The sequence below is a fragment of the Lolium perenne genome, chromosome 4 (genome assembly GCF_019359855.2).
Source record: "Lolium perenne isolate Kyuss_39 chromosome 4, Kyuss_2.0, whole genome shotgun sequence".
In the NCBI taxonomy this organism is placed as follows: Eukaryota; Viridiplantae; Streptophyta; class Magnoliopsida; order Poales; family Poaceae; genus Lolium; species Lolium perenne.
Window position 1 is genome coordinate 146,372,183 of NC_067247.2, and position 72,089 is coordinate 146,444,271.

Below are 72,089 nucleotides of genomic sequence, written 5' to 3' on the forward strand. Positions count from 1 at the left end.
TGCTTAATTATGAGCAAATCGGTGCTTTGCTCAAAGTTCTTTTGTGTATACCTCACTCCGGCTCCTAGAACGATTCTTTGATGTAGAGGTTTTGCTTCACAGTTGATTTGTGAGACTGGCCCTGCTCCTCATGCTGGCTTGTGATGCAGCTCTGTAATCGACTCAATGACAAGTTCCCTTTTGGAAGCTACGGAGGATTTGGTGGTTTTTTGGTTGGATGAAAGAACCGTGGTGTTCTTCCAGTTCTTCTGTTCTAAAACTCGGCTGTGCTTACCCTATGAGCTTGTCGATGGAATGGTGAAGCTTTACTTGTGTGCAACTCTTATACTGGCCCCCTTTGTGCTTCTTTGGTCGACAGCAATGCAAAGCCTGGGTTCTTCTCCCCTGGCTTGATGTGCTGTGGTGCATGCAGCATAGCTTGTGAGCTGCCTGTGTGCTTCTTTGGTTGGGACTTGATCCCTGGCTTGCTCTCCCAAAGTTGTTGAGCTTATCAACCCATTTCTCACTTGTTTTGCTAACCTGCCAAGTGGTAATACCACTTGGCCTAACTTTTATTTCCTTTTTTTTTATTGACTTTGATTTCAGGGATTAAAGAAGATGTTGAAAGATGATCATGTTTGCATGAAGATACTAGTTTAGGGTTTAACCATGTGACCATCTTTGTATATTTTCATTTTCCTTTTTATTTCTCTTTTTCTTTAATTTCTGTAAAGTGTTGTAATGTTTATAATTCCATTTATGGATATTGTAATTGACAATGTATATTGTGTGAAAATCAATAAAGCTCAAAGTTTTCTCTAATGAGCTTTACTTTATTATAATTGTTCATATTGTTTAATTACTTAATGAATTTCCTCATAATTGAATTATTTAGAGTTATTATTTAATGTTTGAATTTGAAATTCAATTTTCAACATTGGTTTAAATTTAACCATGTCACTTATCAGAATTCACACATACACTCTCCCCTCTCTTCTTAAAACCTTAACTAATGAAGTGGGATACAAGTTTATCGCACTCTCGAAACCCTAACCCTGTAAGGTGTCGAGAGAGAAACTTGTCCCCCTTCGATGCTGTTTTTGTTTAAAAGCGCGAAATTTCCCCAGAATTTACCATGCAATGCACATCCCTTTCTAAAATCTACCCCTCGATCGTCTCTAAACCTGGGACATTACAGCCTTTCCCCCTTAAAGAAAACTTCGTCCCGAAGTTGTGGTTGTAATACCTGAACAGCTCGGGGTATGTTTTCCTCAGGTCTTCCTCTTTTTCCCAGGTGGCTTCCCTCTCGGGATGATGCTTCCATTGTATCTTGCAATACTTGATCGCCTTGTTTCTGAGTTGTTTCCAGCTCTCTTCGAGAATCTTGGCTGGCTTCTCGATATAAGTTAAGTCTGGTTGTAACTCGAGCTCGTCATGTGATATTGGTTCATCTGGGGTCTTCAAACATTTCCGAAGTTGTGACACATGGAATACATTGTGAACTTGATCTAGCCTTCCGGGTAAATCCAATTCAAAGGCTAAACCTCGATTCTGACTCAGTATCTTGAAAGGTCCTATATATCTAGGACTGAGTTTTCCTTTAACTCCAAATCTCTGGAGTCCTTTCATCGGGCTTACCCTAAGATAAACCATGTCTCCAACTCGTGGTTCCCATGTCCTCCTCTTCTGATCGGCATAACTCTTTTGCCGACTCTGGGCTATCTTGAGCCTATCTCTGATGATGTCAATGATTTGTTGTTTTTCCTTGACATAATCAGGGTTGAACTCCTTGCTTGCTCCGGCTTCATACCAACATATTGGTGATCTACACTTCCTCCCATACAGAGCTTCAAATGGTGCCATCTTGATGCTGCTTTGGTAACTATTGTTGTAAGAAAACTCTGCTAAAGGTAAGTGTTCTTCCCATGATCCTCCGAAGTCCAGGGCACAAGCCCTAAGCATATCTTCTAAGATCTGGTTGGTTCTCTCGGTTTGTCCACCTGTCTGGGGATGATAAGCAGTACTATAGTCCAACTTGGATCCTAAAGCTTCATGTAGTTGCTTCCAGAATGCTGATGTGAACACGGATCCTCGATCCGACACGATCTTCTTAGGCACTCCATGCTTACTCACGATCTCTTTGATGTAAAGATCGATAAGTTTCTCTCCTTTATCCTGTTGGTTTACCGCTAAGAAGTGTGCACTTTTCGTCAACCGGTCCACGATTACCCATATCATGTCCTTCTTTTTATTGGTCATGGGTAGTCCGGTGATGAAATCCATCCCTATCTCCTCCCATTTCCACTCTGGAATAGGTAGAGGTTGTAACTTCCCTGCCGGACTCTGATGTTCAGCCTTTACTCGCTGGCAGGTATGGCATTCTGCAACATATTGTGCTATCTCCCTCTTCATGTTATTCCACCAGAATAGTTCCTTTAGATCCATGTACATCTTTGTACTTCCCGGATGTATGGAATATGGTGTTTGATGAGCTTCCCGGAGTATTACTTCCTTGATTTCAGCAATATCCGGAACGCAGATCCTCTTCTGGAACCACAAAGATCCAGATTCACCTCGGTGAAATTCTGATGGTCTTCCCTCATCTATCCTTCTCATCTCCTCCACGATGAATGGATCATCCATCTGACCCATCATTATCTCATTCTTCAAGTTGACATTCAGCTCATCGGCTACTTGCAACGCCGATATTCCTTCATGGGCTTCCTTCTCCCAAAGTTGTATTTGGGCTTGGCTTATTTCCTTCCTCAATTCCGGTGATATTTCTTGTTCCACTCCTCCGGTACTCTTCCTACTCAGGGCATCTGCTACAACATTAGCCTTCCCTGGTGTGTAATTGATTGTCAGATCATAATCCTTGATCAATTCTAGCCATCTTTTCTGCCTCATGTTGAGTTCCTTCTGAGTGAAGAAATATTTGAGGCTTTTATGGTCTGTATAAAGCTCACACTTAGCTCCATAGAGAAAATGTCTCCATGTTTTAAGTGCAAATACGACCGCTGCTAATTCCAAGTCATGCGTTGGATAGTTCACTTCATGAGGTCTGAGTTGCCTCGATCCATAGGATATCACTTTCCGATCTTGCATGAGTACGCAACCCAATCCATGTTTGGATGCGTCACAGTACACGGTGTAGTCCTTGCCGACTTCAGGAACTGCTAACACCGGTGCCGTGGTGAGTTTCTCCTTCAGAGTTTGAAAACTCTTCTCACACTCCTCTGACCACACGAATGGGGTATTCTTCCTTAGCAATTTTGTCATAGGTCCTGCTATCTTAGAGAATCCTTCAATGAATCTCCGATAGTATCCTGCCATTCCAAGGAATCCTCGGATTTCCTTGACAGTCTTGGGTGCTTCCCATTCTAACACTGCTGCTACCTTGCTCGGGTTGACAGCGATTCCATCTTTACTAATGACATGACCAAGAAATTCCACTTGGTCTAGCCAAAATTCACACTTACTGAGTTTTGCATAAAGTTGGTGTTCCCTTAGTGTTTGCAACACTAATCTCAAATGATGGGCATGTTCTGCCTTGTTCTTGGAATATATCAAGATATCATCGATGAATACGATGACAAACTTGTCTAGATATGGCATGAAAATCTTATTCATGAGATTCATGAATATTGCTGGGGCATTGGTCAATCCAAAAGGTACTACAAGGTATTCATGGTGTCCATACCTTGAGACAAAGGCAGTTTTCGGAACGTCCTCCTTCTTGATCTTTATCTGGTGATAACCCGATCTTAGATCAATCTTGGAAAAGACTCCCGCTCCTCTAACCTGATCAAATAGATCTTGTATCCTTGGAAGTGGATACTTGTTCTTGATTGTGACGTTGTTTAGATTCCTGTAGTCTCCGCACATCCTTCTTCCTCCATCCCTTTTATCTACGAAGATCACAGGTGATCCCCATGGTGAAACACTCTCCTGAATGAATCCCTTTTGTTCTAAGTCATCCAATTGCTCCTTAAGTTCCTTCAGTTCCTTAGGCCCCATTTTATATGGTGCTTTAGCAATCGGAGCTGTTCCTGGAATTAGGTCGATAGTGAATTCTATCTCCCTATCTGGTGGCATACCAGGTAATTCCGCAGGAAACACATCCTGGAATTCGTTTACTACAGGTATATCTTCTAACTTCACCTCCTTCATGCTATTCAGCTGTAGCTCCACTTCAATCTGTGTATGTTTGTCGCCTTGGTAGATCATTCTACTTCCATCGGGACTTTTCAATGACACCGTCTTGTTTACACAGTCGATCAACGCTCCATTAACTTCTAACCAGTTCATACCAAGAATGACATCAATGTCCTTCATCGGTAAAATGAACAGGTCCGCGTCAAACGCGCACTTATTGATCATAATGACTTGTTTCTGTTTGGCATGGGTTACTAATATCGTTCCCCCCGCAGAAAGTATGGTTATGGGTGTATCTAACTTAGTGCAACTAATCCCATGTTTGATGATAAATTGTTGAGAAATGAATGATGTAGTTGCACCAGTATCAAAAAGTACTTTGCCAGGATGAGTGAGTATCTGGAGCGTACCTATCACCGCCTGGTCAGAATTGACCACCTCCTCCAGACTGGTACAATTCAGCTTGCCGAAGGGCTTCTTATTCTTCCAATTCCCTCCGGTGTTTCCTCGATTTCCTCCTCCTCCACTATTCTTCTTGGGGCAGTCCTTCAGCATGTGCCCCTCCTGACGACACCCAAAGCATATGATCTTGGGTTTCTTACAATCCTTCGCGACATGTCCTTTGAATCCACAGGAATGGCATATAATCTGATTTGCAGACTGATATCCTTGGTTCCTCCTCTGGTTGCTGTTGTTGTTGTTGTTGTTGTTGTTGTTGTTATACCGTGGCTTGAAACTCAAGCTGGTATTGGGCTTGTTACTAACAAACCTCTTAGGCTCATACTTGGCCTTCTTCCTCTTCTCTTCTTGCAGTTGTTTAAAGTCATCTTCAAGAGTGATGGCTGCATCCACCAACTCTTGGAATTCCGTTGCTCTCATCATCCGTAGCTGCACCTTAAACTGGGGACTTAACCCCCTCAGAAATCTCTTTTTCTTCTTGTCCTCGGTATTGACTTCCTCAACCGCATATCGGGACAGCTTGGAAAACTCCCTGACATAGGTCAGGATTGCCTTATCCTTCTGCTCGAGACTCTCGAACTCTCGACGCTTCAGTTCCACAATACTTTCAGGGACATTGGATTCCCTGAACTTCCTTGCAAACTCCTCCCAGGTAAATACCTTTCCTGCCGGATACACGGCTACAATGTTGTCCCACCATGATGCGGCAGGTCCACATAGCAGATGGGTAGCATATCGGACCTTCTCTTGGTCATTGCATCCAACAGTGTTGAGCTTGCGCTCAGTATCCATCAACCAATCTTCCGCGTCCATCGGCTCGGGCGCGTATGCGAAAGATATAGGCTTGGTGTTTTGGAAGTCGGCTAATGTGACTCCCTGATTCTCAGGTCTCTCCACCCGATTCTGCTGCATCAGATCCTGAAAGAATTTGTTCTGCAGCTCCAGTGTTACACGCTGCCTCTCCTCCGCCAGTTGCATGTACTGGATGAAGTTTTGCTGCGTCATGGGTGGTGGTGGTGGTGGAAACTGATCTCTGGCTGCACCCTCAGCCTCTTCCTTTTCTTTTGCTTCGCGCTCCATGCGCTGTGCTTCGGTCTCGTTTCCTAACGTTCCCGACATAATCCCCCTAGTTCTGCAACACAAGATGATACTCATAATTACTCCATGCGCAAGTTTTCTGAGCTCAACTTTGTGCACAGAACTAGTCACGCAATGGAAATCAAGAAGGAAATCCAAATCATACAAAACATATACCCTGTATATACATACATAGGTGGTCTTATTACAATACTCAAGTCGATGTGAGTATGCTAACTCACTTATTAAAGTATATGTACAAATTTATACAGATATTACAAAGTATAATACACGTGGTACTTGTGTATTATAGCCACGCCTCCCTTGGTGGACTTCTAATCGGTCTTCACTCCCGATACATTCCAGGCTTCCATCCGGTCGAACGTGTCGTTCTCCTGATAGACCCTGGAACATAAGGTCTCCCCGTTGGCTTGTAGTCCGAATCCGATGATGACCCTAATGAGAAATCAGTGTTCACAAACTGATCGTTGAGTGCATCATAATCCACCCATCGGGTGTACTCTCCTGTAGGCCCACCATAAGGGTTACCAAAACCCATACCCGACTCAACCTGTGTCGGATATCCTCCATCCACTCCTTCATTACTAGGATAGCTCTGGTTCTGGGTTGTTGCATCATCGTTCATCTCTCCATCATAATACTCAGTAGTACTATGGGTTCCAGTATCACTACCCCAACGCCAACCCCTAGAATTCTCGATCGGAGTCTCGGAACGCTGGTTGTTTCCGGATTCCGCTCCGCCTTCGTATCCCCCATAGGAACTATTCAGGTAGTTCCCAGGTGTAGCAGGTGTAGGTTCACGTGCAAGTGGATCAAAGCTGATGTAGTCACCAGCAGAATAAACTGGTGTGTGCACTACATTCTCCATAGGTTCTTTCCCCCTACTCTCCTCCTTGGGTTCGGTAAATTCCTCTAACATCGTATCAATAGCTCCTATCAGATGATGGTTCAGCTGAAAGAGTAATGATATGAAGTTTCGGCTGTTATCCATATATTTTGCCGCAGCTATGGGTTTGCGTTTGGCGTATTTGTAGTGGTTGAGCATGGGATCTTCTTCCTCCTGATTATGAGGAATATGGGAGAACTCGGAGTCCATAAGCTCTTTTGTCTTATGTTCCCGTATGTCGGTTATGGCTCTCATAACAGCTATATGATAGGCTGTGTTGGTTGTCCTAGCTTCTCCAGCTGGCATGACTACGCTCATTCCCAAAGATTCGGGAAGTCGCAGTCCTACTCTGCACTTGGCCAACACCGGTCCATCATAAAACATGTACTTCTTTACTGGAATCTGGGGATCACACCCAAATTCCAGCAACATGGCTCGTAGGATATCAGCAAGTCCTCCTTGGTATTCGTTCAGTGTGGAATCCATAACTTTCACGTTTCTTCCCGGTCGTGCACTTGCCATGTTGGCTGTAGGAATAGAAAGATTATAAGATTAGTAATAATGCATCATAATAGAGATAATAAAGAATTATCGCACTAAAAAATATGATTGTTGTATTCTCAATTGAATATACACCATATTTTTAGAGAATTCTTTACTAATCCTATTTGACTCCTAACGTTTAGTCCCATTTACTAGGTTCCAACCTAAGGTCAAAGCTTTTGCTCTAATACCAACTGTGGTGACCCTGCATACCACTGCATGTTGTAGTATGCCAGTCGTTGATATAACATTCGCGAAGTACCATTCCGCAAATATTACATCCCTCAGAGTAGTACAACAGAACATAGCAGGGTCCATAACTCATTCACATATTTTTACAATCATCATACACAAGTCGTCTCGGAGCTCCTCTTGGGTTCTGAGAGGATAACTCCTGGGTTCGAGGCGAACCCAACTTAACTTACAATACCATTGTCTCATTAAACTAAACATTTATTTAAACGAGCAGCTAAATAGTAAGAGTTCGCGCTGCTCAGCTACTACTACTCCTCCTGATATCCTTAGGCCTGTTCTCCTCCGGAAGCCTCCCCGGATCCGTAGACAATGAGGTAGTCTACGCCTTCAACACCTCCTGAGAGGTCTGGTTCCTCGTAGCCGATGATCTCGGCTCCATCATTGCTGTCGTAGTCCTCCTCCTCCAGATGGTTCAGACAATCTAAGCATGGGGTTTAAGAGTGGTATGAGTACGAGCGTACTCAACAAGTTCATTTTAGATAAGAGGTGTTTTATGCACTAGCTACGATATTAGACCAGAAAGTCTAATACCAATGCAAGTTTTGATAAACATTTCTTCAAGGGATTGCTTTTATTTCAAAGAGCTATGTCCGTCAGCCTTCACCGGTTTACTAGAACTTCATGGAGCTCCTTTCCGGCCGTGTTCGCAGTTCCTCAATCCCGGAACAGGGAGTGACAGGTCACAGTTTTTTACGCTCTGCAGAGGTGTGTTGCTTTACCCATAAGAGATCTTAACCTTGGTACCAACCGGGCAGCTTACCCGTCCACACTTCCTTTGGTGTGAGGCCCGGTATAAGGTCTAGCCAATCATGTTCCTCCGCTACCTCGCACACCCACCCTTTGTTGCATACCCCGACCCTGGGTCCTCGTCGGTCCTCTTATACCACTTAAGGATGGACCCCGACCACGACAACAGTTTGGGACTCGTTAACCAAACTCCTTCGCCGGTAGCTGCAACCCATCATAGACCACTTACCGTGGGGAATTAGAATGGGATCCCCACCCCACCGCTTGCCCAACCTGGGTCAAGTGTCTACGGTAAGCGCATCCGTTGATGTACGAGAGGTGGAAACACTTTTGACTACTCCGTCCCACTCCAGATCTTATGGTTAACACGGGTATTACGGCACAAGAATCACTGGCGACATTTGTTGTTTAATCCTAGATGGATATAAACCCTTGCAATGGAACCTCCACCATATCAACACAATCCATGGTTCCATTGCCCACCACATAGTCATATTCATAGTTATGAAAGTAGTGGTTTTGATTTTTGTGCAATAGTGATAACCATAATACTTTGCAAGTAATTTGATAGAAATACTCAAATGACATGAGCAAGTAATGAACTTGCCTGAACACTGCAAAGTTCTGCAGTTGGTAGGTATGGACTGACCCTTGTCCTCTTGTTCTGAAAAATAGCATCATTGTCCGATAAGGGCAATGGTTAAAGAAGCAATTATGCATGATTCCATTTTTAGGGTTTGTTTCCCCCTTCCGATGTCGCTATTATTTTATGTAAGAGGTTAATACTAAGAATAATTTGGGGATACATGATTTAAAGTAAAATACAACCTTGAAATGTTGTCAAGGTGTTTTTAAAGTCCAAATACATTAGTGGACTTATTTTCATTATAGAAAATTAGGTGTGTGATTTAAATGATTATTTAAATCATCAAAATATGACTTATTCTTCATTGTCCTCCAAAATTCTCTTTGATATTTTATTTAAATAGAGAATTTTATGCTGATCATTTTTCATATTTTTAAGTTATTTTTAAGAGCTTTTGATAATTTTCTATTGAATTTCAAAGTTTCATATTTTTGTTAAATTGTAAAAGGTCCTTTTTGACCCTGGGCCCACCTGTCAGGGTGGCCCAGTGGGTTAACCCTAACCCGAGCCGCTCGTCCAGCTCGGTCGGACGCACCCGTCCCCTTCCTCTCGCGCACGCGCTAACCCTAATCCTCTGAGCTCTGGCGACTCCCGTGTCGCCGCCGCCTTCGCCGATTTTCTCCGGCCGATTCCGGCCATCGCCGCCGGCGAGATGTGGCGCATCTGAACCGCCACTCGACGGCGATTCAGATCCACCGCGTCGATCTGTGCTTCGCCGCTTCCTCGACGCGCCCCCCTTCGCCTCTGCTCGTCTACCGTAGAGTTCCGCGGCGATTCGTCGCCGCCGACGTCCCTGGCGTCACGGTGCCGCCGTGGCTTCGCCTCCGTGTGCGCGAACTGCCGTGGCACCGCCATGGCCCGGCTTGGCCTGGCGCCGCCGTGCTCCGGCGCGTGCCGCCGTAGCCGCCATGGCCGAGCTTCTCTCCGCTCACCAGTAAGTGCTCATCTCCTCCGCCCTTCTCTGCTACTTGTTCCACTGCTTCTCTTTCCCTTCGTCTAGCTTGGCCACTGGCCTCATCCTCCATGTGGAGATGTTGGCCGTGCCGATGCGCTGCTGCGGCTTGCTAGCTTGTGCGTATGCTGCTATGCTGTGTGACTGTGCTGCTGCTGTGCATTGGCCATGGTTCTAGCTTGCTGTGCTGTGCTGTTCTTGCTCAATTGCTTACTGTTGCGATTCATGAATTATTGCTCATGAGCATGCTGTGGTGCTCTGTGTAATTTAGTAGCGCCTGCTGATTCTCTGTATACTATTTCTCTCCTGTATATGCCATTGCTTGCCCCTGGCTTGATCATTCTGTGATGATCCTTGCCTTTGGCAAGTGCCAGTACTCCAGATGTGCTATTCTCTGTGCTCTAATTCCTGGACATGCTCAGTTGAGCCTAACTGTTGCATTAGCAACTCCATCCCTTGATGGAGTGCTTCTGGATACAATTATAATGCTCTATTCACTTATCTGTGTTGCAATTGTTCAAGTATATGGTTAATTTAATTATCTGGGCCTGGTGGTGATACTATGCTTGGGGCTATAGTGATCTGTAGCAAAAGTAAGTGATGCTTTGATGATTAATGGATCAATACTTGCTTGTGAGCAAGTGTGTGCTTTTCTCTGTGACTCACTGGTGTTCACCAGTGCTGCTTGTGCTTCATACAGGCTTAACATGGTGTGTATTGTTGTTGGCTTAAGCAACTGCTGTTGCTTGCAGTGATCCATTGGATCACTGCAAAGCCTTGGTGCTTTGATTTATTTATTTAGTTCTCTTATCTATATTTGCCTGAATTATAATGAAGTGGATAAGTGATGTGAGCTGCTTTGCAGTTGTGATCATCCAATTAATTGTGACAGAGCTAGATGGATGCCCACAGTGGTTGGGAACCCTAGCCCCTCTTTGAACCCAATCAGGGTGATGATATTATCTGTATTTGGCTTTTTGGTGTGGTTGATCTAGGGTTTGAGGTGACCCTGGCAGTAGTCATGTGCTGCCCTAGGGTAGCTCCCCTATCTGTTGGCTTGTAGTTGCTTACCAAATGTTGTCTGGTGATCCATTTATTGGATTGCCAGTAGCTCTTTGCTGTTGACAAACTAAAATAGGCACAGATGCCTATCTGTCTGATGGTTTTAGCTAGGTCAATAGGTGCTTTGTGATCCTGATTGGCTGCAAGGAATAAATCCATGCTGGATTTCTCTGGTTTTGACACTGTGTTGTCATAACCAGTGTTCCCTGGTTTATTTTCCTGTTAGCCTTAGTTGTACTTGCTGGCACCAATTGGTTTAGTAACCAAATGATGATACACCTAGGGTTTACTACCCTTCTGTGCTCCTGTGATGCAGGCATGCTTAATTATGAGCAAATCAGTGCTTTGCTCAGGTTCTTTTGTGTATACCTCACTCCAGCTCCTAGAACGATTCTTGATGTAGAGGTTTTGCTTCTGGTTGATTTGTGAGACTGGCCCTGCTCCTCCTGCTGGCTTGTGATGCAGCTCCTGGTAACTGACTCAACAGCACAGTTCCCTTTTGGAACTGTTCTGGAGGATTTGGTGGTTTTTTGGTTGGATGAAAGAACTGTGGTGTTCTTCCAGTTCTTCCTGTTCTAAAACTCTGGCTGTGCTTACCCTATGAGCTTGTCGATGGAATGGTGAAGCTTTACTTGTGTGCAACTCTTATACTGGCCCCCTTTGTGCTTCTTTGGTCGACAGCAATGCAAAGCCTGGGTTCTTCTCCCCTGGCTTGATGTGCTGTGGTGCATGCAGCATAGCTTGTGAGCTGCCTGTGTGCTTCTTTGGTTGGGACTTGATCCCTGGCTTGGCTCTCCGGCAGTGTTGAGCTTATCAACCCATTTCTCACTTGTTTTGCTAACCTGCCAAGTGGTAATACCACTTGGCCTAACTTTTATTTCCTTTTTTTTTATTGACTTTGATTTCAGGGATTAAAGAAGATGTTGAAAGATGATCATGTTTGCATGAAGATACTAGTTTAGGGTTTAACCATGTGACCATCTTTGTATATTTTCATTTTCCTTTTTATTTCTCTTTTTCTTTAATTTCTGTAAAGTGTTGTAATGTTTATAATTCCATTTATGGATATTGTAATTGACAATGTATATTGTGTGAAAATCAATAAAGCTCAAAGTTTTCTCTAATGAGCTTTACTTTATTATAATTGTTCATATTGTTTAATTACTTAATGAATTTCCTCATAATTGAATTATTTAGAGTTATTATTTAATGTTTGAATTTGAAATTCAATTTTCAACATTGGTTTAAATTTAACCATGTCACTTATCAGAATTCACACATACACTCTCCCCTCTCTTCTTAAAACCTTAACTAATGAAGTGGGATACAAGTTTATCGCACTCTCGAAACCCTAACCCTGTAAGGTGTCGAGAGAGAAACTTGTCCCCCTTCGATGCTGTTTTTGTTTAAAAGCGCGAAATTTCCCCAGAATTTACCATGCAATGCACATCCCTTTCTAAAATCTACCCCTCGATCGTCTCTAAACCTGGGACATTACATAGCTCATGCATATTCATTATAAACACTCAATATGATGGTCCTCTCATAAAAAAAAACAAAACTAGAAGCAAATATAACAAGGACGCTTCAAGTTTTTGCGAAAATTCTATGTTGCTCAAAAACATAGTTTAGAGGTGTTCAAACTACGAGTTTTTGAATGAGTTCAGTGGGGTGTCATGGGAATCCCAAAGCTTATGATATTCATCATACTTGAATCATATTAGTGTGATATTCCTCCATTCCCTATGAAAAAATTTCAACACAAACTTTTCTGGCCATTCTTTTTTATGGGGTGATGTTAGAGGTACAAAGAAATCATGCTTGCTGCTATTTTACTCAAGAATAAAATTATATCTTCATGAACCAGAGATAACATAATGTTCTAATCATTCTAATATATCAAAAGTTCCAAGAAAAAATCACTTTGATACTCAAAAGAATGAATCTAACAAAGTAAGGTAGAATCTATCCAGAATTTTTACTGTAGAAAAACTGAATTTTTGGCATGACTTAGACACCTCAGAAAATTAATACAATTTACATGAATATAGAGGATGAAATTTACAGCTACTGTGATTTTATAAAGATTTTAGTAGTTACCAAAAAATAAAAATATCGTGCACTAAAAAGTGCAGCGCAGAAATCAACAAAACTCCATATCATGTTTGCAACTTTAAACATCCAAATAGGTAAAAACTTGATACTTTATTTAAAAATCATAGAGTAAACTAAAAGAAAACTAAAATGCTATAGCAAGCATGCAAAAATAAAACCAAATATAAAAACATCTCGGGTTGCCTCCCGTAAAGCGCTTTCTTGATAGCCATATAACTAGGCTTGCTTACTTGATTCAAGTGTCATGGAAATTATGTGGTAGCATAAATGCTACCTCCTTTTTCCTTGGAAAGTTCTCCATACAATTCTTGTGAGGGAATTGAAACTGGGCATTCACTTCTTTAGAGTCAATGATAGCTCTTGTTGTTCTCAGAGAAGGTCTTCTAAGGATTATAAGACTAGAGATATTTCTCCCTATGTCCATAACAATGAAATCAACATGTACATATGTCATATGCAATTCAACCATTACATCATTTATTTTTCATAAAGCCTTTTTGATTGAATCATCAGCAAGTAATAAATCAATAAAGCATTTTCCATATTTTTTAGATTAAGTAATTCATGTAGCTCTTTTGATATGACGGAAACACTAGATCCTAAATCTAGAATGGCATGATATGTTTCTTTGTCAATAGGTATTAAAATCTTGGGGATCCACGCATCCCCAAGCTTATGTGGTATCATGGCCTCATTATTGTACCTCTTAATCTTTTCTTTAATGACATAGTTAGCAATATAGGAACCAAAACCAGCTTTCTTAACATTAATAGTGAGATCTGTAGCAAATTTCTCAAGTATAGTAATCAATTCATTCAAGCTACAATTATCAAGATCCAAGAGTGGTTCCCTAGCTTCACTAAGAATTTTAACTTCTTCAATATATTTATCATTAGCAAGCATATATAAGAGTTTCTTTTTCATCCATGGCATTCAAAGTTTCCCAAGATTTATCTATAACTTCCTGCACATATTTAATTGTTTCTTCATGGCTCTTTTGTTGTAAGATATTTTTGAAAGACATAACTTCTTGTGTTAAGAGCTCAACTTTATCAATCAAATCATCTTTCCTTTCAAATTTTTCTATGAATTCCTTATTCAACTCTTTTTGTTTGGCGATAAAAGATCTAATGGTGTTTTCTAATTCATTAGAGTCACTACCACTAGCATATTTGTTTGGCACATAAGGGGGGTGTCCATAATTATTATTATTCCCATACCCATTGTTACCAAAGTCTCTTATAAAATTAACATCCACATTTTCATTGTTTTTGCCAACTAAATTTTGTAAAGGGACATTGTCATTATTTTTCTTAGCTATGTAGGCAATTATGGCATCAATTTTACTAGATAAAGGATTTTCTTCTTAAATTGAATGCACTTTCTTTGTGGGATTAGGTGCTCTTTCAGTATGCCATTGACTATGATTATGTAACATGCTTTATAATATGGCTTTTGATTTAGGCACAGTTTTACACATAGAAGCACCTCCCGCAGCAGAATCTATCATGCTTCTAGACATTATGTTCAACCCATTATAGAAAGAGTGTAAGATAGTCCATTCATTAAGTCCATGTGATGGGAAAGTTCTAAGCATGTTTTTAATTCTTTCCCACGTTGTTGCTACATGTTCATTATCATTTTGTCTAAATGACAAGATGCTATTTCAATTTTGTAGAATCTTAACAGGTGGGTAGTACTTTTTAATGAAAACCTCTTTAAGATCATCCCAAGAATTAATACTAGGAGTAGGTAATGACAATAACCATTCTTTAGTTTTTCCTCTAAGATAAAATTAGAATAATTTTAGCTTGACAATATTGTTTTCCGCATTTTTAAACCTTTTCATATCACAAATTTCGCAGAAATCATGTAAATGCATAGATGCATCTTCACTAGCACTACCACCAAATTGTTCCCTAGTTATAAGATTTAATAACCCATGACTTACTTCAAAACTTTCAGCAGTTATCTCGGGTGTAGTGATAGGCTTAGCATTAAAATGATCATTAGGAGTGTTTGTGTAATCACACAGTTTAGTATTTCTTTCCCCATGATTCCAGAAGATAATTACTACTAATGTTTATGTGTTTTTTGAATTTTTAAGAAAAATATGTAACAAGCAAAAACTAAAAACAAGCAAACAAAGACTAAAAACAAGACAAATAAAATACGATGCAAAATCTAAAAGAGATAAGAGAGATCACAACGGTGTTACCTCCCAAAGCTTTGGTGAGACGTAGTTGTAAGAAGATTCTTACGGCGCTAGAAAATATCTTGCACTTGGTGTAGAAGTTGACAATCACTGTAATGCACTCTTTTTAGTTCCCTGGCAACGACGCTAGAAAATGTCTTGATGACGTTGGGATTCCAAGTGCAGAGTGTTGTGTCCGCTGAGTATTTGTCCCACAATGGCGAGTCGACGGTTTATATCGAACTCTCGGGCAACTGGACAAAGAGTATTCTCTTCTCCCCTTCTTCTAGCAATCCTGCAAGTAAAATAAATGCCTTGTGTCCCCAAATCGATCGTGTGGTTCTCAAGCACAAGGTTTCGTGTAAATAAATAAACACACGTAAAAATAAATCAAATAAAACTAGACTAGATAAAATAACTAAGTAAAACTGTAAAGGGGTTGATTGTTTTTGGTGTTTTGGATTAAAATAACAAAATTAAATATTAAGCAATAGAAACAATATTTCTTATGATAAAAAGTGAACCGGGATTCAAGGGTTCACTTGACTATTCTCTCTTTAAGTTGTAGTGGACAAATAGTAATTCATCAATGAGATATGAAGGTGCAAATAATACTATGCATCAGATCAGAATTAATATAGGCATCACGTCCTAACGTAGAGATGATGCAACACATCTCTCTTATACTCCACAAGAAAAAACTCCATGCAATCTCGTATTAAGAATTAACAGATCATAGTCATAATTAAGTAATTTGACATGAAGTTTGAATATCAAATATGCTGCCTTGAACAAACAAGATCATCACTAATGTCACATGACGAACATAGCACATGCATTCACTTTATCCCTAGTGAGGTAGCAAAAGAAAAGGCCAAGGCCATATTAGATCTTGAAAATAGTCCCTATCCAATCACTAAAACCATGATACTCCATCTAATACACACATCACCCCACACATGTTCTTGCATAGATTTTGGATCAGAACAAATAGATTTTGGACCACACGTGTACTATGTATCCTCTTAATACAGTTACATCACGGCATAAAACTTATTATGAACAACATAGATATGGCAATAAAATATCTTATTATTTTCCTCTATGGCACATCTCCAACAATTATGACATCTACTGAGAGCCATACCTTGAATTCTTCTCTTCAAATCAAACTCTGAATATCTTGATCGTACATGCATGGCTTAACACATTAGCTAGTGACATAGGCATACCCAATGGGAATGCCGAATAAGGTACCCGATGATATTTGGAGGCCTACGACCCGAAGCTTTCAAGGCCTGGAAGCCCAGTAAACATTGATATAGAAGATAGAGCTAGATTAGGAATAAAAAGTCATGTAATTATACGGAAAGGACTCAAATAGTCTCCCGGAGTTTGTAACTTGTACGATACGAAAGCCTCGGCTCCACCTCTTATATAAAGGGGAGCGGAGGGAGAAAGAGAGGATCGAATCCATTGTCAGCATACACCCTAGTTTTCATAGTCAAGCACCTTTTCGGCTGAACCTTCGAGATCTACTTGACCTCTACTTTCTACGAAACCCTAAGTCTACAATCCTTAGACATTGACAAGTTAATCCCTTGTCAATTGGCGCCGTCTGTGGGAATTAGAGACGACAAGGAGGTGATCTCGATGGCATCGTCTACATCGTCAACATCATCGACAACAAGCAACGTGATGAACGGAGGTAAACATGCCAAACATGATCTCGTCGATTTTGTTCCTCACCCTCCTGCCCGTTTGCATGCATATGCCGATCTGGAGGAGTTGATGGAGATGACGTTCGGGAGTTTCCACTTCCGCGTCGGGAAAAAAGGATCACATCGTCTCGCAGCAACGATTTTTTTGGGACTGTTAGCGGACGATTCTGATTTCTCGGGATCCTCATCATCATCAATCGAGTCAGGCGATGAAGAGGTTTCGCCGCCAAGCTTCATCAAGCCTGCCATCGGTGGAGAACTCGCCGATCTGCTCGGCGGCATGTCTTTCGAGTCGTTCACGGGCTCCGATCTGAGCAGCGACTCGGAAAGCATTGACAACTTTGACTTCATCGACAGATCTACTTCTATTCAGGAGGTCTTCATTGATCGATACGACGGTGTCACCGACCCTGAAGATGATGAAAACATAACTGCAATATATCATCAAGTCTGTGTAATCGGGGAATCGAGCCAACAAGAGGACGAACCGTTGGAAGCTTTCGATGACTTGGGCAATCCATACATCGATCCCATAGATCTTACGCGCGGAACAAGGAACAAATACATCGGTCCCACGCCGCGAGAGAAGGTACTGTTGTCGTAAGCAGCTTGGGATAGAGCTCAGAGGGCTATGGATGGAACAGAGCCGATGACTACCACGGCCACACCGGAAGAGTTGCAAGCATACCAATATAAACTCGCTCGCGTCAGACGAAGGTTAGAGAAACAGAGAAGAGTACTCGAAGCAAGGAAAGCCGCAACTTCTGCGTCAAGTGCGTGCAGGGCCGAACTAAGTCGACAATCAGGAACGTCGGGAGACAATCACAGAGACGCCCGTATAAGAGGAATATCTCGACTGGCAAACGTGCATGAGCATGAAAGAGAGAACCTGATCCAAAACCTCGACATGTCCTTTATATCAATAGACATGAGAGGGTACATCATCCCAAAAACGCCGGAAGCAGGATATCTGGCGACACATGCTTTCATGTTAGCATCCAAACCACTAGCAGGAGATCCCAGAGAAGCATTGTATAATATGGCCATGGCAGTAGTTGGAATCATGGGGACAACAATACAAGGATCAAGTACACCACAACCCGAGAGTGCTCCAAGACAAAATAGTCCTCGACCCACTACGGTGGCGCGAGATCCTCCACGAGAAGGTGACGCAAGAAATAGAGTGACGCCATCACGAGTCGATAGAGCACGACATGAGAGGGACCGTGAAAATAGAAGAGAGCGTCGGTACTCACCGGAAGTTAGAGAAGAAGACATGTGTGGACTCCCTTGCTTTACCCGACGGGTTCGCAAAACTCGGGTTCCCTCTGGCTTTAAGCTACCTGATAATTATAAAAAGTTCGATGGACTGCAAGATCCAGAGGACTGGTTGGGACCTGGAAACAGTGAAGCTGATGGGCGGAACTAGAGCAACAGCCATGCAAAGCATCCAAGTTTACCTCAGTGGAGCCGAAAGATCTTGGATGAAGAAGTTAATTACCAGGAGGATCCATCGACAGCCGGGAGACTTTTGATGACTTGTTCGTGAAAAAATTCCATTCCACGTGCAAGAAGCCTGTATCAATAGAGCAGCCGAGAGCCTGCAAGCAGAACTAGAGCATGGCTTATATGAGTTCCACATAAGAACTCCATCTCCATTTCTTGTTCTTGATCATTCATATTATTATCTTTAAATTGATGATCTTGACGCTAATACTCAAGTTATATATATTTATCTTCATGACATACATCCTTTCAAATAACACATGGATTACAAGCATTACCTATGGAATATTCTGTCATATGAAACTTAATGAAAACATTAGTCCATAGGAATTGTTATTAGTTACCAAAACCTCATGTAGGGGCACTGCACCCTTATATATGTCCATGATGGGGGAGATCAAGTTCTTCCTCGGATTTGAGATCAAGAAACTCTGACAAGGAACCTTCATCAACAAAGCCAATTACATTCAAGATATGCTCAAGCGCTTCAAGTTGAATGATGCAAATGGTACAAGAATTCCTATGGACAAGAATTTCCATCTTGATCCTGACCAGAGTGGAAAGCCGGTGGACCAAAAGCTATATTGCTCCATTATAGGTTCATTGCTCTACCTTTGCTCATCTTATCCAGACATAATGTTAAGTGTTTTTTTTGTGCACGATACCAAGCCAAACCGAAGGAGAGCCACCTTGTGGCAGTCAAGAGATTCTTCCGATATTTGATTGATACCAAATTTTGAGCTTTGGTACCCTAAAGGATTGGATTTCACAATTTGTGGATACACGGATTCCTGGGCAGGAGACAAAATGGGCTGGAAATCAACATCTGGAGCGTGCCACTTTTTTCCTAGGTCATTGGTATGTTGGTCATCTAAGAAACAAAACCGCGTCTCTCTTTCTACAGCCGATGCCGAATATGTAGACGTGACGAGTTTTTACGCTCAAGTATTGTGGATGAGACAAACCTTGAGGGATTATGGACCTGAGTGTGACAAGGTGCCTCTTTTGTGTGACAATGAGAGCGCCATCAAAATTTCCTACAACCCGGTGCTACATGCAAAGACGAAGAACATTGAGATCCTTAACCATTTCATTCGAGGGCACATTTCCCATGGAGATATTGAGCTATCTTTTTTTGGGACTGAGGATCAACTTGGTGACGTTTTCCCAAAGCCTCTTGATGAAACAATATTGTGGGAGTTAAGGAATGAATTGAATACCATATATTACAGGCACTTGGTTTGAGCATCATGCACCTACAACTTTGCTTTAGTGTTATCCATTTGGGATGTACGCATGAACATAGGGGGAGTGTGGTCCTAATTATTGTGCTAAACTTCCCACCATAATGCATAAATCAAATAAATCATACTCTATATATCATTTGGTGACAAAATGAGATTCAATGATGAGTATTGGTCGTGGACCCAAGATATCTATCTTAGCGGGACCTGAAGTCTCGTGTCGCGAGTTCTAGTGCCAAGTTGCATCTGCGCACTAGTGTCATGGTACATACCTTTGTTAGGTTCGTTGGCTTGAGTGACCCGAGTCCCCTGAAACATGCCAAGAATTCCCTGCTCACCAGATCTTTGCAGCGGAGCACGATCCCACTACCCTGGTGTCGGCGGAATTCTCGCCGAATGATGGGCGTTCTCAAAGGAACCTCCAATCTGAATTGCCTCCCCATCCACAGAAATCTCGTCTCCACTACCACGATAACCTTCCTCAAATCATGCCTCGTAATCAAAGAAGTGAGTCAAGCTCACTTGGTTAAGGGAGTGGATGTACAACCCAGCTAACCAGGTTCAAGTTCCCAGGGACGCGAATTTGGGTTCTTATTATTTAAAAACAAAATCATTGTAGGGGCTTCCCCTACCGTATTATTTTCAAAAAAAATTCCATCGATAAATCTTTGATGGTAGTTTATGCGCATCACCGTACTACCGAATGTGACTCACCATCTCGTGATTCATGAAGAGGATGCCACACTCATGGCCTGGAAGGATTTTCCTCCTATCTAGAGTTTCCCTGGTCACCTCCGTGCGCCATCCCCATGGCTTCGACATGGTCTCTAGTTCCTCTGGAGATGCCAGCCTTGCCAGTAGGATGATGATCTTGTGTTGTAGATTTTGATGTTGCCATAAACCCTTCACCCTCTCCTTCTTGATGTGTCTCTGCGCCATCTCCTCCTCGACATGTCTCTGCACCTCCCCCCCCCCCCCCCCCCCCCGCCCACAGTCTCCGCACTAAGAACCCCAAATCTTAGTCCTCCATCGGGGGCGTTAGGTGAGAGGAAGATATCAATGGCGCGGAAGGGATATGGTGCGGTGGAAGTGGCAATCGCTGTCGGCATTCAGTGGCGCAGGAGCATGTTTAGAGCAGGAGCGTGTTTTTCCAAAATAATACCAACCTGTTGGCCGGTGTTTGTTGGCTTGTCGTCAGTCATTAGTTCATTACCTGCCATTACTTCACCAGGTCGAGGTGGCTGAAGCACTTGCCCTTCATGTGCGATAGCCTTGGCTCAAGAGGAGGGATACGAGAAAAAGGTCGTGCGGCATGATTGCCTGACACTTGTTCTGAAGGTGAATCCTCCTACTAGACATCTATCTAGAACAGGCTCCTTTGCAGATGACATCAAATGCATGACTAGAGATTTAGTCTTCGTTTCTCCTATTCATGCATGTCGTAGTGTGCTAAGGAGGTGGTGGGTGTACCCAGTCTTGCTGAATGAGTGAGTAGCCAATCCATCCATTTCAAAATGTAAGATGTTTTAGCTTTGTCATGAGTCAGTTCGACCAAGTTTGTAGAAAAAAATGGCCAACATCTATAGACCAAACTTGCTTCACTAGATGCACCATAGTTCCATCCCATAGTTATTGATGTGGTAGACCGTAGACGTTAAACAATTTTTTCTATAAACATGGAACATAGTACATTATTATTATTATTAACCAAGGGAGTACACACATACAACCAATATCAACGATATTCAATTCTTTCATGCCACATAATGACATAATAACAAATTGTTAAACAATAACTGCATTATTAGAAACAAATCCCTCCCATAAGCAAAGGTTTTTATTTTACAGGATTATCGTAGGCATCTGCATTGTTGAAGTACAGTAATCACGCGTAATGCTACGCACCCATCAACTTCTATATGCATTCATTCGGCGACGTAACTCTCCAAGAGCCAAAACAGGGAACAAGTTGCGATAGTTGGCATAGTTAAAAACGTGATCGGTGCTGGCACTTCCGATATGTTCCTATCATCAAAAGGAAAACATAAGCATGGGTGATTAATTTGTTAAAATATCAGAGCCTTTTCAATTTAGACGACAACATAGGGCCATTGCTCCAAAAGCGCAGTGATATTACAAGTTTGGATCCTTTGAGAAATTAATCCTTTGGTGGTAGAAAATAGATATTACACATTGCATTGGTTCGTGAAGCATCTAAATATCGTCTTCAACATGCTCTCAAGAACTGTATAGACTTGGTACTATTTTTGTGGAACAAAAATAGCAATGTATCTACCACCTATATAATCTGTTCATAAAAAAATGGACGGATCTTATAAAAAATTCCTCTACAAACAAATGACCTACTTCATATTGCTGTTAAAAAACTGTTCAGACTGAATTCATTCAAAATGAATAGGACTTATTGTTTCATTTTAGGGAAAACTTGAATAGAGCACGTTTTGTGCTCTGCGCACATTCACCTTTTCTGATTTGTATTTTTCATATCTCTCAAATTATATAATATTTTGATTTGATTTTTTGCAAGTCACTAAAAATAACAAGTATAATGGGGGAAAATAGTTTGGATTTTTTTGCAATTTCAATTTTCTTTTTTTTAAAAAAAATTCAAAATAAATGCTTGAAAAAAATATATAGATAATGACATAAACAATCCGAAATATTTTTCCCACATTCTAATTATTATGTTTAAGTTATTTGCAAATTTTAGAGTTCAAAAAATGTGTAGATACAAAAAAGAGAAGTTGTTTGAGTGTGGAACAAAAAGAACTAGCACGGATCTTGATGCAGTATAGACAGCCTGGATACGGGTGCACACCAAGCACCTGCTCTGAAAGTCCTCTCTCTTCATTTTAGATTTGCATATAGGCTGTGTGAATTTGTGTATTTTATTGATTTATTAACAACTAAATCTAAAATAAAAAATTAATAATATGAAATTTGTTTGTGCATGCCACAATCCATTTCTAAACGTATACTGTATTGTCTATATCAACAAAACAAATACATAGAGAAACAAAAAAAATAGAGTATGTATACCAAAAAATACTTTTGTACTTGTATGCATGCATGAAAATGAGAGAAACGAGGAGGCACATGAGGCATGTATGTTGCGCGGAAGAAAAGAGAGGGCATGGAAGAAAAACACTCAGTAGCATGCATCATGTTTTTTAATTAGACTTTCCATGCAACGAGTTCGGTGTCTAGGGTTGATCTAATTTTGGTGTCTCTTGGCTCAGACGCTCAGTTCTTTGATAAATACAAATGTAATTTGGTCCCACCAAGATGAGCGGCCACCAGATTACCCTCCGACACTATCTTTTCACCATTATAGTCCATTTTTAGTATATAGCTCAACTTTAGATAGATGCTTTTGCAATCTCGTAACAGATCTCAACTAGAATGAGAACATGCCTTCAGTAAACAAGATTGTTTTTTTTTAACAAGAGTAAACAAGATTCTCAATGTACCTGTTGGGGAAACTCGCCGGTGTCTAGCTGCATGTTGATCAGTAGCTTTGCGGCACGATCTAGTGGTACTGGGTCCATTTCAAACTGGCGAGCATGTCCATTTAAATGAACTCCTCAATCAGATAGTGTAATTGGTAAAAAAAAAATAACATGCTGTATGGAAGTATTTCGTAAAAGCAGCACCTTAATAATGCATTTCAAAGGAAAAATAAACAAACCTGTCCAGCATGCATTAAAGCTAACATCGCCCAAGAAGTGTTGACTGCATGAGCAGTGCCGCTGTCAATATAACCCTGTCAAAGTTTTGAGTACAAAATATAATAAATTTAGATTCCCGTACAAACCCAAGGTGTCAACTTAAACTTACATCAGTTGCTACAACACTTCCTTCCTAGTTGTATGAGGTATCAGCATTGTGAGTGTCAATATACATTATATTTCAATTCCTTTTCGAGGCTACGCCAAAATAGCATACCAGATCTTTATAGAAGAAGAGAAACAGATTTACAAGGTACCGAACATTGCTGCGAACAACAAGCCAGTAAACTCCCAAAACACTCCCACTACGCCTACTATTGCGACATTATATTTCAATTTTGTAGATTGGAATCAAACAAAGGGAATAGAAACAGCTATCCTTGATTTGAAGCCCTAAAAATGAAGTTTGATATTTCCACTTAAAGTTATCCTATAATTGGTTGTTTTTCATTCATCTTATTTTGGTACTACTACTTTTAAGTAGAACTAGGAAGGAATAGTGCTCTGTATACATCTTGACGGGGATTGTAAAATGGTCCAGCTGGCCAATTATTCATCTCAGCTCTTGTGCTTTTGCTCCCCAAGGCCCATTCTTCCAAATCGGGAAGTTGCCCTTTCGCAGCTCAACACAGCTTCCTTTGATTCCAGTTTCGCACAAGGCACACTGTCCGTGTGGCATTGAAGACATGCATTCACCGTAAGAGTGGTTACTACTTGCAGAACATCAACGGAGGTGTGGTGGCGCAACATAAGTCACCTCAATACAGCGCCAGATGGCACCTCGGGTCGTCGCTGGACACCGCCACACAAACTTGAGGGCTTGGGAATGCTGACTCGAACTGACTCAATGCATAATTTTTTTATGAAATGAAATTGGGAATCCTACATTCCAAAAAACTGAATTGATGTACTTATTCAGCTCTATATGCTTTTGGAACGTGATGTAATTTCTTAAAAAATAATTCTTGCATCCTTCCGTAGTAAGACTATTCATTCAACTTTTAGGATGGTACTAGTATGATCCTATACACAACTCCATACTAATAATTTTCCTGTAGCATATCAAATGATTAAAGTTGCTATTAATTGGCATTCATGTCTGACTAAGAGCATCTCCACTCGTTGGGCCTCCCCACGCCGAAATCCGGGGTTAATTTCGTCCGGATTGGACGAAAAAATGGCGTGGGGAGGGCCAGTTTCCCAGCCGCGATCCCAGTCGTAGCCGTTGATTTAATTTTAAAAATCGTAAACTTGATGAAATACGGCAAAAAACGATTGAATTTAAACTAACTTTAATGATATTTACTATATAGAGGGCGAAGTTCCGAATTCGACTATATTTCTAATTCGGCTAGGGAATACAACTCTAAATATTAAAACACGGCGCTCTACATGCCGAAATGGCGGTAGAACACCGTGTAGTCGCCGTCGCCGTCGCCGCCATCATCGTCGGAGCCGTCGTCCTCAAACTGCGGCGGCGCGGCCTAGCTGCTGCCTTGACCGGAGTCTTCCCACCAGCCACTGGTGCGAGGCGAGGATAGAGATGGCTTGTACCAGTCGTCGTTGGAGGCGTCGTCGGAGGCTTCGAGGTCAATGACGGGGACGGCGACGCCGGATGGAGGAGTCGCAGGCTGGCGATAGCGAGCGACGTCCTCGAGGAGCCTCGCCTGCCGCTCCGCCTCCTCCTTCTCCCACTGCTCCCTCGACCAGGCGCAGGCCTGGTCGAGTGGCATGGAGTTCTCGGCGGGGACGAGGTCCTGGAGGGACCTCGCCATGACGGCCTCGAGGATGGCGGCGTCCTCGGCGCTTTCGGCCTCCTCCACCTTCACCTTCGCTGGCTTGCGCTTCCGCTCGCCGGAGGTGTCGGGTTCGCGCTTGGGGCGGCGCCGTCCTTATGCCGTCGAGGGCTCACGGATGACGATCCCGCCGCCGCGCGCGCGGTTGCTCGGCGGGGAAGACGACTCCTTTTTCACCGGCGCCAAGGATGGGCCGACCTGGAGATCGACCTCGCCGCCGAACCGGACGACGAGGAACTGGCAGCCATGCGCCGTGGCTGCCAGCTTCCCCTGCGGCGACTGGCCGATGCCCTCGACAGTGGGGGCATCGTCAGAATGGGGAAGTTTCCGCCCTCGATGTGCTCGAGGACGGCCTCGAGCGTCCGGCCCAGCACGCTCCACCACCGCTTGCGTCCGGCGGCGTTGTTGCGCGGAGGCGGAGGCGGAGGCGGCAGGCCGTCGTAGGAGGCGAGCTCCTGCTCCCACCGGCGAAGGAAGAAGGAGTTCCACGCCGTCAGGTTGTCGGGGTGGTAGCGCGGCTCGGCGCGGTCCTGGTCCGACAACGTTAGTCGGACCTCCTCGATGGCGGCTTCGAGGAAGCGTCCCTCGGGCGCCGGGAGGCCTCGTGTCCGGCAGGCAGGGGTACCCCGCCTGGTGGAGGAGGTGCCCCTCCCACGCGTGGAGCGACCGACGGGGAAACCCGTTGTTGGCCGCGCCGTCTTCGTCGTTGTAGGCCATGGATCTCGTCGAGGGTCGAGGGAAGGAAGAGGAAGAGGAAGAGGAAGAGGAAGAGTGGTGCGACGCGTCGCGGCGAGCGGGGTATTTAGGCGAGCCAGAAGCCGGCGATTTATTGCCGCGTGGATGCTACGCGTTCGCGGCGAGCTGACCGGCGGCAGCCTTTACTCCGCGCGGAAGACGATCGTCTGTCGCTGACCGGCCAGGTCCATCTCTCGCGCGGAAGCCGAAGCGAAAGCGCGGGAGAGAAATCTCGGTGTTTCGCGCGCTTTCGCTTCGTCCGGAGTCCCCGAGCGCGCCTCGGGGGACCGGGGATGGCGTGGGCTCGCCGGATGTATTTAGGCCCAAATCCGGAGAAAAACGAGAAATAGGGGGCGCGACTGGGCCGAAATTCACCGTCCGGATGAGAAAAACGGTGCTCGGGGGCCAAGTCGGAGAGACGAGTGGGGATGCTCTAAGTGCCAACGTACAAACCGCGATTTGTCTTTTATTCTGCAACCGATGTAACATCCATTTCTTCATTATTGTTTTCATATTGCCATGCAGTAACGTGATACTTTTCATGTTCAAGCTCAACTATGTAATCTTCCTTTGGGGTAGGTGTTGCATGCTAGTAAGAATGGAAACGAGAATAGGCACTCATTGAGGATGAGTACAAGGGTCTCAAGGTTCAGTTGGTTAAAGACTTTCAGATCGGCCGGAGATTTCTTTGTGTAGCTTCATCGCTGGATCTCATTGCTGCCTTGATGATGTTTATTCCTGTTGTGGTCTGAGATTCCACTTCAGGGTTCTCGAAGATGCAAAATTCATTACAAGGATTCCCATGTATTGCAACTATGGCAAATATCATATTTGTGTTAATACTGTCTGTTTATTGGCACAAGTTTGCATCATCACAATAAATACCCGTTATATGCTTCAAAACTGTTAGTACTATAACCCCTTCTGAGCCAAACTGCTCATGTCTTTACAAAGATGGTTTAAATAGTACATTTCAACAAAGTAAACCCCTTGGCCGGTCAGTTAGTGGCCTTCCCATTTAGTTTGGTTAGGCTTTCATAGAGGGGCAGCTGATTACGTAATGTGCACATGGTACATGTTGTTTGATATTGGTTCAGATAGGAGAAGATTAAGAAGAAGGCTTTGAGGACAATCTGTTGACTCGCCTGGGGGCTAAGATGGGCTACTATGGCGATTTATCTTTCCGCTGCTGAATAAAAGGCTTTAGTGTATTAAATATGAGATAAAGTTCTCAACTGAAGCCATGTACTCAATAGAAGGCTTTGAGTAGCATTTTTTTTTTACAAGGATACATTCCATATCTGATAGCACTCCTCTGTGTTCATAAAAAACATCCTAACGTGATGAAGATAAACAAAGGGCCGTAATAGCATTATTCTGGCCGTACCATCCATATATTACCCCCCGTCTCGTTTACAGGTCCTACACGTACTTCTAAATCGTTAACTTAACCAACGTAACACAAGATATACTTTTAATTGATCGTTAACTTAATCAACGTGGCATTTTTAATTGAGCATTTATAACATCTGAACTTTCTATATATGTTTATAGGTACCATTAGATCCTTATTACGTTTTGATGGCACTCCTCCGTGTTTATAGGCCCTACATGCACTTTTAATTGAACAACCCAGCCTGGGCCTAGCAAAAAGCCTTTAGAGCATCTCCAGCCGTGTCCTCGGAAAGCCCCCAAGAACCCTTATTTTCATCCGGATGAACGAAAACGCCCAGCCGCGCCCCCGAATCCTCGTTTTCGTCCGAATTTGGGCTTTCATCCGTCCGACGAGCCCATGCCATCCCCGCCCCCCCGGGGAGCGATCGGGGACTCCGGACGAAACGAAAGCGCGGGAAACATCGAGAAAACATCCCGCGCGGATGGTGGCCCCTACTTGTCGGCGACAGAGGCCAATCGTCTTCCGCGTGCTTCAAAAGCCTGCCACCGGTCAGACTTCGCCGAACACGTAGCTTCCACGCGGCGTCGCCTCGGATTCACGCGCGGCTCCCTCTATTTAACCTACCGCGTCTCGCCGCATTCACCACCGCTGTCTTCCTCCTCTCCCCAGCCATGTCTTCTCTCCCTAATCCACCTCCACCAGCGAGCAATTGCGGGCCACGGCGCGGCGAACAACGGCTTCGGCTGTCGTTCCCTGCACCAGTGGGAGGTGGGACTCCTGCACGTGGCGAGCTACTCGGCGCCGCCGGACTTCCGCGTGCCCGGAGGATGGCGCTTGAGCGCGGGGGGAGTCCCGATCCCACCGCTTCCGGTGGGAGGCGACGAGCTCGACGCCGCTATCGACACTGTGCTGGTCACCCTCTCCGAGGAGCAGCGCGCGGAGGAGCGGTACCGCGCCGACAACTACGACGCCTGGAACGAGTTCTTCCGTTTCCGGCACGAACGGGAACTCGCAACGTACGACGGTCCTCCCCCTCCTCGAGCGCGTAACAATGCCGCCGGCCACCGCCGCTGGTGGGGTGCGCCGGGCTGCACGCTCGCCCGTGTGCTCGCGCACATTGAGGCCGACAACTTCCCCCCTGGGGATGCCGCCGGCAGCGCCGACCGCCGGGAACTCGAGTGACGAATTCAAATATATGTACGAATTCGGCCTATATATGTATGAACTCATCTACGTATGTTAAATATCTTTAAATTTCGCTTATTTTTAAACGAATTTCTCCTTGTTTTATCCAAATTCGCCGTTATTTATCAAAAAAATTCATCCATCCTGGGCGCGCCGCTGGAAAAATAGGCTCCCTAAGCCAAAAATTACATCCATTCGACCCTAAATAGCTCTGGATTTCGACCCGGGGAGCCCAACGGCTGGGATGTTCTTACAGTCTAACAAGACGTGCCATAGGGTCTGGGCCTCTGGAGTGGATATGTGCAGTGGCAACAGCGGCAGTTTAGGGCAGGGTTAGTCTCAAAAACAAAGTTTAGGGTAGGGTGGGGCCGCATGGATTATATGGTACGCATGACACCATTTCTTTGCGTTGGTATGTATATACTTCTCACTCTTCTCCTGATCCAAGACGCAAGGTGGAAACAAGAAGGCGAGAGAAAAGATGAACGCGACATAGACCTAAGCAAGCAGAACAAGATTGGCAATTATAAAAAAAGGAATACATTTTGTCACTAAAATTAAAATAACTAATGTTTTTTTATCACCTCATTTTCAACAGAAAGATGACTTTCCCCCCATCCACCGGTAGTTTGTTGGTGTGACAATAGAAACCTGCATGCTTTCCTGATGGACAAACAATTTTCAAAAGTTCTTCCAGCAGCAACTAATCCTTTTACCGCAAAAAAGGTTCCATAAGTAAAACAAATACCCCAAGTGCCATACCTGCAAGATAAATGATACATAATGGGAAATTTTAATTCTGAAGTCAGTAATTAGAAGTAATTTTCATACAGTAGATGACTTAATGTTGCTTACCACGAACCATCTTTCCGTTGTTTGTTCTCAATAAACATAGCAGCATTTCTTATACAATGTCCTATCTCTTGGCTGCGGTAATGTGGATAAAGCCCTTTAAACAATACTAGAGAATCAAGCACTGATGATGTGCATTCAACAGATCTACCAATTGGTTTTGTTCCATGAGTCAGTTCTCTTAAGTTAATAGGAAAATATAAGTAATTGTACTTTTCAAGTAAGATGGTATTTAGATTTCTTACGGATGATCGACGAAAACGTTGTGAAAAATCTCGCATGGATTGAGAATCTAGGATATAAAAAACTAAAGTTAGTCTCGATGCATATGTAGTGATAGTGTGTACGATGTATAGGGGATGGCAGAAAAATTTCCACACTATTAGGATATTGTTGGTAAAATGAAAAACACAGAAGGGTGTGCATGCATGTGGAGGAAAAATGTAAAAATCGATAACCATGAAAAAATTATGAGTGCATTCTGAAGATATTGTAAGAGGTAGTCAAGGAAAATGGTAAAAAAATAAAAATATCTCTTTTCTTTTCTTATTTCAAAAGTTAAAATTTCTTTTGCAGTAAATGGTGATATTTTGTTTGATAATATTATGATATGGGCCTTTGCGCCAGAATTAGTCAATGTGGCACTGTTCCTTATTTTATCCTCTAATATATGACGAAACATACAACCATCTATAATTAATCTTTATTCAGTTGATAAAAGTACAATATATAGTTGCTTACCTCTAACCAAGAGCTTGTTCTTTGGCATTCATATGCAGAAAAGGAACCATCTTTATTCTTCATCACCATAAAAACAAATGGAAAGAAAAAGCTGCAATCAATAAGATGACCTTTGCACCATAGTAAAGGAGTCAATAATGGTTTTTTCCTTCTTTTACCATGACGTTGGACAAAGATTTGAGGTATCAAACAACAATGGTTTTGGTAAAAATCAAATTTTCTTTTTATTGCAAGGTGCGAATTCAAATTTTTTAAGAAACTCAATTACAATTATAAGGAAAATTTAAAAGTTTTTGAATTCCTTGAAAAAATAGTTTGGTTAGTTCACTCCCTGAATGATTTGGAAGCAACACAAAAAGTGAGTATTCGTTGGCTCCCAGCCCTCCGTGGAAAACCTCATCACAAGAATTAAGGATGAAACAGTCTTATGGGCTAAAGCTGGCGCACGCGGCCTCATAGTAGCTCTACCTCAGGCATGGAAAGTCCACTGATAGATGGATGTGTGTTTTTTTTTCTGTTTTCCTCCTTGGAGGCTTGTAACACCAAACCTTCAACCTATTCAATGAAATGAAACACAAAAGCTCTTTTGCGTTTTCTCGAAAAAAACTTTGTTTGATATTTATTAATTGTTACATTTTATGTATTTGCTAAACATCTGTGAACTGAAGTTTCCATATTAATCCACTTTCTGACCCTCTGATCTGATTTTTCGTGCTTGTGCTACGGTTTGTCAACTTTACATGAAACTGTGGTTATGGTGAGTTCAATGAGGCTCAGTGTTTCATCCAACTTTGTCACTAGAGGGATTCTTGTGATCGATAGCTGTCTCGTGGGGAGGCAGGTTAGCCACCATGGGCCCTATGGCTGGTGGTGGGATGTGACGGTGCTTTAGTGTGTGGCGTCATAGACTCATGGGACTGGTGTTACGGTTGCAGAGGGGGGGCAGTACATGTTACCACCACTGCCGGAAGGCCGTATCAGCGGGCGAAGAGCTCACTGGTGCGCATGGGGAAGATAGAGTTGGCAGCTAGAGGCTTGGGTTAGGGTAGCTGGATTATGTTCTAAGTGAAGGGGAAGATGAGGACTATGTAACTACAAGACTAGAAGAAATTACTGTAGTAGTTTTCTGTACAAAATTATCGGTTAATAAACATACATTCATTATTATAGAACACGGTTGCAAAAAATTTAGGAAACTAAGCTAATGTTAATTTACTTAGTTCAAAGGATCATACCATGAAAGAAAGTAGGCAATCAATGCCATCATACAACCTTTCTTCTTCTATTGGGTGGCCAACAAGGTCAGGGGAAATCTTTGACAACAACAACAATGCCTAAAAGAAATAACATCATGTAATTTAGAGTTTAATAATCCAGAAAAATTATGGTTAGCTTCTGTTGCACTTTATGCAACATTACTGTATCAAAGGTCATAAATTAACCTTAAGAGCTTCTGCAGTACAATCAGACACGGACCAACCGGCATCTACGGTTGAAAGAGTCCACGAACCTTTTGATCTATGGCGATAAAAACTTTCATAATTTGGATGGTTTTCAAGGATCTTCAAAGTTAAATAAAAGAGCATGTTAGTTTTTCTAAAAATATATTATCATAATAAATACAGAGCACAACATACCTGTGATTTTTTCATAAACTTGTGAGCCTTTGCAATTGTTGGGCTGAACTCATCAATTAGATCAGTTGAAAGAAATGTTTGAATTATGAATGCTGTCTCCCAGCTTTGGGAGCCATCCATTAACTGTTTTCAGCAGAGTCGAACTAACTTTTACTCAATTTTGTCTCTGAATACATTGGTATTTTAGAAAAACACTACGTCCGCAATAAGACCTTCCAACTAATGATATTAAAGTATCGACATGGAACAGTGGTAAATATGTACTGTAGTTGAGACATCAGTGTTTCCTCCAAAAAAAAAAGGTAAACATAATTTTGCAAACCACTACAAAATAAATTGAACAAAACTTCAAATTTATCATTATTTTTGTTTTTTTGGATCTATTTTCAGGTACATATAACCTAATATGTATGTGGATGAGTGCTAACTGTGTTTGTGCGCCATCCCTCTCAATTAAGGGCTGTTCTTAAACTATTTCTGTCATTAGATACAGTTTATCATTTTCTAGAAGAACAAAATTGTATGTGTGGATTAATATAAACCTTATAAAACATTTGAATGTGACTGGAAACTTCAATATTTTGGGTACATACCCAATAATCAGATCCATTTATTTATCCTAAACAAAACGGTCAAGAAAATGTACCAATTTTTTATATAATTCAAATCATGTTGACCAGGCACCCTATTGATCATATGTTACCATTACCAGGAGTACATGCTAGCCAAACATTTGTCTGTCATGAGTTATGCACAAAGTGCGATCGAATTAAAATCATGAGTACACTGCATCATATGTGTACAACCAAGTGCAAGTGATCAAGAAACATTGTCGGTCATCTTAACACAAGCATGTGGCTCGAACGTGAGGGAACCAATGAGGACAGGGTTCGATGGAGGCAACATAAGTCGGACGGCACCAAACTTGCTATAGCATGGGGTTGCACACATGCTGGTAGATGGCACGGCGTTGCGAATGCTAGTCCCAGACAAAGGTTAAGGCCCTTCTACTGTGAGACGTAGGCGCTTGGACATATACTGCCCACAATATGTGTACTAGGTGCTTTTTCACTATTCCCTCCGGTTCATATTAATGGACTCAACTTTATTTAGATATACATGCATCTAGTCTAAAAACTTAGCTAGATACATACGAATCTAGATAAAGTGGAGTCCATTAATATATGGACTGGAGGGAGTAGATAATTTGTTCAGATTGTATGTACATTATCTGATTTTAGCAATGCCATCTAGCCCTATCTTTCAATGATTCCACTTATTCCAAGCGGTTATGTCTCACATGCCTCCTCTTGTAGACTATTGATGATGTGTTGATTAGAAGTAATCTTTTTTTGTGTGGGAGAATTAATTAGAAGTAATATTTTAATAGCATAAGTTGTGTTTTTATTTTTTTCTCACTCCTGAGAACACCTTACATGGCGAGATTTACCTAGTAGTTCATGTTGTCACATGGTTACCACACTAAGATACTAGACACTACAAGATCGTTATTCTTTGGGTGATTGTTGCCCTGGTTCTCTTGTCTAGGAGCATCTCCAGTCGCGTCCCCCAAAGCGTCCCCCAAAGGGATTTGGGGCGCGCCGGACAAGAAAACCGTTCCAGCCGCGTCCCCCAAAGCCCATTTTTGTCTGGCGCGCCCCCATACGGTGTCCGGCGTCCCGAGCCCGTCCCCGTCCCACAGGGGACGCACCGGGCACGCCGGACACAACGAAAAGCGAGGCGGGGAGTGGCGGGACCGACCCGTCAGCGGCACGGAAGGCTAAAACCCCGTCGCCTACCTTTGGTCAAGCGACGTTAATGGCGTCCCTGTTTTCCCAGGCGACGCAGGGACGCGTCTCGTCGTGCATGGCCGCGTGGCCGTCCGCGCCGGAGTTATTGCGTGCAACCACCCGCTGCCGCCGCTGTTTTAAGATGCCCTGCAGTTCTCGCCGCTCATCACAATCCTTATCGTCGCCGCCGCCACCCAGATCTTCTCCTCTCCGCTCCAAAAAATGTCGACCTCGTCCTCCCGCAAGATCGCCGCGGCGAACGGCTTCGGCCGCGGCAGCCTCACCGTGGCACAGGCGTGGGCGCTGTACCACGCCCGGTATCCAGTCCCGCCGGACATGCGGCTGCCAAGCAGCGGCGGCTGGAAGATGGCCGTGAACGGCATTGGCATCCCGCCGCCGCCGAAGCCGGACACGGATCAATGGAGGGACGCCATCAAGGCCCGGCGGGCTCAACTCACCCCCGCAGAGCGGTTGGATCCAACGTGGGTGGCCAAGGACAACGACGCCTGGTGGGCCACGTACTTCAAGGCGAAGTACGACGTCGAGATGCACAGCACCGAGAACCTCGTCGGCGGCCCCAACAGCTGGAACAAGGACGGTCGCGCCCTGTTCTGGGGCGTTTCGGGGCGCACCCTCGACAACGTCATCCGCGGCATCCGCAACGGCGCTCCAAGGCTGGAGATGCCGTCGTCGCCGCCGCCGTCTCCTCAATGGCAGCCGAGGAGGACGACGTACTCGTCCTCCTCACACTCTTTTTCCTCAGGACCGGCGCGATCGACGCCGTCCTCGTCTTACCGGTCGGCGCCGTACACCGTTCCCAAACGGGAGGTGAAGGAGGAGCCGGCAACGCCCGTCAACACGAGGCGTGGTTGCAGCGGCAGCGGCAGCCGGCGGCAGCAAGGGAGGCGCGGCGGCGCCCTCCTCATCCCGAAGCCGGAGGTGAAGGAGGAGCCGGAGGAAGCGTCGCAGGCGGCGCTGCTGGCGGAGTATGAGCGGCAGCAGCGGCTCATCGCCAGCAGCGACGACCCCGAGGACTGCCCAGGTCTGCGGGCGGCGTTCTTGGCGTCCATGAACGACAAGGACGCCTGGAGGGGCGACCTCGACGCGGCGATCGCCTTGTCCATCCGCGACTCCGGCAAGCCGCTGGTGGACCTCACCGACGACGGCGAGGCAGGACCAAGCGGCGCGGTGAAGGACGAGCCCGTCGACGAGCCTGTCGGCGAGCGCGTCAAGCAGGAGGTCGTCATCGACGACATGTACAACTTCCAGCAGTACTACGACGCCTCCGGCCGCCGCAAGTGGTTCTAGATTAGGTTTAGTTTAAATTTAGTCAAATTTCGTTCGAATCTATGTAAGTTTGGACGAATCTTAGTCGAATCTCGTTAAGTTTAAAATTTCCGAATTTTTGTTTGGGGGACGCGACTGGGGAGCGACGTCCCCCAAAGGCGGCACGAACGAAACACGTCCCCCAAACGCTCAATCCGGCGTGGTTTGGGGGAAGCTTTGGGGGACGCGGCTGGAGATGCTCTAGGTAGACAATCCTCAACTGTTATTTTCCAAGGATGGAAAACATACTTGCCCCTCTTTTTGGAAGGAGCATACTTCACTTTAACTTGTTTGATTTAGATGACGTATCTCATGTTTTTCACCTTCCCTTCTCTTCTGAGGACTTCCTACACTCCTAGAAATTGCATAGCGGATTGGTTTTGGCTTATAATCATGACCTTGGAACTCCTGGGTCGTGATCATATGGCATTCTCTGGTATATCTACCAGTGGGTCTTGTCCAACAAAATATGATGGTGCAAAAGATCTTTTTATGGATTCAATTGGATGGCCACATGAATACTAGAGGTCTAAGGGTCATGAGGACATGCTCGATCTATACATCCCTTGGAATACCTATATTTGGAGGCATTGGATCCATGCAAGAAGAAAAGCGATTTCTGAAGTCCTAAAGGAACATGTACATGATTTTTGTTCAAGTTACTCGAAGCAAACTTTGATGAAAAAGGATGAGCCCTTTCAAAATTAGAGGTCTGGAAAAAGATTTCATTCAAAACGTACGGGCCTTTGTGCCCCTCGATTAGTTTCTGGAAAGAGTCCAACTTGCATAGCTTATCTCTATCATATTTTTGTCCTTGTATTTAGTTGTTTTTACTACACACCTGTATTATGTTATCTCATCCATTATATGTATAATAGGAGTTCATTACTGTTCCCCTAAAAAAAGTATAATCCACATCAACGCCCAGCAATTCACATACACATGGTAATCAGTACCTTAGCCGTCATACCATCTTCTGCAATCCATAAATAATCATATACCCTTGGAAGATGTCGCTTCAATGCATCTGAATTTGGATTTTCTACCCAGCAGCAGATCATATTCAGTGCCTAGCAACCGAAAGTATGTCAAAAAAGTTTGAAACAATTTAGGTTGTTTCCTTGTTGGGAAAACATAAGTGTAACTTACACATTTACCTTGTCAACAGGACAGATGGCAATATATTCAGTTGTTTCATCATTATAGTGGATATGTTCCATAAGTTTAGTCAAAGATCTTTCTCTTAGTTTGTTTGCCGGCCAGCTATTCAGTATTGGCTCCACAAACTTGTTAAGGCAAAAAAACACACCATCTAGCAACCGCGAGCGAGGATAACGAAGGTCTTCCTGTAAAAAAAACAGAAGAAAAGTCGATGAACTTCAGAAATCTACCTATTTAATTTTTAGCAGCATATTAGGGAGAGGAAGTTACTGCAAAATGTTTCCCCCCTTTGTCAGGTAAGATATAATCTTTTCCTAATGCGGAAAGATCAATATATTTTGAAGTGCACTAGCAACATTATATCATCACTACTCCACGAATCCTCTAAACAATCATGTTTGTAGGACACTTGGCTTGTTCTCATGCAAAATTTGTAGCACAAAAACATAGTTAAATATGTTTCTGCCGGACTTGCTTAAAGAAGGGTCACTTTTACTTTTTCTTAGGATTCGCGCAATATCTCATGTTTCTCCTAAAGAATTGATATTTTTTATTCTCCTTATCCAGTTAGTCGTATAAAACATGAACCTTTTGGATACAGGCCAGATACCAATATACTGAATTAACAGAGATATTGAACGTAAGATAGTAAAATACCTTGGCACAAGAATCACGCGCCTTCTCCCAGTCAATATTCTCGTATGGCATGTTATAGAGCTCCTCTCGTAATGCCAATATAGTTGGAGTGATGGGCCCAACAAATTTCTTTCCATAGAGATATGCCATTGACATATATACACATCGGCCAAAGCACCAAAATCGTCCTATCGAGAACAAAGCTTATGTAATACGAAATTATATATAACAAAGATTAATTATCTAGGACAACTCCGTTGACTGATCTCACTGAAGGGTTTCATGAGTGGATTTCAACAAAGAAAAATTAGTTGGAACTATATGTAGCTCTTATCCTTCATTTTCCGCGTAGAATGTCGAGCATTGTAACTTTGATTTTTAATATCTGCGTTATTATTTTGATTCAGATACAAACAATCTCACTATAGTGTATTTTTTCTGAAGATGTAACTACACCTTGCCAATATCGAAAAATCATCTCTATTTTTTAAAGGAGGGAGTAATTTTTTAGGATGGTGACTTTTTTCTTCAAATCATTGAATTTAAGAGAGTGACCTAACTGTTGGTGTTTCACTTCTTCCACTATCCTTATTTTGTGGTTATTAATCGCATAGAATGCCAACTTTTTGTAATTCGGATTTTAATACTTCACTAATTATTTTTTACTAAGAAGAGATAAATAATCTCATTAATTGTAATGAATTTGGCTTTCATGGTATACTTTCCTAAAGATGTTCTTTTGGACCATGCCAATATCTAAAACAACACCTAGTATTGTGAAATAGAGGGAGTAGTTGTTTAAGGTAATGATTTTTTTCTCTAAATAATCGAGTGTAAGCACACAAGGCTGTTCCAATATCGCAACTATTAGATATTTTTATTTCCAATAAATTGCCAGTATTGTAATCAAAATACTTTTTGACCGAGTGACACAGTCTGGAACTAATAAAGAAATGTTATGCAAATAATGATTATACTGAATGCTAATAAAAATGCATACGTGATTGCACGTTCATTTTTATAGTTATTAAAAGAATCACCTACAAAATAAGAAGTTATAGACCTTGTGCGTCAATTTAAAAAACAAGTACCTGGATGAATTGGAAGAAAATGTGGAACCAACCACAATTCAGGATTAATTGGATTGTTCCCTGACCAATGGTAAGCACCAATTATCTGTGATTGCAGACAACAATAGGTTAGTTAGTTTAGTCAATATTCCACTTTGGAGTAACTAATGCATGCTAAATAATGTTGTTTTTTGGACATGTTCTCTGACCGAGAGAAATATCTTTCCCCACTGTGGTACTGCAGTTGCACTTCCATGAGATAAAATCCAAGCACGCCCTTTGTTCAACACATCATCATCACCGCCTAGCTTCTCTCCAAGAAGTCGTAAGGCTGTATAATTTAAGCATGTTACAAACATGGTGCTTTGACCCAAAACATGCAATCCCCAACCACCATCCACATTCTGCGTATATTGTTATGTTAGATGAAATGAAATCACGGGGTTAATTCACTTGAGAAAAACATAAGTTATATCTTGGAATCTCCTTGCCTGATGGTTGTAAATGTACCGGCATATCTCGCGTCGATGTTCAGATGATATGACATTGTCAAGTGATCCAGTAACATACAGCGAGAGTACCTACAAGATAAATTACAATAGAACAGAATTAGTACAGCCAAGTTCACTGTCAGCTAGTGTGGTTTTCCTTGATTCTACTGACGAAAGTATGCAAACGTCGAAGGACATTCTTTATGACTATGAAATTAGTTCTGGATAAAGGGTTAACTTATCAAAGTCTTCAAAAAAATTCGGCCCAGGCTGCCCGTCTGGGGTCAAAGAGGGCTTGAAGACTATTGTTAAAATTGCATCCGAGTCTCTCTCTGAAAAGTACCTGGGACTGCCCATGGTTGTTAATAAATCGAAGGAGGGATCTGTTAAGCACACTAGGGAGAGATAATGGGGAAAGGTACAAGGCTACAAAGGCCAGGGCTGCTGAAGGCTGGTAAAGGTGTGCTAATAAAATTTGTCTTGCAGGCTGTGCCAGCGTGCAACATGAGTTGTTTCAAATTTCCAAAAATGCTCTGTAAGAAGCTCAGGTCCATCAATTCTCAGTTTTTTTTTGACAAAGGTCAATTCTCAGTTTTCGTGGGGAGATGTGAATGGCCAGCCAAAAGTCCACTAGGTTAGCTGGGATCGGGTGTGTAGAAGAAAAGAAGAGGGCAACCTCGGCTTTAGAGATTTTGAGTCCTTTAATAAGGCTCTGTTGCTGATGATAAGTGGATCCTGAGAACAGGTGCACAATGACCACTGGGGCGTAGCAGGAGAAACGCCCGGAGAGAATCTCAGAATTTGTATACCCTAACGGAGGAGGTTGGGACAAAATATATCAGCCATGGCATCTGGCCAAGGGAACGACAGTCGATTATCTAGCTTGAAACTTTACAAAGAATGGTCTTTTCTCAGTAAAGTAAGCCTATCATCTTGCTATCCAGCGGAAAAGGATGGCTGCAGGTGTTGCTGAATCCTCGAGAAACTGTGATGATCATAAAAACTGGTTGGCTCTTTGAGATACCCAAGTACCAAATAAGGTGAAGGTGCACATGTGGAGACTGATCGAAAATGGCCTGACGGTTAGGAACGAGATCAAACATAGGAAGATAAAAGACAGCGTGGTCCCCTCAAAAAAAAAAAAAACAGCGTGGTCTGTCTGATGTACGACGGGGAGGAGAGCTTGGCTACACCGTTTTTTTGTCATGCCTTCATTCAGCCATAGCATGGAATGCCCTACATGATCTGACGGGTACCGAGTTTGCTGAATCACTAAAACAGCAAACGTCTCATGTGAAATTGATAGGTTGGATGCTTGACTGGCTTGGGAAAAGTGATGCAGATCAGCTTTCATGGTCTTCCATAATGATATATATATGTGGCAAGCTAGGGACGATGCAAGGGAGTCGAAGAACATAGAGAATCCAATGTCTCTGGCACGCAAGACTGGCAGGGATAGAGAAGTGGCTGAACCTGAAGAATGCAGTAGCGCGTGTACCTGCAAGACCGGTGGAGCGCTGGCATCCTGGGGTGGTGTAAGACAGGGGCGAAGCCAGCAGAAAATCCATTGGGGTCAGCCAGTGCATTGCTTGTGTTAATTAGGCTCTAGAACAATGTTTTAACACTGATTTTGTAGCAATCCATCGGGGTCAGCTGACCCCAAAAAAGGGCCTGGCTTCGCCCCTGGTGTAAGACAACCTCCTTAATTTTTGATTATTATTTTTAATTGGGCTAATCTGTGGTCCTGTCTACATCAGCAAGGTTAGCTCGGTTCGGCTACCATTTCGGTTCCCTATCTTCACGAAAACTCTCATTTACTTGCGTTTTTCTTTGTTTTAAGTCAGTTTTTGTGGTTTTCTACTTTACTTTCTCTTTCGGTTTTTTCTGTTTGGATTTTCAAAAATTTCAGTAAAATTTTAATTTTAAAAGTGTTCATATTCGAAAAAAATTCAGATTACAAAATATCTATTTTTCTTGAAAATGTTCACGTTGTAAAAAAAAGTACTAGTACAATTTTAAAAAACAAGGTTTGAAAAATATTCAATTTTGAAACTGTTCAAAATTTTAGAAAAGTTTAGATTTGTAAAAGTTGAGATTCTAAAAAAGCTTAAATTTTGAAATATGTTTAATTTTAAATATATTCATATTTTGAAAAAAAAAACGATAAAAAACAACGAAACAACATAGTAAACTCATAGAAGGTGTCATATATGGGTGCTATTTGCGGGAGCCGCTTGAAGCGGCGTGTAGGAGCTCCCCTGCCTCCATGAGCCACCACTCCTCCGTGTAGGACAGGCAATGGGCATCCTGACCCAATAATCCTGCCCCCGTCCTACTAGGCATTCCCAATGGTCTTGGCTTGGGCCTCATTGTATCTTACATGGCAGGTTAGGTTGGTTGGACTTTATATTTAGCCATGATATTTGGGAGGCTCTTTTCTTTCTTCTATTTGAGTTGGGCTTAGACCTTTTTCTAGCTCGCAGGTTGGGCCAGACTTGAACCTGCAATTTATCATCGGACATTCTTGGCTTAGGCGAAGCGGAGGTCATGAATGGCAACCTGGTTGGCAGTTACCACATGCCGAATACCCCTGGTGGGGGGTGTTATGCAGGCCCAACAACTTTTCTCTTATTTGGTTTTTTCTTCCTATTTTTTTGGACTCTAAACATTTCAAACAATTTCAAATTTCAGAAGTTTTACATCTTTTTTTTAATGAGGACCAACTTTTGAATCCGAGCGTTTTTCTATTTTCAACAAATTTTTGAATCTGAATATTTTGAACAACTTTCAAATTTCAAGAAATTTTGAAATTCCTCATTTCAAAGTCTGAACATTTTACGAGTTTCAGTAAAAATTTGGGTCTATATATGGCGGAGTGGTGATGAGACACAAGTTGGCATATGGGAAGAAGCGTGGATCCCCAGGATTCCTACACGCATGATGGCAACACCTCAGGGTAAAATTGTCCTGAGCAAAGTTCTAGAGCTCATTGACCTCGGACTGCAACTTGGAATGAAGAGAATTACTTCGATCACTCTTTTAAGATGTTGATATGAATAGAATAATAGAGATACCAATTTATCTTGAAGGTATGGAAGATTTTATTGCATGGCCTTTCGCAAATAATGAGTAAAATCAGCATATTTCAATAGATTTGCCCGAAGAGAGAGAAGAGCTATAGGGGTAGAAATATCCAGATCAGCCTTGTATGGAAAAAAGCTATAGAAATTGAATATACCTGCAAAAATCAAAATCTTTGGATGGAAAGATTTCCATGGTCTTATGCCATGTTTGGGTGTGTCATGTTTTCCGTATGGAATATCAAGATGATATGCATACTCTTTCCACCTGTCCAAGGGCCAATATGATTTGGAAAAGCTGGGAGTGCAATCAGTGATTTTTTAAGCCACTAGTTTGGACGGGGCAAGGATTATTTGCTCTAAGGGACATTGGGATCAACTTGGTGGAGTTGGATTGCCGGAGATAGTTCTGACAAGATCGTGGTTCATTTGGTGCGGACATCGCGGGCTGGTCCATGGCGAAGACATCCAAACACCGGAGGGAGCAACTTTGTCGATTGGAGCCTTGGCTACAAATTACTAGAGAGCTAGAAAAAGTCCCATTCAGGGAAGAGAAGAGAAGTGGACTTGGCCACCTGAGGGGAAGGTGAAAATCAATGTAGATGCCACATGTAGTGATGACGAGGGCCGGGGCAGTGTTGGTGCTATCACCAAAGACTGTCTAGGTAACTTTATTGATGCCCAAAACAAGGATCTGCCTTTTATTGTTGATGATGTGAGCATATGAGTGCTGAAGACTATACTCTTCGAGATAACTAAAGCTTATGCTTTTCGGGAGGGTCTTTGGTTGGCTCAACAGATGGGATCCAATAGTTTTATCGTTCAGCTGGATAACAAAACACTGGTGAAGACGATGAAAAATGGAGGGTTCTTAGCAAATGTTGCAGCTGCGATCTTCTTCCATTGCAATATTCTTGCATTGGTTTTTTCAAAAGTGTCGTATGAGTACTGTCCACGGGAGGAAAATTTGGTAGCGCAAGAACTAGCTAAAAAAATTCAGGCTTTAAGTTCAAGTACTTGGGACGATGATCCCCTAGCTTTATTTTAGCTTTTTTGATAAATGATATGTTAGTATGGACCTTGTAAAAAACATCGCCGTAGATTTTTTTGCTACTGTAACCAAACTGACTTCACTGGAGATGCTCATCGAAGATATCATGGAATTTTTTTTGCACCATTCTAGCAAAACCACAAAACAACTGAAGTAAAAAATATATGTTATTGTAGCAAAACAGTAGAATGATTAAAGCAAAAAAATTCCTATCATCCAAATTCAAGAACGGATGTAGCAAAAACTTGATTACTATGATACAAATTCACAAGCCGCGTGGTGCGAAAACATATAACGGTTGGAGGAAAAAAAAAACCACCAAATGTCCAGTGACGGGACCTTGTAGTAGTGCTTACTGCCCTTTGTAGCACCAGTGGCGAGGGTTGGTAGCAGACATAAAAAATGTTTGCAGCATCAGCGACAACAAAAAGCCTTGTAGCACTAGCTTGACAGCACATTTGCCCACCAATGACTGATGACAAGGTTGTGGACGACCATGAGCTTGACGCGCGGTGAAGGACGACTGTACTAGACCCAGAGAACACCGGCGACCTCCCCTGGGATCACCAAGAATGCGACAAGCGGAGCCCCATGCCTGTTCCATCTGGAGTGCTCTCCACGGGGCCGGCAGCGTCTCTCTCCACGGTGCGACGTCAGGATCCAGGGGCGTGTCGTGGTCCTACTGCGGCGCAACGGCAGAGGCTGCTAGGGCACGACGCGCAGTGGGGGCATCATGGTATAGCGCCGCAGCGAAATCATGGTGGAGTGTGGTGGATTCGCCAAGTTCTAGGGGATGCGATGGTGGCTTCCTAGAACGATGCGACGGTGGAAAACGTGGATGAGGAAGAGAGGAGGTGGAAGACGATCAAAGACGATAACATTCGGAGAGAATTCCTTATATGACACTACTTCTAAATATGATTCCTTATTTGACACTCAAATTTTTTCTCTTCCCTATATGACACCAAGTGTAAATGTTTTGCCTTATATGACACTCTAGTGCATTTTGAGTACTAACGGTGTCAGTTAGGGACCTGAAAAGACCCTTTTGCCCCTGGTGCATAACGTGACCAATCTTTTGGGCTTCTCATATTTTTGGGAAAAGGAGCAGCACGACCAAGGTAAAATCGTGATGAAAGTCCATAGAACGCTCAGTAATTATCTTCTTTCCACTTTCCTCAGGGCAATTAATTATGCCATGCCAATAGTCGGAGGAGGTCCAAGTAAAAAGCTCCTTTCTGTTTTGCATGCCCACGAGATACCCAATCCAGGCCTAGTAAATGGGGCATGCATTGATCGACATTAATCACCAGAATAATTTGTCGCCACGTTAATTTCTTTTCCGATTGCAGGTACACGTGCGGATAGATGAAGCAGACGAGAGCCAATGCTGCCTAATTAATCACAAGAATTGCGGTGAATGGGGAGATAATCATGGGCTTAACTGTGGAGCACGTATGGCTACCGCTCTAGACTAGGAAGGTTCGGTTACATGGTAAATAACGTTACAAGGCAATGCCATCGTGTCATCATATTCTGCATATTTAATTTAGTCTAGGGGTATTTTGGATAAGGCAAAAAAATTACACTTGGTGTCATGTTGGGAAGAGAAAAAATTGGAGTGTCAAATAAGGAATCATATTTAGAAGTAGTGTCATATAAGGAATTCTCTCTAACATTTGCATGGTGGGGAACACGGCGTGGCCTACGGGGCTAGTGGGCTCTTTTTTGTTTCCACGCAAGTAACGTGTGTCAGTGGCAAACAAGGTGGGAAATGGGAACGCCCGATCCCCTAGGTGATAGTAAACTTTTTCCTAATGAAAAGCAAATTGTTGTGTCGACTAATTTTTTCCTAATGAAAAGAAAAATTATAATATTATAATTGATAAAAGTACATTCCCACATCCATAAAATGTTCGAGGATACAAACAATGTTCATGCGAGTTGAAAAATGCTTCATCGGTTCCTTTTAATTTTAATTTCTAACTTTCTTATCTTATTATCGTTACATGAACAAATTTTCAAGAGGCGTGAACATTTAAAATACTCATTTATCTCAAAAAAATATGTTTGTATTTTAGAAGACTTCACGGGTTCGATAAAAAGCATGTTCACATATCAAAGAAATTTTCTATGGTACGACAAAGTATGTTCCTGGATTTAAAAAAACGTTCATGTTAAAAAATATTCATGGTTTCAAAAGGAAAGTATGATATATCTTGTTCAAAAAATATTCTTGGGTTCAAAAATAATATTCATGAGAGTTCTGAAAAATGTAATGGATGCTAGAATTTTATTGTAGACATTTTTTATATTATTAAGTTTACAAAGTAATTGTAAAACATTTAAAAATATACATGACTTGTTCATTTTGGCCATACACTCTGCGCAAGTGGACAATATTTTGTACGGATGAATCACTTAAAATATATGATAAGATCAATAAAACTTTCTTTATGGAAAAATTTCTAGTTCATATTATTTAAATGAAATACTTACCATAACAGGCATAATAAACATAATGCCAGTGTATTCGCCGGGCCAATGCCCATCATGCGCTTGTAGAGTAGACCACTGATTTAGAGCCCGCCGCAATGGAACAGATATAATCTCCTCCGTTAGTTCCGTACTGTTTTCAAGCTTCATGATTGGAACTTCCACCGAAGGATGGTTTAGTTTTGCATACTGACATAAAATGGTGAGTTGTCAGTATTTTATAGTGGGTGATGAACAATGTGAAAAAATTGACATAGAGGTATTATTGTATAATATTAATAACCAAAAATCATGTTTGGTGCGCTATGTGATCGGTATTGCTCATGCATAAAAAAAATACAAATTTGAGAGCAATGTAATAGTTACTCCCTCATTTCCATGATACAATGCATTATAATTTTTTGTTCTGACTTCAAACCAAAAAAATTAAAGTTGAGACATATAATATTAATTATTAAAAACATGTTTGGTGCGCTATGTGTTTGGTACAGCTCGTATGTAAAAAATATATGCAAACTTGAGAGCAATATAACCGTTACTCCCTCAATTTCATGTTACAAATGCATTCTAAATTTTTTGGTAACTTCAAAGCAATTTTTTAAAATATTATAGTTAATATAACATGTAAAAATATGGATAAATGAAACAGAATAAAAAATACATTTCCATGCATTTTTTGTCAACTTAAATCAAGTTAGTAGAATACTACATTACACAAGTACATAATACGACATAAATAATTTATTTTTTCTATCAAAAAGTTTAAATATCCAAAGATAAGTTTTAATTCTAAGCGGCATCTCTAGATTAAAGAATTCCTTACCTTTGGCTATACTTAGTGGAATACAGCCATCATAGAACTTTTTTTTGGAATTGGACTGAAAAAAATATCCATTATGTCGGATATATTCAAAGTAAGATATCGTTTAGTATCTAGATCCTCCAAAGCTCATATATTGTTTCTCCAAGTCAAAGGAGGCCTTAATTAACCTCAACTTAATTTTATATTTGTGTTGGTGTGCAAAACTTCATTATGATTTGCATACTTGATAGAAATACTGCCAAAGCTAAGCTCGGTACAGCTGTATTTACATATTAATCATATTATCATACCAAGGAATTTTTTTAGTTTATTTTATATATTTTGGAATGATTGGGTCCTTCGATGTACCAGTTGGGACGTGCTCGTCAGCGATCCAACGCAAGGTGACTTACGCTAGAGGAGCTGTGTCCATTCGGGAAATAGCCTGCCACGTGTAATCTTTGGTATTGGTGATCACTAATCTCTGGCACTCAAACTACCCATAGTGCAAAAATATGATGAGGCATGTAATTATAAAGAAGACAGACAAATGCTAACATAAAATGTTATCATCACACACTAGTAGAAAAAATGGGCTTTCGTCCATGCCTTTTGTCTTGGCCCAGTTTAGAACCGGAACAAATAGCCTAACCACGTCGTCCCGAAACCAGCTAGAGGACACAGGCTTTTATCCCGATCCATTAGGATCCTTTTGACTACATAAATAATATAAATAAAGATCTCTATGTTATCACACACATACAAGGGCGTACCCAGCTTAGGCCAGGACCCAGAAAGGGGTCACAGACTCACAGGACAAGCGTAAAAACTGCATTCTTTCATAGTCTGTTACACTCTAGTTCGAGGAGAGAATTATGCGTGGTTTTTTTATAGTGACAGCGGGTTACTTTAGCTCTACGTCCGCCACTGCATACATACATATTACCTTACCGGGTTTATATGTATTTTTAATTAGTAGTATAATTTAGGGGAGCGGTGTTTTGAACATGGGTGCATATGCTTCCTATATTTCGAAATGCATCTTACATATATTTTAAATTTTAAAAAAAATTGAAACTAAAAGTTTGCACGTACATCTTCACGTGCTACGTGCTCACAAAGTCGTTTCATAAAAAAACGACTTATCATGTAATGTGTGTAAAAAAGACAAAATTCAATGCTAAAAATAATGCTTTTCACAAGATAAACTTCCTCTTTTTTATATAGACCACACAAAATATTGGTTTTTCGTGAAATTTGACGAACGCACGTATATTATGGAGATGTACATGTAAAAGATTTTGTCCAAATTTTTTAAAATTTCAAAATATGATTTTTTGATAGAGGAAGCATACGCATCCGGGAGCCGAATTGAATTTCCGTATAATTTAGTCCCACTGAAACTAGCTTTTTGGCACTCGTTTCATGCATTCGAAAACAAGAATATACCTGCAAGCGTAGGAGGAGATCCTGAGACTCCTTCTTGGTGAACCGGTGCTTGGTAAAGTCCTCACGCAGCCTATCGACCTCTGCGCGCTCCTCCGGCGTGCCGGCGTCGGGGTTGAACTCCCACACCTGCCTGCCGAGGAAGCCCTTGGTCGACCGCAGCCACGGCCCAGCGCCCTCGCTAGTCTTCAGCCTCCACATTGTCAAATGCCGGCTGACGGTAGCAATGCAAAGCTCGAAGACAGCTGTTTCTTCAGTTTTCGGCAATGTTAGCAGCTATGCGGCAACATTTATAGGCTAGCACTATACTAATGGGGTAGTAGCACTACTGTACAATAAAATATGTCATAGGAGCAGTGATAATAAATGGATAAAGACTGAGGTGGTAACTATATTTCTAATATTACACTTCTAAGATAAGATGAGTCTACAACCTATATGACCGTGCATAATACCACATATATGTTATTACCCACTATAGTTAATAACATAGAAACTACTCTATGTTAATCCCCACTATAACTAGTTTAAGTTAATGTGTGCTATGAAGATGCTCTCCTAGCTGCACACAGCGGCTATCCCTATCCGGGTAGATGGCTCCATACAATAGGGTGCCGATCGGAAATACGCAGCAAATACGCAGCGAGGCTCCGCCCAACTACAACGGGTTGCCGCATTCGGACATTAGATCTTTGTTGTTGTCCACGAGATCCAAATGCGAGGCCCAACGGGCAATGACCAACCATATACGGACCTGGGTCGTTCGCGTCCGCGTGAGCCCTATTTCGAGTGGATAAATACGCTTGTTTGCGTGGCCGCAGACAGCGCACGCGTCCGCGCGTATCCTCCCGAGAAAATCGACAGGCTCATGCGTTGGCGGCCGAGGGAGGCAAGGAGGCGCAGGCCCACGAGCAAGCGCGCTGGTCTTCTTAAAGGAAGGCCGTCGGTCGTTCTCACTCCAACCACTACTCCCGTAGAAGGTTACCGAACCCCCCGAACTCCCAAACCCTAGACACCTCGAGGCCATGGCAAAGCAGGGAGGTGTCGGTGGGTTCTGCCCTAGCTGGAACCACCACGAGGCCCCCTAGGTTGCGTTCCAGTAGCCCGTGTGGCGCCAATGGCGGCCTCTAGAACTACCGCGGCAAGACCACCTTGTCCTCCCGCAGCTCCGGATCCAGCCACGTCCTCCTCGCTCCCTCCTCCCGCTCCACGCGCCTGCGTGAACGTCGACGACGTGCCTCTACACGAAAATCAGGGTGCCACTCCCCTGGTTAAACGCGCACCTCCCACATGGGTGGCAACTTGACCAGGCACGGGTGCCGGTTCCTGCGATGCCGAGGAGTGTAGCCCCGCGCATCGCCGTGAAATCCTTCGCCGCCACCCCACCTGCCACTGGATCTACGGCGGGATCTGACTTACATCATCGATTCCTCCCTGTGGGAGCGGTGGTTTGAGTCCGAGCATGACGCTCGACTACAAGGAGACCGAGGCGGCCTTCCAGCCTCTACCACATGTGCCCGTAAAGGAGGAAGAGGGGGAGGGGAAGGATGCTAGTGGGCTACCCGTTCCCGACACCGCGTGCATGCCACGAGGCTTGGTCCCAGTACCAAGGGGTCTACGCCCAGTACGTCGAGCCCCTCCCGTGAATGCCGGTGTTTTCGGGGGTCGTCTACCAGCATGCGGCGGCCGAGGACTCGCCGAAAGACGACTGCGACCTCGACTACCGGCCAATGGAGGAGGAGGACACGGATCTGACGGAGGAGGAGGCCATCTCCTTGGTGGAGGAGCGCGTCAAATGGACTCTCTCCTCGACGAGGTCATTCGGGCCTCCTAGGAGGATGCGGCAGCGCTGACGGCACCGCCAGGGCTGGAGTACCTGCCGCATCCTTCACCGTCGGCCAATGTACGGTCACCGCCGCAGGTCTTCATGGACCTTGGCGACGTGGACTAGGAGGCGGCCGACCAGCATCCCAAAGCGGGGTTATCTTTTCTTTTATTTTTTTATTTATTTTTATTTATTTTATTTTTTTGATGTGTAAATTAGGGGCTTTTAGGCCACATATGTATGTAAATTAAGTTAAATTTTATGTTTGCACCTTTTTTTTTGCAGTTTTGAACTCGTTAGGGCTACCTCCGGCCTCAATATAACCGAGTTTCATGTCCGCGGGTCGCTGCATCCGGACCCAACCGAATTGAAAAGCAATCCTTTACGTGGCAGCCTGTTGGAGTTGCTGCATGTATTCCCGAGTCCGTTTGCACTGTGTGGACCCCAAACGGGTATTTCTCTTGCTCCAAAAATTTGGATAAATTTTTATACTCCCTCCGTTCCTATCTATAGTGTCTATAGATTTTTGACATTTGTTTCAGAATATAAGGTTGTAGCTTAGCTTTTTTTTTGTTATCCCCTCCCCATTCAGCTCCCAAATCGTCCAGCTCCCAAATTTGTTATGATACGTTAGGAAGATATGGATATCCAAAATTTTACGTTGATCTCAAGTCGTTCAGCTAGGGATCTTGTGTAAAAAATACACTTGCGCTAATTTCCGTGTCAAAAAACTATGGACACTATAGAAATGAACAGAGAGAGTATGTAAAGGAGACACGTATCCATGTGATGTCAAATTACGAACTGAAAATCGAAAATATGTAGGCTAGAAAAAATGATAAGTTTAAGATAAATAGTACAATGGCATGAAATAACCTTCTTTTATTTTTTAAGAATCATCCTTTGGCTACTGAAAACTAGCTGACGCCATTGTAGTCATACTTTCTCTCCACTAACTAAGCAAAAGTCATACATGGCAACTTTTAAGAAAAAAGAAGCTGACGCCATTTCATTGTAGTACTCCCTGTGTACCAAGATATGATGCCTATAATATTTGGAAAAAGTTAAACTTCTCAAACTTTGACCAACTATATAGAAGAAAGTATCAACATTTATCATCTCAAATCAATATTTTTAGAACCACTACAAAATATATTTTCATATTATATGCATTTAAAATTTAGATTTTGATATTTTGTATATAGTTGCTTAAAATTTAAAAAGATTAACTTTAACTGAAAATTATAGGCATCCTAATTTAAAAAAGAGGGAGTACATGCCAAAGGGCCCAAGGATATACTAATTTCTAGCACCCTAATAAATGCATTTCGTAGTTTGTAGTCTCTGTGTCCCTCTTTACTCTCTCGACAATAAGAGCATGTCCAACGCGGCGACCCAAATAAACGCGTTGGGCCATCCGTTTTGGGTGGCCACGCGGACATGCGGATAGCGCCCCGCGTCAGCGTGTCTGTTTGGGTCGCACGCTACGTCCAACGCGGCGACCCATAAAGTCGCCACGTGATTCGTCTTCCCTGGGCGGTGTTGCGCCATGGCATGCCTCGACGGGACAGCAATGGCGGGTGGAAGAACGCGCGGGAAAGTTTCCGCGCGCACCGGGATTCCCGCGCGTGCGAAAAGGACTAGGGCGCGTGCTCGCGCCCAAGTTTCCCGCCAAGGCCGCCGGCTATAAAAGACGGCGCACGCGGCCTTGCAGACCTTCCCCACTCCGACGTCCTCTGCCCCTCTACCTTCTCCGGCGCCCACTCCTCCTCCATCGTCATGCCGCGCACGCTGGAGAGCACGTGGGACAAGCTCCCCCTCGCTGCCCGCGTTAGGTTCCCGCGGATGGAGGAAGAGGAGCGACATGACACGCGGTGGGTCGCCGATGACGAGGCGATCCGCGTCGCGGCCAAGGGGCGGCGCAGAAGGCAGAGGATGTGGAGCTGGTGGAGGGGGCCGCGGACGGCTGGTACGAGGCCTACGATGGCTGGTACGAGGCCGCAGAGGAGGGGCCCGACCCCGTCACCGAGGAGGAGGCGGATGCCGTCGCGGACGCCGACGGGGAGGGGGCCGTCCACGAGCGCGAGATGGCGAATCTCAACGTCGCCATCGAGGAGCGTCTTGTTGAGCTCACGCGCGAGATGAAGGAGCACGAGGCCTCCGTCCGGGCCGGTTGGCGCCGTTTAGGCGACCTCATCGGCTGGAAGAACGAGCTCATCGCTCAGGCAGCTGCCCACCGCCTCCTCCAGCTGCCCTCGCCCGACCAGCGCGCCCACCACTAGTAGGAAAAGCCTTATAGGTGAGATCTTATTTTTGTAGCGCAGTAGCCTAATATGCGCCACAGAAAGTTGTTTTGTGGCGCACCTGACACAGAGCGCCATAAAAATAGCTTATTTGTGTGGCGCACCAAGAATCCATGCGCCACAGAAACAAGGTGGGGCCACGCCCTGCCACCCCCAATCATAGGTTTCACTATTTCTGTGGCGCACAGTTTCTGTGGCGCACTTGTGCCGGTGCGCCACATAAATAATTGATTATGTGGCGCACTGGTTCTGGTGCGCCACAGAAATAGCGCCTCTTATATCATGCCGTACCCCCTCCCTCACACGTACACCTCTCCCTACCGCCCGTACGCCTCTCCCCTCTCCGATCCCTACTGCCGCGCGCCGCTGCCTTCCATGGTGAGCGCTGCCGTCACCGTCGCCATCGCCGTCACCGCCGCCTTCCTCCGCGAGGGCCGCATGCCGCTACGCTCCACCCATCCCCGTCACCAGCAGCACAAGCCGCTACGGCGAGGAGGGGCCGCCACATCAAGGAGGAGGGGCCGGCGTCGCGTCATGGTGGAGGAGCCGTAGCGTCCTCCACCCCTGCCGCCTTTGTCGGTGAGCTCCTCCACCCTTGCCGTCAGCGTCGTCGGTGAGCTTTCTCCCCTCCCCTCCCTCTTCCTCTCCCGCGCGAGCATAAAGTGCTCGATGAAATGCGCCACAAAAAGGTTGTACTGTTGTTGCTCGACGAAATTACTTTGTTGTGTTGTTGTTGCTCGACGAAATTACTTTGTTGTGCTGCTGTTGCTCGACGAAATTACTTTGTGCTACTGTTGTGCTGGTTGCCTCTATATTATTGGATTGAGTGATATGGCTACTGCTTGTTTGCTCTCCAAATGTGTTGGTAGCTAGTGTGGGTTTGGAAAGTGGCATGTTAATCATTAGGTGATTAATATATAATCCCTTGGTCTATACCAAGTGATGAATATGTAATCCCTTTGGAGCATCTGCCCCATGCTATATATGTGTGTTTGAGCATGCTTATGATGGATTGCTTGCTTGTTTGTGTTGCTGGTTGCATCTCAAAGTTGGACATTTGGTTGGTTTCGATGAAAATAGAGATATCCACAGTAGGGGATCATGTAAATGAATGCCACTGTGGTATCCTTTGAAGAAAATGGACGGTTTCTGATGGTTTTAAAAGGCTAGGTGGTGCTAGGTGATTCAGTTGGCTACCAAGGACTTGTCTCATCTGGTTAGCTGGGATATGCTATGTGTTCTTGCTTGTTTAGGCATATCTATCACTTACTGGATTTACTGGTTCTTGCTTGGCCTCTCTTTTGCTAGCAGCACTTGGTCTATACCAAGTGATGAATAATCCCTTTGGAGCATCTTCTCCATGCTATATATGTGTGTTTGAGCATGCTTATGATGGATTGCTTGCTTGTTTCTATTGCTGTTGCATCTCAAAGTTGGACATTTGGTTGGTTTTGTGAATTGCTTGCTTGTTTGTGTGTTTGAGCATGCTTATGATGGTTGCTGGTTTGGTGGTGTTTTTATACTTGCTGGTGATTAAAATGTTTGGTCGATCACTACTCTCTGGGGTGGCGTGAGTGAACCTAGTGTGATGGCACAAATATCAATTTGTTGTGCAACCTACTTGGCTTCGCTTACGCCATCCCTAAATGTTAATATTTGTTTCGACCAACAAAGTATGAGGCATATGATATCTTGTTGATACCACTTGGCTCTTTCTTCCATTTTAGTGCCGACGATTAAAATGTTGGTCACCTATACACTCTGGGGCGGCGCAAGCGAGCCTGGTGTGATGGCACAAATATCAATCTCTTGTGCATCTTACCGGCCTCGCTTACTCCATCCCGGAATGTGAATATTTGTTTCGACCAACAAAATATGAGGCATATGATATCTAGTTGAGATACCACTTGGCTCTTTTTTCCATTTTATATGCCGATGATTAGAATGTTTGATCACGCGTACACTCATGGGTGGCGCCAGCGAGCCTGGTGTGATGGCACAAATATCAATCTCTTGTGCATCCTACCTGACCTCGCTGACGCCATCTCTGAATGTTAATATTTTTTTCGACCAACAAACTATGAGAAATATGCTATCTAGTTGATACCACTTGGCTCTTTCTTCCATTTTAGTGCCGATGATTAGAATGTTCGGTCAACTGTACACTCTGGGGTGATGCCAGTGAGCCTGGTGTGATGGCACAAATATCAATCTCTTGTGCATCCTACCTGGCCTCGCTAACGCCATCCCGGAATGTTCATATTTGTTTCGACCAATAATGTCTGAGGCATTCCATTTAGTTCATACTAGCTACTTGTTGGCACAAATATTAATCTCTTGTGCATCCTACATGGCCTCGCTAACGCCATCCCGGAATGTTCATATTTATTTCGACCAACAACAGAATTATTTTTTGGTGCGCCACAGATGAGGCTTTTCCTACTAGTGCACGAGGAGGCTACGGATGCGGAGCTCGGCCGCCAAGAGCGGCGGCGTCACCAGCAGGCGAACCACGAGGCCCGGGCCGCCGTCCGCGTCTGCCTCGAGGCACGGGACATTGTGGAACGCACTGAGCGCGTCGTGTGGGAGCTCGGGTTGTGCGGGAAGCGGCTCGTGACGAAGCAGGAGGCGGAGCGCGAGCGGGTGCAAGTTGCCAGGACGACCAAGAGGAGGGTGGCCGCACAGGAACGCCGAAGGAAGGACGCTGCCGGGCCACCCTACTCGTAAAGCTGGAGTGGAATCCTTAGGCGTACAGGCCGCCCGCGTCGAGTGAAATCCATGGTTCCGGCGGCGAGGCCGTACGTAGCTAGGCTAGTAGTAGGTAGTATTAAGAAAAATGCAATATGTTTAACTTTAATGAAAAATAAAATTATCTCCCTATGACATGCGGGCCAGGGGAGGACGCGAGCGGCCAGTGCTCGACGTCCGCGGTCACGCAAACGAGGTCCAGATTTGGGTCAGTTTTGGATCGTCCCCAGATGCCACGCCCATCCGTTTTAGGGATGAGTTCGCATGCTGGGTTGCATTTTTGTCCAATTTAATCCATCAAGGGCGCGGGATGGGTACCCACGTGTTGGAGATGGCCTAATAACTGCATAACATTAGAAGAGTTTCCCATGACCTTTGGGAACAACAACGGTCAGGGCATGCACTACAAACAGGGAACTGATTGATTGGTCACTTCGTTTATTTAAAGATGCAGGGAAAAGGGAAAATGAGAGGCAATTTCGGAGGTGTTTAGTGAGGTCAGCTAAAACAATTCCGAGATTTTATTGGTCACATTAAAATAGTCCTTTAGCCTAAAGCTGGTCATAGTGAGAAATAATTTAGATTAATAATTTTGTGTCATAAATAATCCTATTTTTTCTATAAAATTGATTAAATTTTAATAAAGTTGACTTAGAAAAATTTAGAAGTACACTTATACATGGATGAAGGAAGCATGGAAAAAGTTTTAGCTACTTCTAAATCGTGCCGATCACGTTTGCGTGTTTGAACAATACATACACGCCATTCGTGTTGGCTATTTTCCAAAAACTTAGTTTTTATCTAGCGTGGTGTGCACTGGGCAAGGTTTATGACAAAACCTGCAAAGTCCTTAGAAAATAGTAGCAAATATGACTAGTGCATGTGTTGTCCAAATAGGCCAACACCATTTGGGGACTCCACGGGGAGAAAGTGTAAAAGTTTTCACATGGGCCAGGAGCGGTTGAAAGTCCTGCAACATATGGACTTGTATTCAAAAGTTTTCATAGGATTTTGATATCATCAACAAGTGGAAGTTTGGAGGGATTAAATATCCGGAAAATGCTTTAGGCTCCCGAGCTTCAGTGCTCTCATCCATTGAAAAAAAATAAAAGGCATTCTTACAAGTTATCAAAAAGTCAAATAATAATTCTGGATATTGTCAGTGATACCTCTCACAATCATGCAAAATCTTCATCCGAAATTCTTTTTATTTTATGCTAGATAGAAATGACAAAATCTGACATGTCTTGAAGATTTGAAAATGACTACTCAGATCTACACTTTTATCATTTTTGTGTAACTTAGAATATAAAGTATTTAAAAATGATATTTTTCACGTTTGTGAGATACATCATTCGCTATATGCAAGTTTTTTTAAAGATTTTTAAGAAATTAATTTTTTTATTTTTCTGAAAAGAAGATCATTGATATCAATGTGCACCAAATCTCTGTCCCTCAAATATCCAACTATGTAGCTTATTTATCATGGCATGCATCTCGGTAAGTACCATGAATAATACTCCATAGTGGCTTGCTTTTGCTTGTAACCATTTTCTTGGGCACCAACTGTCGGTAGCATCAAGTCGTGCATGCTTAGATTGAACAATGCATACCTGCCAATATCTTTGTTCTGATGCGATGAAATCTCTATACTGTTCAGGGGTCTAGTGATACATGGTAGTTTAATATCGCATCGTTCCCACGCTGCGATCCGGCATCGGCAGTGCCCGCTGCGCCGACGGGAAGACTCCCACGTGATTTTTCTTTCCACACATCCAATCTGCCGAGTTGGATTGGGGCCTTATTTCGGACGCATCCTGCAGCTGTCTCATCATGACGAGCCCCCGGAGATTCGATGTGCCTCTTTCGTTTAAAAATGTAAAATATTAAAGCACTTTGTTTGATTCATCCATTTTAATTTGTATCATAGGTTCACTCACTTCAGTTTGCTTCTAATCTATTTTAAAAGTACCTAAAACATCATTTATACATAGAGGAAGTAGACCTTAACGTTAAAGACGAACGCTGAATCCTCTGGTTCATGGAAGATGGCTACGAGCACTCTGCCACCCTGCTATGTAACTACCCCTTGGCCATTGACGAATCAGGACGTGAGGTGCAGAACCAAATCGGAAGTCAGAATTTGTTACAGGGAAAATAGAGAAACTCGAAGCAAAGAAACAACAGAGAAAAGGTAGGTTCAAGACAGAGCATTTCTGCTCCCGGGCACAGCTGCACACTGTATCCTTACCGCTCATGTGCGCATGGAGATATGTGTTAGGCATATTATCTACAGCGCTACAGTATGTCATATGTCGTGTACCCCGTAGCAGACACATGCATTAAATGGGAGTCGTTGCGTGCATCCTAGTGTGAGGGAACTCTCCCCGTCATGTACCGCCGACACATGATGTGCAGCCTCTTTACTGTACTTGTCCATGCTATGGTTATGTTGTTCTGCTTTACTGGCTAAACCTATTTGCCTTCACTTCCAGTTGCTGAATCCTAGCTAGGAACTAATACTGAATGGTGGAGCAGATTAGATGTGACTGAGTTTGTTACGGACTCACGGTACACAACGTTTCCCCCGTCTGGACAACAAAGACTATTAGCAGGGCAGCCATTATTACATGGGACCCACGTGTGGACCTCGCTCTCTGCCCACCCGAATAGAAAATGGCAAATACGAGCAGAGAATACAGGAGCAGCTGTGCTCGTGATCAGATGAACATTTTCGATTCACCAATTGATACTTTCAATTGTACACGACAAGGATGTATCTGTTGTTAAAGTTAAGGGCATCTCCAATGGGAGACCCAAACCTAAAAATGGACTCTGGATGGATTAAAACTGCACCAGCGGGGCAACCCATCTTAAAAGCGGATCCTCTCACCGTCCGGTTTGATCCAAAACTGACGAAATTTGGTAGCGATTTGGGGCGAGGCGGACACGAGCGCGTGTCCATCTATGGTCGTTCTGTCCGACCGGACACACGTTCTGGCCCATTTAACAGAGAGACAAAAGCAACCCAGTAGACCCCGCAACATTCTCTCTCCTATGTCTTCCTTTCCCCCATGAAAATCCTTGGTACAGCCACCGGAGTTTGGCTCGCCTCGTGGACTGCCGCCGTCGCCTACTCATGGAGGCACCCGTCGCCGCATCCTACCTTTTTTCACACCTGTCGGAAGTCGCCGGAGGCGAAACAAGCTCCGCGCCCGGTGCGAGCTTGGAGCCGCGCCGACGGCATCGAACGGGGCAACGCTGTGGTTGCCTGGGCGCCTCAAGTGCGCGTGTTGTCCAGCCGGCGGCGGCGAAGTGCGACGGACGGGGTCACGCGTGCACGGCGGCGGACGAGGCCGCGCGTCCATGGCGGCAAGGGGCACCGCACCCGCGGCGAGAACGGGTCGCCGCGCCCGCGTCGGCAAGGGGCGCGCCCGCGTCAGGGCGGCGGCGAATAGGGGCCGCGCCGGGCCACGCCCAAGGCGGCGGACGGGGCCACGCGCCCAGGGAGGCGGACGGGGCCGTGCACGCGGCGAGGAACGGGGCCTATGCCCGCTAGCAGCACGGCCAGGGCTAGGAGGAGGCCGGCGACGCGCGAGCTTGAGGTCGGCCACGGCCAGCGCCATTGCTCGCCTCCGTTGCCACGGCCGCCTGTCCTGGCCGTGCCCGGCGTCACCGTCGCTCGTTCCTGTTTCACGTTCATGTTTCTGAAGTAGTACTACTAGTAGGGAAGAAGGGGGAACAATTGTTTGGGTTTAGGAGCGTTGGGGACTAAATTGGGTCGCGGACGTCCCAGCCTATCCGCGCGTATGGAGACTGACCCAAACAACCAAAATCGGACAACCCAATACGTCTGTTTGGGTCGCAGCGTTGGAGATGCCCTAACGCGGCAACCCAAACGGACGCATTGGGCCGTCCGTTTTGGGGCAGTTTGGGTGGCCACGCGGACACCCGGACAGCGGCCCGCGTCCGCATGTCCGTTTGGGTCGCACGCTGCGCCCAACGCGGCGACCCAAAAAGACGCCACGTGGTTCGTCTTCCATGGGCGGCGCTGCGCCATAGCAGACCTCGACGGGACAGTAATGGCGAGCGGGAGAACGCGCGGTGTCGTTGTCTAATCGACGGTACCTCGGAGGAGGGATCCTCACGAGGGGGAGAAGAAGTAGGGGCCATAGGGCGGAGTGCACACGGGACGGTGGTACGCGAGTTACCCAGCTTCGGAACACCTGCACGATGACAGGGCCTACTGCTGCTTGTCTGGAATTATCTGGGCGCTTTCGCGTTGTTACAATGAGTTGTGGTTGTGCCTCTAGGGCTCCCGGGATCCGGCTTATAAAGGCGCACGGATCTAGGGTTTACATGGAGAGTCCTAGCCGGATTACAGATAGCCTAGCTACGGTACAATATCTTGCCGTGCACGTCACGGATCCGCCTTCCATATACGTCGTACTGGATCCGGGTTCCTCATGGGCCTCCATGGATCCGGGTTACTCCTAATATCGGTGCGGATCCGGCTTACTGATCCTGGGCCGGACTTCTTCCTTCATGATCAACAGCAACTGGGCCGCCCGATGGGCCACATGCCTCATCACCATCTGTGGGCCACCCGGGCTTGCCGGATCTAGGCACTGTCGATGGTACACCCATGAAGTATACCCACAACAGTAGCCCCCAGAGTTCTCCGAGTTTCACCTGCGGTTTCCGCCTTGCTGGTCCATCATGATCTCCGGCAAACGTTGGTAACGCGGAGAAACTTGAAGAGCTCCAACTTTGCATTTTCTTCTTTTTCCAACTTATAGCCGGAAAATGCTCCCCATCCTGCGGGACTTCATCCATCGACAGTTTCAAACATGTCTCCGGGTTACTCCCCTGCTTACGAATGAGAATCGCTTATCTTCACGTTTTTACCCGGAATCTTAACAGACTCAAACGGTTCCGCCAATTCTGGCGCCATTTTCGCGCGATTTGTGCGGTAACTTATCTCTAGCCATTTTTACCGTTAGGGTTTGGGACACGTGTCACGCATCCAACGGCGCGACGCTTGCGTTCCGACAACAGGATGCGGAGCACGAATCTTATCCCTTCAGCCTATAAATATCCGCCGTCGAGGCCCCTTACCCTCATTCACCCCCCTTCTCACCTCTCTGCCGAGCGCCGTCGCGAGCCTCCTCTCCGCCGTGCCGGAACCCGCCGGAACAGTCGCCGGAGCATCACCGGAGCGAGCCCACCACCGCAGTGTTCTTCGTGTTCTTAACTCCAGCGAGCCACCGCGCGGAAAACTCGTCGCCGGCAGCTCCGACCACCGCATACGCCATTACGGTAAGTCTTCGAGCTTCACTTTCGCGCCGTAGTTGGTAGGGGTGAACCTGGGGAAGATGATGTGGGATCCGACTAAAGAGCGCTTTCCGCCAAAACCTTTTCTTCAGATGTCTTCAACGACTCCGCCTCCGACCTCGGATCCAATTATGGCCACTCCGATCTCCTCCGCCCCTCCACCTTTTGCTCCAGTCAGGCTGGATCCTTCAAAGGATTCCGGCAAAGAAGCTGAGGGGACCTCTGCTCACCCGGAGAAAACCTCCGGGGCGGGTCAAACGGAGCACCAGGCGGAAGAGGCCGCCAAAAAGTCGAAAGCTCGCAAGCGAGACTCCGAAGCTAAGGGAAAATGGTGGCCCTGTACCACCACCGAGATGGAGCTGAAGAACCTCGAGGCGGAGGGCTTCCTGCAACCCGGAAGCTGGAGGTCAGTTCCAGATGAACTAGCTCCGGCTCCGAGGGACGACGAGATGGTGCTGACGAAGGCACTGGTGGAGCGCGGATTTTCATTTCCGCCTTCGGACTTCTTCCTGGAGATTCTGAAGACGTATGGACTCCAACCCCACAACATATCTCCAAACAGCGTGCTTGCCATCAGCAACCACGTCACCCTCTGCGAAGGCCATCTCCGGGTAACCCCCGAGCTCTCTCTGTTCCAATACTTCTTTACTGTCAAGAAGGAGAAGATCCGCCAGACCTCCGAGTTGGCAACTTGCGGATCCATCACCTTCATCCTCCGCCCGGGTCGCGTCTACCCCCCCCCCCCCCCCACCGACCGCCACGAATCTGCGAGGTACTGGTCCAGGGGTTTCTTCTACTTGAAGGACGTCTCCGACCCCGCGAGCGAAAAGAAACTGCCGCCTTTCAAGAACTGCCCCGCCACCGAGCTTCCGTCATGGACACAGTGCCCCCACTTCTCCGACTCGCCTCAGCTGACCCGCGCGGTTAGGCGGATCTGCAAGCTCACGGAGGAGGGGCTGACGGGGAAGGACTTAACCCTTTCCTGGTTCACCAAGCGGATCCAGCCGCTCCAACAGAGGGACCGCCTGATGTTCCAATACACAGGGCGCGACGACGAAATGCGCGCTACAAAAGATAATCTTTCCGCCGACGCCATCGACAAGAGGATCCGGCTCCTCATCAAAATCCCACGTGAACTACACGTTCACGTGTGCAACAAAGACATTCATACGAATGGTTCCGGAACCGCGGTACGTCGTCTCGACTTTAATCTTTTGTTTCGCTTCACATCTAAACTTTTTTGTCTAAGTGTTTAACTTTGCATTAGCTCGAGGCGCTTGAAGAAAGCGAACTCGGAATTCTCCTCCGGGTTCCTTCCACCGGTAAGATGGATCCGGATGTCGCATCGGAGGCGGAAGCTCCTGAAGCCCCACGCCCTGCTAAGAGGAAGAAGCCGGCTCCTTCCAGCCCCCATGCGAAACGCCCCCGCGAAGTGCTTAGCACTGCGGCTACCCGGAAAGCGGAGGCGGAAAAGAAAACGCCTCTCGCTGATTAACACCAGCAACAAGGGGCAGCCTGCCATCCAGCATTTCTTCAAGCCTTCCTGGTAAGCTCCTATTTCCGAGATCCAAGTTCTGGTTTCACGCTCGAACTTACTTTTATGTTTTTTCTGAAGCTCCGGAAGCCAGCCCCCCAAGGCCCCAAGGGTCCCAAAGAAGAGAGCCAAGCCATCTCCGGCTTCCTTTCCAATTACTCCTGAGGTTGAAGTTCCGCCTAAGGCTTCATTTGCCAGCAAGCCGGATCCGAAAGACGTCATCGACCTTGATGACCTTCCTGAGGATCCCGCCCACCATGGCGACTCCGCCAAGGGGACCTCCTCACCCGTTCCTCCGCCAGATCAGCCAAGCTCCGCTTTCGCGGGGCCCACTGGGGAAGAACAAGAGCAAAAAGCTAAGCTCCTCCAAGTTACCAATGCGACTCGAGTCAACCTCCAACCAACTCCGTCCCTCCAAAAGCTTACCCTTGCGCAACGTCACGCGGAAGTTTCCGCCATGCTGAACAAGGTGTGGGGAAAGCCGGACGAGGAGGTGCGAGAGCTCGCGGACCTGGAGGACAGCCTGAAGGATTTTTTCGCCAAGCACAAGGAAGTGCGGCAGGTAATACTAGCCCCCAAGCATTGGGTGATATATTTCCGTGTAACATGTATTAGCCGATGCTTTTCCCAGAATGTACTTTTAGGCGGAAATTTGAAATTTTTATCCCAAGACTTTGAATTCTTCGCCAGCCCCCCAGATTTTAATATCCGACTAACTTTCTGCTGCTTCGCAGACCACGCGGAAACTGCACGAAGATCTGCGCGTGCACGTGCTGGAGCAGATCGCGGAAATCGAGGGGCTGCGCCAGCATGCGGAAAATAACAAGAGAGATATCCAGCTGCTTGAGACCCGCCTTCAAGGTACGAGATCCGGGTCTTCTACTGTTTGTGCTGACATAGTTGTTCAAGATGCATAATATGTGTAACTTTCTGCCTTCAGAAGAAACTGCCAAGCACTCCTCGTTCGATGAGCTTTCCGCCAAGGTCAAGGTGCTTGAGGCGGAGAACGAGTCCCTCAAAACCTTCATCCAAGAATCCTCAAGTAAGGAGACTGAGGCGAGGAAAGAGCTCTCCGAGAAGCATGCCCGCGACCTGGCGGAGCTGAATGAAAAACTGGAGAGAAGCCAGGGCCGTGTGATTTCCACAGTTGCCAAGAACAAAGTTCTGGAAGCGGAGGCGGAAGCCATCGACAAACTTATCTTCCGTAAGCGTTTTTTCCGCGCCGTTGCTCCGAGTATCTTGTATGCTTTCTCTCTAACGGAACTGAACCTCCTTCTTTCACAGCAAGCCTTGGCTTTGAGTGGTCAAAAGAGTCAAACCTGAAGAGGACGGAGGCATACGATGAAGCGCGGATCTCAATTGACGCGTTGTTTGAAGCCTGTCGCGGAATCGCCGGGGCTTTGTCTCTGAAGAAGGCCAAAACCACAGTCATCGATACGATGACCAAACTTATGCGACAGGTGCCAGATTTCATCAAAGACTGGCAAAAATCTTCAGCACGCGGAGCCGCCTCCTTAGTCCTGGCCACCTGCAAGGCTCACTTCCCCTCGCTCAACCTGGCGGATGTTGCACGCGGAGCCCCCGAGAGTTCCGACATGGGTGCCCTCCTCGCGAAAACCGAAGGCTATGAGCAGTTGTTTGTCAGGCGAGTGGATCACTCGTTCTGGTATAACAAGCACGATCTGCCCGAAGGATTTTCCGATGCAGAGGAGGAGGCAGGTGAGCCGGAGTATTATGGGGAAGGATCCGAGTCAAGCGCGAGCATTCCGGAGGAAACTCTGGTGACGACTCTGAAGCCGGATCTGGTGACAGCGACGACGGCTCCACCTACCAGCAATCTGAAGAAGAGGACTCCGAGTAGAGTTCCTGTTTAAACAATGAGAAGTTGCATCATTTTGGCCCCAGAGTGGGTTTGTAATAAGACTTAAATTCTTAAGTAGCTAGGGACGAAACAATTATGCATGGGGCGGAAATACTTATCCTGCTATCCGCTAATGTTATGTGCATGTTTCGTTTTATGTCGGAAAGCAAGTGCTGATTTCGTTGTTTTCCGGCTTGCCCGCTTGACCTTCCGCGAGCCGGAAGACCTTAGTCGGAAACACTCGCCAGCGGCGACGAAGCCCAATGGCAATCCGTCAATAACCGCGGAAACAAGCCCCCAAGCATAGGTGCCGGAAATCGCTACTAGGAATCCACGAGTTCGCAACAGATAACAACTTAATCAGAAAACTTAAGCTCACGTCCTAAAGGACGATTTTTGAAAATCACAACTTTTATACACGCCTAGGCGGAAAAATCCAGCTCTGCGGTTTTAGTCGGAAAACATACACGATCTAAAAATGAACAATTAAAGGAGGTAAAAGACTCAGAGAGTGAACCATAAGCTTTATTTCATTGATCATGTATAACTATTACAGAGTTTGTAACTCGGAAAAAATATATGCTAAGTGTAGAAAGGACGTAGCTGTGCGATATTCCAAGGGCGATCTGTTTCATCGTAGATGTCATCCGGATCCTCACGCTTGCGTTTCCGGTGCCAGTTAGCAGGTCTATCCCTCAGCTCGCGGAAATCAACAAGGTAGTACGACCCGTTATGAAGCACTTTGCTAACGACGAAGGGTCCTTCCCATGGAGATTGCAGCTTATGGTCTTTCACCTGTCGAAGGCGGAGGACCAGGTCTCCTGCCATGAAGGAGCGTTTCCGAACTCGACGACTGTGATAACGTCGGAGCTTCTGCTGGTAGATGACGGAGCGCTGATCAGCTAAGTTCCGAGCTTCCTCGATCAGGTCCACAGATAGCTGTCTGGCCTCGTCAGCTGTTTCTTCATTGTAGGCGGAAACTCGCGGTGAGTCGTGGATGATGTCGGAGGGAAGCACGGCTTCGGATCCGTATACCAGGAAAAAAGGGGTAAACCCTGTTGATCTGTTAGGGGTAGTTCGTAAACTCCACAGGACAGCTTCCAACTCATCAGCCCAAGCTCCTGCTGCTCGTCGCAGCGGTTCTTCAAGGCGCGGTTTAATTCCTGATAATATTAGGCCGTTAGCCCTTTCAACCTGACCATTGGATTGTGGGTGAGCCACAGATGCAAGGTCCAGCCGTATCCCCATTGTTTCACAATAATCCCTCAACTCTCCTTGAGTGAAGTTTGTGCCATTATCTGTGATTATGCTGTGTGGGATGTCGAATCTCATCACGAGGCTGCAGACGAATTTTAGTGCCGTAGCACCATCGGCTTTTCTCACTGGCTTAGCCTCGATCCATTTGCTGAACTTGTCAACAGCGACCAGGAGGTATTCAAAACAGCCAGGAGATGATCTTTTTAACTTACCAACCATATCGAGCCCCCAGACCGCAAATGGCCAGGTGATAGGTATGGTCTTCAGCTCTTGGGCTGGAGCGTTTGGTTGAGTAGCGTAGTACTGACAACCTCGGCAAGTCTTGACTATTTTGTCAGCATCTTCTTTAGCTGTGAGCCAGTAGAATCCTAGCCGAAAAGCTTTTGCAACGAGTGACCTGGGAGCGGCGTGATGCCCACAATCCCCTGCGTGGATCTCTCTGAGGATTTCAATGCCATCCTGATTGGAGACGCATTTGAAAAACACCCCTGCTGCACTTCGTTTGTAGAGCTGTCCATCAACAATTGTGTAGGTTCTCGCTCGTCTGACGATCTGTCGCGCGAGGACCTCGTCCTCTGGCAACTTCTGATCAATGAGGTAGTCCAGGAAAGGCTGTGTCCAAGCCGGAATGATAGCCATCACCTCCCTAGCCGGAGACACTGCCACCTCTGGGTTTTCCGGGTTAGCGCCCTTAACTGAGGGTATCCGGAGATGCTCCAGGAAAATGCCAGGCGGAATTCGCTTCCTGCCGGATCCGAGCTTGGATAGCATGTCTGCCGCTGTGTTATCGTCTCTCCTGACGTACTTGACTTCGTATCCGAGGAAGCACTTGGCGATCTCATCAACTTCGTCTCTGTAGGCCGCCATGACGGAGTTTCTGGCATTCCAGGTTCCGGCTACTTGTTGTGCCACCAGGTCGGAATCTCCACAGCATATGATGTGCTTGATCCCAATTTCCTTAGCGATGCGCAGACCGTGTAGTAGAGCCTCGTATTCCGCCATGTTGTTTGTAGCTTCGAAGTGGATCTGCAGAACATACTGCAGTTCTTCTCCGGTAGGGGACTTCATGGTGACTCCGGCTCCTGAGCCTTGATGCTGCTTGGATCCATCGAAGTGCATAACCCATGTTTCTGGTTCCGGCTCCAGACTTGCATCCGGAGCTTCTGTCCAATCTGCGACGAAATCCGCCAAGACTTGGGATTTAACCGCAGTCCTAGGCTTGTAAGCGATGTCGAAGGCGGATAATTCGATGCCCCATTTAGCCGTACGTCCTGTTGCGTCAGCGTTGTTGAGAATTGTTGACAGCGGAGCCTTGCTCACAACTGTTACTGGGTGCTCTTGGAAGTAATGTCTCAGCTTCCGGCTGCCTAGGAACACTCCGTAGGCTAGCTTCTGAAAGTGAGGGTATCTTTGCTTTGACTCCGTCAGCACCTCGCTAATGTAGTAGACAGGTCTCTGGACGTCATATTCATGACCTTCTTCCTTTCGCTCCACCACGATGACGAGGCTGATGACTTTGTTGGTAGCTGCCAGATAGAGGAGCATTGGCTCTGACTCTACTGGAGCTGCCAAGATAGGTGGGGAGGTGAGTATTTCCTTCAACCCTCGAAGAGCTGCGTCAGCTGCGTCATCCCAGACAAATTTGTCTGTTTTCTTCAGCAGCTTGTACAGAGGTAGTGCCTTCTCGCCAAGACGGCTAACAAACCTGCTGATTGCTGCGACGCAACCAGTTAGTCGTTGCACATCTTTGAGACAAGTTGGTCGTTTGATACACAGGATTGCCTTGATCTTTTCCGGGTTAACCTCAATGCCTCTGTGAGAGACTATGAAGCCAAGGAGTTTTCCGGCTGGCACGCCAAAGACGCACTTCAGCGGGTTCAACATCATCTTGTACCTGCGGAGGTTGTCGAAGGTTTCTGTGAGGTCGCTGATCAAGTCGGATCCTTTCCGGGTCATGACCGCGATGTCGTCGACGTAAGCGTGCACGTTCCGGCCGATTTGGTCCTTCAGGCACCGCTGCATCGTACGCTGGTAGGTGGCACCTGCGTTTTTCAAACCAAAGGGCATAGTAACATAGCAGTAAGTACCAAACGGGGTAATGAATGAAGTCGCCTTTTGGTCGGATTCCTTCATCCGGATCTGATGATACCCGGAATACGCATCAAGAAAACACAGAAGTTCCGCCCCCGCCGTCGAATCAATGACTTGGTCAATGCGCGGCAAAGGGAACGGATCCTTCGGGTAGTGCTTGTTCAAGCCAGAGTAATCGATGCACATTCTTAGTATTTCAGTGTTCTTTTTGGGTACAAGGACGGGATTCGCGACCCAATCGGTGTGGATAACTTCTATTACAAAACCTGCTTCTAGTAACTTTGCTAGTTCCATTCCTATGGCGCGGCGCTTCTTGTCTCCAAAGCGTCGCATAGCTTGCTTCACCGGTTTAGCCCCCGGATTTATGTTGAGGTAGTGCTCGGCGAGTTCCCTAGGTACTCCGGACATGTCAGAAGGTTGCCATGCGAAGATATCCATGTTAGCGCGGAGGAACTCGACGAGCGCGTCTTCCTATTTGGGGTCCATGTTGGCTCCGACTGAAACCTGCTTGGAAGAGTCGCCCTTGATCAGGTCGTGCTTCTTGGTTTCTATCGCGGCCTTGAAGGAGGTTTTCTGCTCGGAGATCTGCTTCTTGGTGGTCTGCATCTCAGTCGGGTCCACCGCGGCTCTGTAGCCTTTCAGCTCTTCTCCGGATATCACAGACTCTGCGAAGGCGGCTTCGCCTAACTCGCACTCATGAGCCTTTTTGTAATCTCCGGTCACGGTTATCATACCCTTAGGACCCGGAATCTTGAGCTTGTTGTAGATGTAGCACGCTCTTGCGTGGAACTTGTGGTAGGTGGGCCTGCCGAAGATGACGTGGTAGGAGCTCTTGAAGGGCACAACTTCAAACATGATCTTCTCTTCGCGGAAATTATGAACATCGCCAAAAGCCACGGGAAGTGTGATGCTGCCGAGGGAATTCGCCTTCTTACCCGGAACCACGCCATGAAACTCAGTGTTGCTGTGTTTGAGCTGTTCCTTGGTGAGGTTCATCCGCTCTAGAGTCTCCAGGTACATGATGTTCAGGCTGGCTCCGCCATCCATGAGGCACTTGGAGAAGTCATACCCGTCTATGCGGGGACTTACAACCAAGGCGTAGCATTCTTTTGGCACAATTGCGGGGTGATCCTTCCTATCAAATGTGCACGGGATTTCCGACCACGACGTCTTATGCGGCACAGCCGGAACTATGGCGTTCAGGATCCGGGTAGCTGACTTCGAGGCGCGTACTGTTGGGGTTCCGAGGAAAGTGTGGTAAGCCCCCACGCTCTTTTTGTCGAATGGGTTGGATTTACCTGCGGATCCTGCCTTGGGATCCGGCGAGTTATCATCCTCATCCATCGCCTCGGAACTATCATCCTCTTTGTCCTTGTTCTTGCCCTTGCCACCTTTGCCGCGTGGGCGGTGCTTCCGGGCGCGCTTGTATCCTGCCTCCGGGTCGTTCTTTAGATCATTGACCCACTTGCAGTTGCGGTTGGTATGAGTGGACTTCCCTGTAACCGGATCCAGATGGGCCAGGCAGGGCATGTCTCTGTACTCCTCGTAGGTTTGCGGGGCGCGGGATCCGCCAGCCGTGACCTCAGAGGTATGCTGCTGACCCCTGCCGGCTCCGCCTCCACGCCCGCGTCCTCTTCCGCCTCCTGAACCTCCGCGTTGAAACGCCATGGCGACCATCTCGGATCCGCCACTCTTCTGGTCATCAGGGTTTTTGCGCTTGTGGCTGCTGCTGCTACCGTTATCACGGTTCTTCTTTTGTTGATGCAGGGGGATTGCTGTAGCTGCGAGATCACCGCCTGCGTCATCATCGGCGGCAGTATGATCACTGGCAATGGAGATCATCTCATCCAAAGTCAGCTTGCTTGAGTTAGCCAAACGAGTGAGCGTATGCCTCAGCAATCCTCCCCTCTGCAGTCCACCAATAAAAGCGTACATGGCGGTGGTGTGGTCGACGTTTTCGCACTCGTTCCTGCATGCCAACCATCGTGTGAGGTAGTTTCTTGAGGTTTCTCCCTTCTTCTGGATGCAGGCCTGCAGGTCGCTTGCCGTGGCAGGTCTTTTGTAGGTGCCCCTGAAGTGTTTCTCGAAAGCGGTCTTCAGGTCGAACCAGCAAAAGATGGAGTTCTTCTCGAGGTCACTGAGCCAGATCCGGGCTGGACCTACAAGGTACAACTGGAGCATGCGGCAGGCGATGTTAGGGGTTCCTCCGGCAAAGGTTACTGCGTTGTAGTAATCCTCAATCCAGGTATCCGGCCTTTCGGTGCCATCATAATGCTTCAGATTTCCGGGTAGCTTGAGGTTCATCCTTGGCTTTGGTTCCTCTCGAATCATCCTGCCAAAGCACTTCGGACCAATGTAGTCGGTTCTGTATTCGTTAAGGCGATCCCGTGCATCGCGCGGGCCATGGCGAGGGGATTGTGAGCGAGAGCGAGATCTCCGGCCGTCGCCTCCGCCTCCACCTCCGCCGCCACCGCTAGGTGGTGGTGAGGGAGACCTGCGAGGTGGGTGGTCCGATTTCTTGCTTCCGCCAACTGATTCTCCTCGGCCTTCCTGGTGCTGGCTCCGGCTCCTGTGGCTGCCTTCGCCCTGGCGCTGGCTGCCCTGGTCGTTCCGGCGGGGTTCCGGGTCACGGCTCCGGTGAGGCTCTGGATCGCGGCTCCGGCGAGGCTCTGGATCGCGGCTCCGGCGAGGCTCTGGGCCGCGCTCCTCATTCCGACTCCTGGGCTCGGGCTCACGAACATTGTTCTGGTTCCGGCGTGGTTCCGGCGAGCGCTCCCTGTTTCTGTTTCTTGGCAGCACGTTGTCGCGGATAACAATTCCACCATGCCCTGGGGGCCTGGTGTTTCCGGCTGGACTACGGAGGCGAGGGGGTCGCGGGTAACCATTAGGCGGAGGAGAGGGGTTGCGGTGCTTGTCCCGTCCAGAGTACATTGCATCCTTTCCCTTTCTTGGATCTGACGGTGGCGTCTTTGATGGTACGGGGATCGGATTTGGGTGTTCTCTGGCTTTCCTTCTGCGCTCCGAGGATCCGGTGTGTGATTCATCATCGGGTCGCCGATCAGCGCGGGCGTCCTTTTGCGCGGTAGATACACAGTTATCCGGATTGGATTCCAACCTGCGCGAAGTGTCTGCCTTGCTCTGCTGCTGCATTGCTGAAGCGATAAGTGTGCGGAGGTAGTTGATATCAACTTCTTCGTCCTTCTTCTTCAACAGTTCCGCAGCTTTTTGCATGTTGTCCTTTGGGGTTTCCAGCGGCTGGTGCTCTGCGGGCGTGTTGAAGGGTATCCTGCGAGGCGGAATTGCTTCTCTAACAATTCGATCGGCCTCCGCCTGCGCGTAGATCATCTTTACTTCCCACTCTGCCCTCATGCTCTTGACCTGCTCGAGTGTGGCAGCAATCTCGCGATCCTGTCTGTCGAAATTTTCCGCCAATCCTGCAGCTTCTGCCCTCTCTTCCCTTAACGCAGCTTCGGTATCGGCGAGCTTCTTGGCTGTGGCCAGCATTTCCTTTCTAGTGGCCTCTAGAGCCTCCAGATCTGCGGCGTCGCCCGGGGTTATAGGTGTGTTAAGAACTGCTCGCGCGGCCATCTCTTCAGCTGACAGGAGCTCCTCCGAGGAAGAATCTCTGCGGGGTCGCTCCTGAGACCTTGGAGATCCTTGGTGGGATGGCTGAGGGTCAGATTGGTTGGTTGCCTCTTCGATCCGGTTTGTCCACTGTGGCTGCTACCGTTGCGAGAACCTGCTTAGGCTGGGCGGAGTCGACTTCAGGCTGATCACCGAAACCGTACTCCCCTAGCTTGCGGTTAAACTCGTCAGTGTCCATGGAGGGGGTGTCTCCGGAAATTGGGCTCAGATTGCCCAAAATCGACTCTTCAACCGGAGTTCCGCTTTCTCCGACAAGCTCAGCCTGATCCGGATCCGCGTCGTTTTCCGGTGCCTCTACCTGCTCAGGACCAGCTCCGTCTTCTGGAGGGGCGGTTCCGGCGGTATGGGCCAAGAAGTGTACGAAGTGGCACCTCTGCTTTTCTAACACACAGGAGACCCGGGCGGATCTGCATTGGTCTTCCACCGTTGTTTCTGCTCGGGCGGATTGGGTGGGCTTTGAAATTTCCAGATCCGAGGCGGATTCTTCCTGGGGAAGCTCCTGCATCTCAGATCGGATCCTCGCGACAGCGTCCAGCTCTGCGGCGGTCGCGTCTGCGTTACTTACCAGTGGGTTTCCGTCGGAATCGACGGTTTCCCCGATGAAGATGTGTATGCCGCCAATTGGGACGATGGAGAGCTTGACGGGGTTTGCCCTAGCCGGAATCCAACACTCGTCCGGAGGGACGATCGGCAGATTCCCGGCGTAAAGGACGCGCCCCACAGCGATGGTGTCGTCGTAGCTTCCCATGGCGGAACCCTCCCGGTTCCGGCCTCCGACGCCACGAGCCCCACGGTGGGCGCCAAGCGTCGTTGTCTAATCGACGGTACCTCGGAGGAGGGATCCTCACGAGGGGGAGAAGAAGTAGGGGCCATAGGGCGGAGTGCACACGGGACGGTGGTACGCGAGTTACCCAGCTTCGGAACACCTGCACGATGACAGGGCCTACTGCTGCTTGTCTGGAATTATCTGGGCGCTTTCGCGTTGTTACAATGAGTTGTGGTTGTGCCTCTAGGGCTCCCGGGATCCGGCTTATAAAGGCGCACGGATCTAGGGTTTACATGGAGAGTCCTAGCCCGATTACAGATAGCCTAGCTACGGTACAATATCTTGCTGTGCACGTCACGGATCCGCCTTCCATATACGTCGTACTGGATCCGGGTTCCTCATGGGCCTCCATGGATCCGGGTTACTCCTAATATCGGTGCGGATCCGGCTTACTGATCCTGGGCCGGACTTCTTCCTTCATGATCAACAGCAACTGGGCCGCCTGATGGGCCACATGCCTCATCACCATCTGTGGGCCACCCGGGCTTGCCGGATCTAGGCACTGTCGATGGTACACCCATGAAGTATACCCACAACACGCGGGAAAGTTCCCGCGCGCACCAGGGTTCCCGCGCGCGCGAAAAGGCCATGGGCGCGCGCTAGCGCCCAAGTTCCCACCAAGGTCGCCGGCTATAAAAGACGGCGCCAGCCTCGTAGATCTCACACCCGCTCCTCCGTCCTCTCCCCTACCTTCTCCGGCACCCTCTCCACCTCCATCGCCATGCCGCGCACCCTGCAGGCCACGTGGGCCAAGATCTCCCTCGCCGCCCGGGCCAGGTTCCCGCGGACGGGGGAGGAGGAGCGGCAGGACGCGCGTTGGGTTGCCGGCGACGAAGCGATCCACGTCGTAGCCGAGGGGCGGCGAAGAAGGAAGAGGACGCGGAGCTGGTGGAGGCGGCCACTGACGGCTGGTACGAGGCCGCGGAGGAGGAGGCGGCGCCCATCGTGGAGGAGGAGGCGGAGGAAGCCGCGGAGGAGGAGCCCGTCGACGCGGAGGACTACTTCGACGACCTCGTGATGGCGAACATCAACGCCGCCATCGAGAAGCATCTTGCCGACCTCACACGCGTGACGAAGGAGCACAAGGCTACCTGCCGGGCCCGCTGCCGCCGTTTAGGTGACCTCCTCGGCCAGAAGAACCAGCTCCTCGCTATGCGAGCAGCCCGCCACCTCATCCAGCTGCCCTCGCTCGAGCGGTGCGCCCGGCAGGATGCTGCGTTGGTGGAGTGCGGCTGCCAAGAGCGCATACGTTGTCGGGAGGAGAACCAATAGGCCCAGGCCTTCGGCCTCGTCCGTATGGAGGCACGGACCGCTGTGGAACGCGCCGCCGCGCAGGAGCTCGAGTTGTGCGTGAAGCGGATGGTGCCGCCGCAGGAGGCGGAGCGCGAGCGCGCCCAAGCTGCGCGGATGGAAAGGAGGAGGGCGGCCGCGCAGGAACGCCGCAAGAGGGCCGCCGCCGAGCCACCCAGCTAGTAAGCTGGAGTGGAATCCTCACGCGTACATGCCGCCCGCATCGAGTGAAATCCACGACCCTGCCGTCGAGTCGCCGGCCCCGTACGTAGCTAGACTAGTAGTAGGCAGATTTAGGAAAAATGTAATATCTAATTTTAATGAAAAAAGATGCTTTCTCCATATGACACGTGGGCCAGAGGCGGACAAGGGG

At 46.0% G+C, this 72,089-nt stretch overlaps 1 protein-coding gene across 1 annotated transcript; it reads right to left on the reverse strand.

The window, feature by feature from the left end:
- Window positions 1-21,265: 21,265 nt before the first annotated feature.
- On the reverse strand, window positions 21,266-47,248 carry LOC127294856 (achilleol B synthase). Its single transcript, XM_051324754.2, has 18 exons — window positions 47,006-47,248; window positions 44,758-44,943; window positions 38,128-38,217; window positions 37,846-38,040; window positions 37,658-37,742; window positions 36,588-36,754; window positions 35,927-36,115; window positions 35,726-35,839; window positions 31,654-31,776; window positions 31,459-31,578; window positions 31,252-31,350; window positions 30,017-30,073; window positions 29,521-29,567; window positions 29,279-29,422; window positions 29,008-29,185; window positions 23,272-23,346; window positions 23,054-23,137; window positions 21,266-21,587 (listed from the first exon to the last, which is right to left on the reverse strand). Exons 1-18 carry the CDS (start codon window positions 47,201-47,203, stop codon window positions 21,471-21,473), a joined length of 2,268 nt encoding a protein of 755 aa, XP_051180714.1. The 5' UTR covers window positions 47,204-47,248; the 3' UTR covers window positions 21,266-21,470.
- Window positions 47,249-72,089: the final 24,841 nt, after the last annotated feature.

Excerpts from the sequence above, each read along its gene's own strand:
- LOC127294856 (XM_051324754.2), bottom strand. The coding sequence starts at position 47,203 with ATGTGGAGGCTGAAGACTAGCGAGGGCGCTGGGCCGTGGCTGCGGTCG. Across the intron at positions 35,840-35,926 it reads CCATCTGTCCTGTTGACAAG|GCACTGAATATGATCTGCTG; the intron begins GTAAATGTGTAA and ends TTCGGTTGCTAG. Across the intron at positions 29,568-30,016 it reads GAACAAGCTCTTGGTTAGAG|ATTCTCAATCCATGCGAGAT; the intron begins GTAAGCAACTAT and ends TTTATATCCTAG.